Source organism: Lytechinus variegatus, chromosome 9, assembly GCF_018143015.1.
Source record: "Lytechinus variegatus isolate NC3 chromosome 9, Lvar_3.0, whole genome shotgun sequence".
NCBI lineage: Eukaryota > Metazoa > Echinodermata > Echinoidea > Temnopleuroida > Toxopneustidae > Lytechinus > Lytechinus variegatus.
The window spans coordinates 30,730,423-30,802,511 of NC_054748.1; the positions used below are offsets into that span (position 1 = coordinate 30,730,423).

The window sequence follows — 72,089 nt, forward strand, 5'->3', positions numbered from 1 at the left end:
TATTGATTTTATGATATTTAATGATATTGATTATATTGATTTAAACTTGACATGTATGTTAATGCCTATTTAAATCACTTGTCGAACATGTTTATTATTTTTTTCAAAGAAAGATTGCACTTCAAAATGAAGGTTATTTTGGTAACGGTTTTTTTTGTTTTGTCACATCTGCCGGAACACCAGAGGGTGCTGTTTATGGAGAATAATACACGCAGCATCCCCCCCCCGGAAAATCTTGCGGGTGCTTCAGCCCCCGCTTCTTAGTGCCATGGCCTCCTCCATAGTATGTAGATGCTACCTTTAAAAAGTGCCCTTTTCCAGATGAGGGCTTGATTTCGACAATATTTTATATATATTGTCAAAACAAAATGAAGGGTTGGGCAACTTCTAAAGGCCACCGTCATGTAAAGAACTTGTTTTATGCGATATAAAACAATGCCTTCTTTGTTTGTTTTTTCAAGAGGAAAACCTAAATAGGCTTTACTGTGTGTAGTAGAAATGTATCTTTCTTCCGATTGGGCTCTAAAAACATTTAAATTTAATCAATAAGGGGATTTGAGTATTTTAGAGCTTACGTGTGACTGTTCTTCAATGTACCACAGCTCTTCTACGTGTCAATTGTCGAATATTTTCTTCTCAATCTATTCCAAGATATCAATGCAAACAAAAGTAATGTTTTAAGAGTTCTAAAGACAATCAACTATTTTTGAATATATAAAAGCAAAAGGGGGAAAGGGTGTCCTAGGCATGCTCCTGTTGGGTTATAGCCTTTACTGTGCTGGAGCATTATTACAAACGGCAGAGCAATAATGATAATAATTATAAAAATATTAATAATAATAATAATCTTAATAATATCAATAGTGATGAATGTATATATAATAATATAGAGATAAAAAATGAGTTATTATAACAAAATACGCAATTTACCTTGCCGATGGCTTTTGTCAATAATTATTATTCTTTTCAAAGTAAGTTGGGTCGGCCTTTTTATAAGGATGTTCTTTTCCTTTTTGGCTGCTTCCCTCCCAATGCTTTTTTTATGTCGTTGTTGATATGTAAACTTTGTTCCTATGTATTTTACCACATTTGTGTTCATTTTTATGCAGAGAGCAAAATAAACTTGAATTGAATTGAATTAAAACATGATATTTTGCATTTTGTGTCGAAATATGGAGAGGGATAGGCTAAATTCGGAGGGCTCCCGTGGGCTTGAATAAACAACAACAACAACAAAAAACTTTCTTCAGGAATCATTTTAACTGATGTCACATACACTGTAAATACTGTGGTGTTAAAACTGACACCAATTGGTATTTATAGAGGACCACACCATGAGGCGTTAAAATTACAACCTAGAGATTGAACATAACACAAAAGAGTGTAAATGTAACAACCAAAGGTGTTGTAATAACACCTATAGTTGTAAGACTAATACCACCAATTTAACACCGGTGTAAAAGAACTGATGTGGTCCTCTATGTACACCGGTTAACACCACAGTTTTTTGTTGTGTACATCTGTCTTTTCCAAGTCAATAATACAAGTCAAACTGGTTTTGTAAAGTAGCGGGAATGCGGGGAGAATGCAAATTTGCCACTTCGGGGTATCCAAAATATATATATTTTAATAAAGTTAAAATATGGATTGAGGTAGGGTACAGTCGTCATGATTCATGTGCCAGAGCTTCATTAAAGCAGTAACCTGCAAAGCAATTTCTCCTGTAAATTTTCCAAGAGAAACAGATTAGAAACAAATCAAACAAATAGTGTTTTACCGATACCGAAATGCATTTTGCCCGTATATATCATACATTATGGTGTGGCAGACACACCAGCAAAAGCGATACGATAAGCCGATGGAAGCTATTGTGTTGAGATTGTGTTATCTCGAATGACGTACCACTGGTCGCTTTATCGTCCGATTCGTGAGTGTGACTGTGACATGGAGGTTGTTTTGGTCTCGATTTTTGCGCAATATCACGTCTTACATTTTGACATATTTGCCCTCTTTCTAAGCAAATTAAGACACTAATACTGTCATGAAGCATATCACTGTTTTCGCTAATATATTGTCTTTCATGGAGAGCGTTGACATTGTGTATTAATTGCTGCTATTTATAAAACAGTTTAGCACTCTGTTTAAAACTCTGTTTTAAATTATAATTTGCATAATTTACGTAAATTAGCTAATAATAAACAAGGATATCCCAATCATTTTATGACAATTTTCTTCCCTTTCTTACCCTAAGTCTTTATTTCCAATTTTAGGGCAGTTCTGGTGAAAACATATATTCTTAAATACTTGTTTTCACTAGATCGACATAATATGCAAATTTATGCAAATTACTTGCTTATTTGCATAGATACAGCGTGTCTCTTTGGATGAATCTTTTTCTTTTGACTCAAGGAATATTTGTGCCAAGTGGAATATTTGTACTAAAAAATGCAGCGTTCAACCTCTTAACAAATCTACTATATTGTGGTGTCAGGTTATTTAAAGACATGTACACAAATGAAGCAATTTTTATAATTATTTCTTTTTCGGACAAATCAGGTGATATGGAAAGCACAACATCCGGGGATTCGACAACTGAAAGCTTCGCAACAACTAAAATGCCTACTTTCGCAGGTTTGTTAATGTTTCTCCTTTTTCTCTTTCTTTATATTAATCTTTATCTCTATTTCTCTCCTCGCTCTGTACCGCTCGGATACTCTCTAGGTCAAAGGCTATTGCTGTTTACCCATCCATCCACCTGTCTGTCTATCTATACATGTAGATTTATCAACTCATAAATGTGTTGTTGTTTGAATGAGTTTTGTGCTGCTACATATAAAAAAATGCCGAAAGTTTTGAACGAAAAGAGATTTTGAGATGTAATATTTCGTAGATTTTTTTAACACTCATTATACAACTCTTTTGAAAATAATGAGAATGGAATGTTGGATCATGCATGAGTATAAATCAAAGATTAAATAAAAAATCACAATTTTTGAAAGTCACAAAGAGTCGTTTTTCAGATTGTGTAAGTACAGGGTTAGGCGAAGGTTGTTTTTTGTGTGTGTAAATTTTATAATACTTATGATGTTTCACTATCCATTCCACACAAAAGTTTGATAACGTATGCTCATGGTTGAGTGAACCCCAAAACGTTGTAACATATCATCATATAGGTTTATGACAGTACCCTCTGTAACACAAAACACGTGTCAAAAATTATAATTGTAAGTGGCTCCCCTCTCCCAATTGATCAGTTCCCCTCCTCATTTTCAAATACTGTATCCATCACTGATTAGTCCATAAATTTATCTGATCCTGAGAAATTGTTAGGAAAAGGATGACTTTATACAACATAAATATTATTCATTCATAAATAGTTTGCAAGTTTGGTTGCTCAACCAATAAGTGTAAAAAAATCAGAAAGTATGTTTGTCGATAAAATGATGGATGATAAAAAACAGCAATTAAGTCACATTTAAAACAGAGTGCCCCCCCCCCCATTGTTCATATCATGACCCCTCAAAATGAGTCTGTGACTTTGAAAATGCCATTCCCCCTTCTTAAAAATCAAATAAAAAAAACGCGAGACAGTTTGTGACACATATCAAAGGTAAGCAATTGCATTTTTCCAAAAACGTAAAAAATATATTCACATTTCGCATGTTCATTCATGTGTGAATGCTTAATAAAACGCCTTAGAATCACGGACGCCTGTTAATTGGTCATGAGCATAACAGAAAAGAAAGTTGAGATAGTTTCAGTTCCCAAAATGAAACAATACATTTGAAAATCATATATTTTTGGTTTTCACTGAATGTTCATTGAATTGTGAAATTATTAATATTTTTTTAATACTCTTTCCAAAATATAAATATCATCATAACTGATGATTCTTATAGCTTGAGGTGTAGATAAAATTCAATGCTACTACTTTCTATATTAATTGTTATACTTTTAATGGTACTATAGGTTTTCCCGCCCAATTTCGTCAAAATTTCAACCGATTTAATGATGTAATAATTCAATTTGCAACTGATTTGAAATGACCTATGAGATCAACATTTGAATAGCCAAATACTTAATTCAATTTAATTATATTGGTACGCGATTTCACGGTTATCCCATTCAAACAGGAATAAAGAACGATCAAATTAAAATAGCTGAAGAAGTGTTTTCAAATTCGCACCGTTACCCTCCTTGCGAACGTTTAGGTTTTCAAATTCATTAATATGCAATCACTCATAGGATATGGACAGTGTTTTTCGTAGTTGTTTTTTTTTATACTTGCCGGCTGCCCTTAAGAGGCTCAATTGTTTGTTTTTGCTTTTTTCGTTGACGAAATACCCTTAGTCTTTGGTTAAAAACCTTCTTTTTTTTGCTCGTCAAATATTATTGTGCCCCTCCCTTTTGGGAAATCCTGAATCCGCCCCTGTATCCACTCATCAAATATCGTTTACAACCATATCCTATAATGGGATAAAATAATTTTAACTGAAAAGATCAGAAAAAAATAGAAAGAAAGTAAAGTTTGGAAAAAAAAATTGTATAACGTAATAAAAATTGAAGACAGAAACATGATGTCTTGATTTGGACGTTTAAAGTGCAAATATGTGTTCCGATAAATGAAACTGAAAATGGCATTTTAGGCGGAATTAAACGATCAGTTCGTCGTCGCGAAATTAAATGACAAATTTGAGCCATTAATTTGAACGAATTTCTTTCTAAATTTAATTTCTACAAAATTCAAAGGAATGATATAGAACCGAATTGAATGCTGAATAAATGAAAATGAACCATGTGTGCAGAGGATTGACAAAATATTTCGAATTTAAACGTCCTGTCATTAATTTAAATGCAGCTCTGATGAAACTGGAAAATCTATATTACCCTCATTACTATAACTTACTTTTTTTCTTCTAGTACTACCAATGATTGATTTAGGTTTTAGTGAATGTGCATTGTGGAGCGATGAATGTGACGTCAATGCACGATGTGAAGACAACACTTTTAGCTATACGTGTATTTGCAATGACGGATATGAAGGCAGCGGAACAATCTGTTCTGGTAAATACATTTGTTACTGATATTTATTCATTCTACTTGTCATCAGACAGTTTCGCTCCGCGACGCACGACTGCTTTAAGAACACAGTAAATATATTATTTTTTTATGTCAAATGACAATGAACAGCTGCGAGTACTTTGTCGAAAATTGGTGAACCCGAAAAGCAGTTTCTTCCTAGATATCGGAACTGACAACAAAATCCCTTTGTGTATTTTGTCAAGGATTAAACTGTTGTTTTTATTCAACATTTTTTGACAAAGTTTTGACAAAGACTTATTGGATATTATTTGTCATGGCGGACTTTGGACAATATATTTTCTAGGTTCTTGAATACCGTTTCATCCTGAAGCGAAAAATCCGAATTGATATGATCATGAAGTTAATAACATTAACCGTATCCATCATAGCAATAATTAAAAATCTTCATTTATCATTATCATGATGATTATTAATATGATTTAACATTAATGATAAAAACGATGAAAATTACAATTGATGACATTGGCCAGTGAAGGTCGTATACTGGCGTTCTTCTTCAAGCCAATGTGCTTACGGCTCCCACCGGCATGCAATGATTACTATTTTAACAGCTTTTATTTATTTTGTGTTTTATATGTTTCATTGATGTTCGGAAATAATCAATCACTCCATTTTTTATGTACAATAATTGATAATGATGAACATAACAGTAACGATATTAGAATGATTCAATATAAACAATACGTATAATGATGAGATAATTACGACACAATAGTACACATGGATAGTATTGCTTGTGTTTTATGGGCTATTGCTCAGATAATTGTACATTATCACAATCATTCAGATATCGACGAATGTACATCGGGCACCCACGTCTGTCATGTCAACGCCGAGTGTGTGAACAACATAGGAAGTTATACGTGTGTATGCCTAGCTGGATATACTGGTAATGGATTTGACTGCGTTGGTAAGAACACGATTTTATTGTATTTCGACCCAAATAATATGTCCTTAATATGATAGCTAATGGTAGCCTTGATAATGTCAAAAATTAATATCAATAGTCATCTTGATAATAATAATAATAGTAATAATATTAATAATGATAATATTACTACCTTGGCTAGCCACTTCCGTTCAGCAACTGCTCTACCAGTGAGCCCTGCATAACATAGTGAACAAATCAGGCTTAAATCAAGAGTGTCAGAAAAATTATTCTTTTATTCAAATCAAGTTTTTGTTGGGGTGGACTTGTCCTTTAAATTTACAGATGCTATCTTTCGGGAAATGAATGACATTACGGCTCTTATTATTCTAGATAGGAGTTTATCATTTGACAAACACTATCTTAATTGAAAGGCTGAACTCATTAGGTATCAAGTGGACTTCCCTTCCTTAGTTCATATCCTATCTATCAGAACGATCTCAATATGTTAGAATCGGTAGTTCTATCACAGGTTTAACTACCACTGATGTACCCTAGGGCTCCGCAGAACGTCCACTGCAGCTCTATTCCCTCTATAGGCAACTAATTTAAAGATTTCTGCCGATGACATACAACTCTATTTGTCTTTTCGACCTTCATTGTCGTCACTGACCTCAGCTATCACAAAACCCGAAACATGCCTTTGATACCTTGAATCATGGCTTGTATCTTATTGCCTGAACCTGAATGATGATAAATCAGAATTCTTAATTCTGATTTATCCTACAGAGAGAAAGTAGATACCATGCGTCGAGCCCGCGAGACCCTGAAAGATGAAAGACACTTCATCACAGATGAGCTCACGCCAACAGATCTAGAAGGAAAAAAAAGGAATGGATCAAGCAAGTCCAAGAAATGTACAACAAAGGAACGAAGTTAAAGGGGAATCCAACCCAAATAAAAACTTGTTTTAATAAAAAAAAGAAAAATCAGACAAGTTGATAGGTGAAGGTTTGAACAATATTGGACAAACAACAAGAAAGTTATGAATTTTTAAAAGTTGTAAATATTGGTGATCACTTTACCCATGGAGACTTCAAATTGGCCGCATATGTGATGTCATAGTGATGTAAGGCAAGGACTAATCTTCCATGGACTCCAATACATATTATGGCTAAAATGTCATTTTCCCCAAAAGTTTTATTTCAAATTATATTTTTCTTTGATGATCATAAAAGGATATACTACCTGGGTTATATTTAGATTACTGCCCCAGGGGAATGGGTACTTAGGAGAAAACCACAAATCCCTGATAATAAAGTACATGGCCTATGGGAAAGTTGTCCTTGCCCCTTGTCATAATTTAATTACCCAGTTGCCAATTTGGAATCTACATAGTATTAGTGATTTGAATTTTAAAGCAGCTATAACTTTATTACTGCTTGGCCGATTTCTTTCAAACTTTCACCATTCTGTTTAATTTATTTTTCTCCTTCCCAACACAACTGTTTAAGGCCAAGGCTGGATTCCCCTTTAAGATTCTACCCCCGGAAGTGGGGACAGGCCGGAGGAATTCCCTTTAACTTTCAGTGAGTAATGTTCCACATAATGATAAACATTAAACTCTGGCCAAAGTCACTCATCAAGCAACGAGGTTATAGCCAATAGAACAATAATTATTTCTCACACCTCCATCAAAACGAGGATAATATTTCTAAAAGCATTCTTGAGCAAAGACTTGATGCATTCTTGAAATATAATCTCAACAAAATATGCTATTATAGTTCTTGTACTTTAAAGAGTACTTTTTGATGATGGTTTCTTTTAAGGTTCCGACCACCAGATATACACTCTAGACTTGGTAAATGCACATGTCATATGCACGTTGATAATAAAGTGCTCGTTAAAATGATTATAACTAGACTCTAGTAGTAGTACAGGTATAGATTCCATCATTTCTTGAAATGAAGAAAATATTCGAACATAAGAGAAGAAATTCTAAAGATACTTACATTTTCAATGATCATACACAAAATGTATGTTTGCATTTTGTTTTAAACTTAATATCAGCTTGAATCTGACCCCTTTTGTACTTTCGTCTTGAACGATATTATGGAAACATTGAACTTGTACTTGTTGATATAATATCGTCTTGAACGATATTATGGAAACATTGAACTTGTACTTGTTGATTCCCTTCCTCTGAATTGCAGTTATCTTTGTTCAGAACAGAATAGAAAATGCTCACATCTCCCTTAAATCAAGAATTCATTTTTTAAAGAGCATCCCTGAGCAGACAAATCTCATTTTTTGGGGGTATGTTAAGGAGAATTGTTTCATTAAAAAGTTCCGACCATTAAATATAGATCATACACTGTAAATGCATATGCCATATGCATGCCTGATGATAGGAAATGACCAAACAGTCTTTTGTTGCAAATTAATCACAGCAACAAGAATAAATTAAAACTGTTTGTTTCTTCATGATATGGATTTTTATTACACGGAACAACGTATAATACTTGTCATTGTAGCACTAATCAATACTCATTACAAAATCACTCAACTGCTACTTTTTTTTCTGGATGTACCTACAAGTTGAGTAACAACAACGACAGCAAAAAACAACCGTTGAATACATTTGTCAACTATATTTCCTGTTATCACTTGGCCAATAATTGGTTATTATATAATAACTTTTATAATAGCATCTACATAAAATGTGTAGTTTTTGTCCCTTGAAGGAATAATTCATATCATTTTGTGCAAATTAAATCAAATTCATCTCTTTACTGAAAGTGCTATGTTTAATTACCATTCAATAGGTAGTGCATTGTTTATTGTTTAATTATTCAAATGCTTTATTTTACATTCAATCTTTTACTCATACCGATTATCTTGAAATGACATCTTTAACGTAGCTCTTACACAGTCTTCTGTTGTAAAAGTCCAGATGCTGTCAAGAAGGTAATATTCGTATCTATTAAAACACTTCGGAGTACCTGTCTTCTCTATAACAATCAGTTAGACTAACGACTTCATAAATCCTTAATATACATCATAGCAAAAGATACATATTTAAAAATGTATTTCCTACATGAAAATAATATACAGGACCTTGTCCGCTTGATCAATGTATGCATTACTTGACCAGTAGTTCTGTACATAAACAGAGGTCAACGAAAAAATATGAAATATTAAGATACTGATATTAAAAAGAATACAGAAATTATAGCTAAATAATCGGAGTAATAATACTCTAGTGATCAGTCCACAATCTTTTAGCAATCTTAAGCTGATGTACACGTAGCAACACTTATTGTATATGCGTTGTATACTCTGTAGGTTATCATCTACATCATGTAGTGATACAATTATGTTTTAAATCTCTCTTTGATATGATCGTCGAAATGAACTGAACTGTTCATAGTTCTGTGAGAGTCATGAAGATATAATTTTGATATTGTTCATTCATGAAACAAATATTATAACCGTTATTACGTATTGGCAAACAATAGATGTTCGTAATGATACACACATTGTAATCAGCCCAAAGTCTTATTTGTTTCAGTTTTCTTTATCAATTTCCTAATAAATCCGTGAATGACCAATGCACTGAAATCTATATTTGGAAGAATGTCTATAAAACTCCGCCTTTTCCAGTCGTGTAAAGTATAAAATTGGATAAAAGATTGAGAAAATCATAATCCATATCCTTTGGTTTGAGTAAATACATACTAAAGCATTTGATGTAAAAGTAGAAAGTACTATCATGAACAATGTGTGTATTACCATTTTTTTTAATTAACATAAATTTATTATGTATAAGCCAGTGAATATAAGATGTTTTAACTACTGATACTGAGAACAGATCATCGAAACTACCATAATGTTTGAAAAATTGTATCATTTCCTTCCAACGGTCGTTGTAGATATCATAGAATATTACATAGTCTAGATAAATGGCATAACTGAGTACAAAGTCGATATTTATATTATTAATACGACTCTTTTGCAGAAGTGGTTAGAATTACTTGAAAACTAAATCATTGATAAGAACGTTATTCATCTTTCACTCTTTTGTCTTCATTGGAAATGATACAGCGCTCGATTTCCAAATGTATATGTATATATATAAATGTGAAACTATGTACCTTATAATATCATTCTACACAAAAGCATGAATAAAACCAGGTAAACACTATTTTGAATAAATCGTTTTCCGAAGAGAATAAGACATCCTTTCTCAAAAGAGCTCTATTATGTGTGCATGATTATACCGCTGTTCTTACTATATACTGTAAACATAAATTTATGGCATTCTATTATTCAATACATTTTTATATAACGCTGAAACACAATCTCTCATGTGTGGTCGTTTTGTAAGTTAAATGTAATCTTTGATCGATGAAGTGTTTCCTTAAATGCATGTTATGAGTCTCGATGGTGACTGTCACCTTACAGTGCGTATCAGAAAAAACGGGACAGTTTTGAAGTCTATGAAAAATTCGTTCAAATCATTATATCTACATTTTGATGTTAATAGATGCTCTAAGATCTTATCTTTGAACTGCCATTAAAAAAAATTGTTCATGCTTGAGCGAACACGGGACGTTTTTGTCTGGGGTTCAAAAAGAGGCTTGCGCCAAAATCGCAGAAATTAGAAAATTTGATGATTAGGCTTTTGGCTTATCAGCAGACTTGCTCTTAATCTTTTCATTATCTTTGCTATAATTTTCGAATTATTCTGTCAAATTTAATTTACAAATTTATTTATTTACCTGAATTATATTGTTTTTCATTTAAACTTTTTTTACCCTTGAATTTTCCTTCATAAGTAAGAAAAGAAGAGACTTTTTGTCAACCCAAGTAAGAAGATTTGCATTGTTAATTGGGAAAATTTGTAATTATTCAAATCCTTTTATTATGTGAAACAAAATATGTTATGGTACCTCTAATAATTATTTGGTGAAAAAATTATGCTTTGGTACCTATAAAAAACATGAATCCAATTTTCAAGGGGTTATGGGATCCTTCACCAAGTTTAATTATGTGCTTGACAGGACAAACAGGAAAGGATTCATGTCTTTCAATGGCAATGGTGTATTGAGTCAATTTTGAAGGAGCAAGATATGGCAGATCGGGTAAAATGTATTAAAAAGTTGCGAAGCGAGCAAGCAAAAATTTCCACTTTTTTATTAAAATATCCAATCTTGTGATTTTGACATAATATTCAGAAAATGATATCATACTTCACTTTCTATGTTTTCTGTTATTTTTCTTTCCTTGGTAATAATTTTTTTTTGCCCCCCCCCCCTTCGGCTAAAAAAAAGAGAGAGGGAAAGAAAGAGAAAAAGAGGGGAAGAGGGGAAAGAAAAGAAGAAAGGAAGAAGGGAAGAAAAAAAGAGAGGAAAAGGGGGGAAAGAAAAAAGGAAAAGAGAGAGAGGAGTGGGGGAAAAGAAGAGGGGAAAAGAGAGAGGAAAAGGGGTAAGGAAGAAGAGGGGGAAGGAAAAGAGAGAGGAAAATGGGAAAGAAAGAGGAGGAAAAAGAGAGAGAAAGGAAAAGGAGAAAAAAAGAGAGAGAGGGGAAGAGGGGAAAGGAAGAGAAGAAAAAGAGAGAGAGGAAAAATAGGAAAGAAAAGGAGGAAGAGGGGGGAAGAGAGAGGAAAAGGAGAAAAAAAGGAAAGAGAGGAAGAGGGAAGAAAGAAGAGGAAAAAAGAGAGAGAAGGGGGAAGAAAAGTGGAAAGGAAGACAAGAAAAGGGGAAAGGAAGACAAGAAAAGGGAGGGGAGAGGGGGGAAGAAAAGGAAAAAAAGAGAGAGAGGAAGAGGGAGGAAAGAAAAAAAAAGAGAGGGGAAAGAAAAGAAGAAAAAGAAGAGGGGAAAGAAAAAAGGGGAAAAGGAAAGGGAAAAGAAAGAGAAAAAAGAGGATGAGGGGGAAGGAAGAGAAGAAAAGGGAGGGAAGGGGAGGAAAAAGAGGAAGAGGGTGAAAAGAGAGAGGAAGAGGGGAAAAGGAGAAAGAGGAAGAAAGAAGAGAAGAAAAAAGAAAGGGGGAAAGGAGAGAAGAAAAGTGGAGAGGAAGAGGGGAAGGACGAGAAAAAAAAGAGGAAGAGTAGGAAAGAAAATGATCGAACCAAAAGGGCGCTGAAATGATGTTCGAAGGAATGTCCAAATGCTGTTCGAACTGGGGGCAGAATTGATGTTTGAACGGGGGGGGGCGAATTGATGCTCGACGTAGGGGCGCCAAATTGATGTTGGAACTACGGGGCGCCAAATTGATACTCGAGCTAGGGGGGGGGGGCGAAATGGTATTCGAACTAGGGGCGCCAAATTGATGTTGGACCTACATGTAGGGGCGCCGAATCGATATTCGAACTAGGAGGGCGCCGAACTGATATTCGAACTAAGAGGGCGCCGAAATGATCCTCGAAGTGGGGGCGCCAAATTGATACTCGAACTAGGGAGGGGGGCCGAATCGATGTTCGAGGTAGGGGGCGCCAAATTGATACTCAACTAGGGGCGCCAAATTGATGTTGGACCTACATGTAGGGGCGCCGAATTGATATTCGAACTAGGAGGGCGCCGAAATGATGTTCGAAATGGGGGCGCCAAATTGATACTCGAACTAGGGAGGGGGGCCGAATCGATGTTCGAGGTAGGGGGCGCCAAATTGATACTCAAACTAGGGGGCGCCGAATTGATGTTCAAACTAGGGGGCGCAAAATTGATACTCAAGCTAGGGGGGGGGGATGATATTCGAACTAGGGAAGACAAATTGAATTCGAAGGGATGCCAAAATGATGTTCGAACTGGGGGCCAAATTTATGTTCGAACGGGGGGGGGGGGCGAATTGATGATCGACCTACATGTAGGGGCGCCAAATTGATGTTGGACCTACATGTAGGGGCGCCGAATTGATATTCGAACTAGGAGGGCGCCGAAATGATGTTCAAAATAGGGGCGCCAAATTGATACTCGAACTAGGGAGGGGGCCGAATCGATGTTCGAGGTAGGGGGCGCCAAATTGATACTCAAACTAGGGGGCGCAAAATTGATACTCAAGCTAGGGGGGCGAAATAATATTCGAACTAGGGGGCGAAATGATATTCGAACTAAGGAAGGCAAATTGAGTTCGAAGGGATGCCAAAATGATGTTCGAATTGGGGGCCGAATTTATGTTCGAACGGGGGGGGGCAAATTGATGATCGACCTACATGTAGGGGCGCCGAACTGATATTCGAACTGCCGCCTTGTTGTTGGCTCATTGTTCCATATATTGAAAGTTTGAAATGCCTTGGCCTTGAGGTTTTTAGGCCTTGGGTTTCCATGCCTTGGCCTTGGGGATTGAAGCCTTGGCTTTGAGGATTGAAGCATTGGTCTTGGGTATTAAAGCCTTGGCCTTGGAGGTTTGAGCCTTGACTACAACACTGATGGATATATTGATAGATATTATTTACAGAAATTTTGAAGTTTACTTGCACACACTAAGAAATAAATGTTCAGAATTGAACCCCGAAAGGTTGATGCAAAATCAGCACCCTATGGGTTCAAAAATTGAACCCTGCGGTTGGGGTTCATTTTTGCACCCTGCCGGTTCAAAATTCCACCCCTAGGGGCTCAGTTTGAAATTTAGGGGTGCAGTTTTGAACCCGCAGGATGCAAAAATCAACCCCAACCGCAGGGTTCAATTTTTGAACCCATAGGGTGCTGATTTTGCATGAACCTTTCGGGGTTCAATTTTGAACCTTTATTTCTTAGTGTGCAATATGTAATAGAATAAATGAAACTTTCATTGTAATGGTGAAAGTTTCGGATGCGTTTTTTTTTTATTTTTTGACGAATCGTCAGATACTCAAATAACTGACATAACTCTATGGTTTATATCGCTCCTATATTTTTGTTTCATGTAGCAATGCGTAAAAGACAGCTATATACAGTTGATGATACGACACCTTTTCGTTTCCGCTCGCACTTCGCGCTCGCATCAATTGTTTAGTTATATTGTATAGCTATCCTGTACATGATTACAAAAACTTATTAAATTTGTCCATTCTTTATGTAGAAATTTTCAGCTCGCGCTTCGCGCTCGCATTATTTGATTGATGAAATATGTAATGTCTTCATGGCTAAATGCAAGCAGTCCTTAAAAGGCACTTTTCGATCAGTTCAAAACGTATACAAACATTTTCTGCTCGCGCTTTGCGCTCGCATTATTAATGTAGGAAGATCCCCTCTTACTCATCTTTTTCATGATTTAGGAAACATGAATAGAGTGTCCCGTTCTAGGTCTAAATCTAGAATTTTTCCGCTCGCACTTCGCGCTCGCATCGATTGTTTAGTTATACTGTATAGCTATCCTGTACATGATTACAAAAACTGATTAAAGTTTTCCATTCTTTATGTAGAAATGTCAAAATTTTTCAGCTCGCGCTTCGCGCTCGCATTATTTGATTGTTGAAATATATAACGTCTTCATGGCTAACTGTATGTAGTCTTTAACAGGACTGGTAGGCCTACCTTTCCGATCAGTTCAAAACGTTTATCAAAAATTTCTACTCGCACTTCGCGTTCGCAGTAATTATTGCAGGCACATCTTCAGAATGTTCAAATTTTAGGAAAAAATACATACAATTAAAAAAAAATTGCTCGCGCTTCGCGCAGGCATTATAAAATAAGGATTATGTATTATACATTTATGTTGATTTAAAGAATAAAGCTAAGGAGTGACTTATAGGACTACCCCCTTCAAAGAAACAAACGAAAAAAAAACATCTTCGAGCGGCCGATCGGGGAAAATATGGCTGAAAAAAAATTCCGGGCCCCTTTATTGGCGAAGGCTGGATCCGCCCCTGATTCATGTGCCTATGAAATAAGATAATTTAACATGCTTTTAAGGCACTTATGATTGCCTGGGGGAGGGGGTCGCCATTTTTCAGAAAAGTACACAGGGGCGCCAAAATCAGGTCGAATTTGGGCCCCCCTCCCTACGAAATCCTGGATCCGCGCCTGCGTATTAACACCAAAATATAGAAATCATAATTTGAAACAAAAATTTTATAGACTTTTCAGATCTGTCCCGTTTTTTTGATACGCACTGTAGAGACGATGTTAACACGGTCAAGTGATTTCCTCTGAATTGTACTATTTCGTGCCTGATCTCTTACTTGACTCTTTTCCTTATGGAATGTTGATTTTAACTAATCTCAATAGTGTATACAGTGTAATACAATCCACAAATCGATTCAATTACATATCAACTGGATTCAGGTGTATGGAACTTGCAGAGTACATTATAGAGCAGCTGCCAAGTAACAACATTGTCTCACAATTCAATGAAACATGTAGTTACTATTGAGCTTTAGTTTCATTGCATCCTTATAAACTCTGCGTAACTCAATCGTTTGACTTTGTTCGCCGGTTCGATATACTGTTCTTGTGTTCGCAAGCTCAAAGCAAATTCTTACTCATTTAGTCTCATTATTTTCAAAAGTGGAAAATCTTTACCACCTTCAAATTGTATACTGCACTTGTGGTTTACGAGAACGTACAGGAAAACATACAGGAAAGAAAATATAAATACTATTTCAGCTTTGATTGAAGATTCAACCAATGAGAATTGGGATGACATTTTGCAAGAAAATGATGCAAATGTTGCTCGTAAATTGTTTATTGATAAATTTACTCATTACTATGATAAAAATATACCACTTGTTCAAAGCAAGAAGCGTAAAAAATTAAAAAAAAAACGTAATAAACTTTATAAATCATTCATTTCTAATAGATCTGAACACAATTTTATCAAGTATAAAAAATATCGCAATACACTCACCAGCGTAATTCGATCTTCGAAAAAAATATATTATTCAAAAGAAATAAAAAACACAGAATGCAACTTGGAATGTCATAAACAAATTAATAAACCTAAGCAAACCCCATGATAAACTTGGAAAACTTGAAGTTAAAAATGATTTATTTACTGAACCTTTTGAAATTGCTCAAGCGTTTAATATTTTTTTTCACGGGCATTGGGCCTGACCTTGCTTCAAAAATACAAAGTGATGGTAAGAATTTTACTGAGTATCTCTCCGAGCCCAATTCAAATACAATGTATTTTATTCCAACAGATCAACATGAAATACTCAAGATAGTTGAAACCTTAGCATAAAAAAATCTAAAGAATATGACGGAATCAGCACAAAACTTTTAAAGCATGTAATATATAGCATTGTCTTTCCACTAGAACATATCTTTAATCTATCTCTCTCTACTGGCTGTTGTCCCAATTTATTAAAGATGGCAAAAGTAGTCCCGATTTACAAAAAAGATGACCCGACTAAATTTTTCAAATTATCGTCCAATATCACTTTTACCATGTTTGTCAAAAATATTGGAAACAATTTTGTACAAACGATTGGATTCGTTTTTGTCCTCAAATAAAATTCTTACTCCCTCCCAATTTGGCTTTAGAAATAAATTCTCAACCGATTTTGCAATAAGTAAATCACTTGATAATGTTGTTAACTCTCTTTCAAAAAGAAAACATATAATCGCTTTATTTATGGACCTAGGTAAAGCCTTCGACATCATTGATCATCAAATTTTATTACATAAATTATATAATTACGGAATACCTGCAGTTGCCTGGTGATGGATTAAAAGTTATCGTTCAAATCGACAACAATTCGTCTCTATTAATGATATCAGATCTCCGTTGTCCTTTCTTAATTGTGGAGTGTTACAAGGTTCGATTTTGGGACCACTTCTTTTTTTAATATATATCAACGATATAATAAATTCTTCCCAAATTCTTTCGTTTATTTATATTCTGACGACACCAACATCTTATTATCTCACAGAAATTTAGATGAATTGATTAATATAATGAACTCCTGGTTTAAATGTAACAAGTTATCGTTAAACATAAGTAAAACTAATTTTTTTCATTTTCAAACTACTCATAAGAATGACGATTTCCCCCAAGACATTATAATCGATAATGAGCCCATAAATAAAAGAGATTACTTAAATTTCTTGCTATTACAATAGACAAACCTTTATCATGGAACCAACACGTAAGCAATATATCATCATCAATGGCCAAATGAGTTAGAATATTATACAAATTAAAGTATTTTTGCCAGAGCACTCCCTTTTAATGATAATGCATTGGTACTACCATATATTAATTACTGTAACATTATCTGGGGAAACTGCAGTAAAACTAACCTTGAACATTTACTTTTATTACACTGTTAGGAAATTTATCCTTAAAATAAAAGAAGTTCCTGCAGCATAGTCTCGAGAACACCTGTAATCCCACCAGATTGCGTAATCTTACAGGAAATTTGTATTTGGTGTATGGAATCTTACAGATTTCCTTGAATAAAACATACTTTTCCCTTTTTTTAAACAGACCTGTTCTGTTAAATTGCAGAAAAATCCAGTGTTATGAATTCAAAGATCGATTTTTGTTATTGATTTTTGCAAAATCTTCTTTTCTTTTTCTGTAAAATCACGGTATTTTTAACAGTGTACAAAAGAAAAGTTTTAGGATCTGCACAAAATCAACATATCTTTCACACACTGATCCACTTTTTTATCGTCTAAAAACGTATAAGATATATGATATAAATACTATACAAATAGCTATTTTTATGTATAAATATCATTACAAACTGCTTCCTCCTTTGTTTACCGATTTCTTTCCATATAATAGCAACTTACACTCATACCCAACAAGGATATGTCAGAATATTCACTTAGACAATCCTAAAATACTATTAGCACATAAAACACTTAGACATCATGGGCCTGACATATGGAATACACTGCCAGATTCACTCAAACAGTTAAGATTCAATTCTCCCTTTAAAAAAGGTATTAAAACAATATTATTAAATAAATATTCAGAGAGTTAATTTCAAAATTGCTCTTTTTCTTTATGTAAAATGAAACGCTTATAGTGGTAACCCCTGCAACGTTCTAACAATCGATATATATTAATAGAAAATACAATTATGGTCAATGTTTTGTTTTTCAGTAATTATGTATATTATAGTTATATTTTCATTGCTCATGTGTTTATGAAAAAGTGTTGCAGAAACCAATACATGAAATGAAAACACTTTGATTAAAGTTTATGCTTAAAGAAATGACAAATGCCACGTCTATCTTGTTAACTCTTGTATCAATCCGTCCAAAACAGGCTATAATCTTGGGGTTGTATTTGATCAGGAAATGTATTTTCGAAATCATATCACTCAAGTCAAACAGAATGTCAGATATCAATTACGTATTTTTAATTTCATCAGAAAGTCACTGACTAAACCGGCACCGAGATCTTTATCCATGTTTTAATGTCCGCCCGTTTAGAATTCTCAAACTCATTGTTCTGCAACTTCCCACAAAATGACTTGACAAAACCTCAACGTGTACAGAACTCTGCCGCCCGTCTCATAACCTACACCAAAAAGTACGATTCCATCTCGCCAATCCTCCAGTCCTAGTGTGTTTATTCAGGAGAAATAAAAATTCTATTCATTTTGGTTTGTGTCTGTGTGTTTATTTTCCTTTTGAAGCACATGTGCGCTATATAGGTAGCCACCATTACTATTATCATTATTATTATTATCATCATCATCATTATTATTATTAATATTAGTAGTGTTATTGCAAATGGTAAATGGATGCTAATAATGATAAAGGTGATATTAACCGTTGTTGATGATGAAATTAATGTTGTTATAACAGTATTAATAATTACCATACTCCTACAGCATTGCTATGGGTTCGATAGATTTTTTATTAATTGCGTTTGCATTCTAGAATAATATTTACGCCCTTTTCTGATTATTTTATTTAACTGGGCATGATAATATATATCAGGTGATATTTAACCGTGTTAAAGTGAAAATAGACCGGACGCTAAACTACTTTATAACATGGCTTATTTTAATCAAATGCCATCAAGCTCACGGTTTTATTAATTGGCCTCATGCCCCCTCACTTTAAGTACAATGCTCCCATTTGATTTTCTCCCAGGTGTTGTCCTATACAGTGCGTATCAAAAAAAAGTTTACACTTAGAAAAAATCCTGTAAAATTATATATTTGTAATATCCTAATGATTTTTCCACATTTTAGCATTGGTACAGATCCAGTTAAGCAAATGACGATATAACTGTCGAAAAATATTTCCGCTTGAGTGAGCACCACTTACTTTTGAAAAGTTGGTGAAAAATGATTTGCGCAGAACTTTGAAATAGTTATGCGAATAAAAGTAGACCTTAATCATGAAGAACACGTGGAATTTAGCTATTAAAATTGATTTGAAGATATCTTTTACCTTTTTAAACTTGTTTCCTTGCCCAAAACACTTCGAAGAGTGCATTGCGCCCCACCCCACTCCCCCACACACCGAGTCCATCGTGACGATATTTGCTTTACACTGAGCTGTGATTTACATGAAATGGCTTAGGCTTGATTTTCATATTGTTAATCATTGCCAAGCTTGGGAAAAGTGTGGAGAAACAAGTATTAAATGAAAAATGAAATGTAAAGCCACTTTAAATGATAAAAACTTAGTGAAAAGTGCTAGAGATGGCTGATATAAACTTTTGTTCAGATTCAGTTATGTCCTCAGATCCAGCTGGCACAAAAAGGGTAAAGGTTGTGCTTACTAAGTGTTAAAGTTTCAATTTGGGCGGCAAAATTGTTACAAAATGCTTGAATGTATCTGTTTTATTTCAATTGGCTAAAAGTGCTAGGGAAATTTATGAGAAATGCTTCGCAGGGTAAGTTTGATTTCGCCCTTTCCCCTTGACACAGCGTGAAAACAAGCATTTCTGCGCAAACAGATTTCTGCGAGCTTTACTAAAATGGACAGTGCTCACTCAAGTGTAACATTCTGTCAAAACTTTTACTTTCATTTGATAGATGATACCCAAACCCATAATTGTATGTGAAAAAATTACCCACATGTTGCATATTTCTAAATTCCCAGGGCGTTTTCAAAGTGTAAACTTTTTTTTGATACGCACTGTATAGAGAAGTCAGCTTTTCCTCAAAATATAAACAATAACTAAATGTGTTAGCCTGGATGACAAAGTGCAATACCACAGTTTTAATGAGATACTAATAACGCTATGAGTCGATCATTTTTATTTTGTCATAATTATGTCCTATTAACAGACAGTAGAGGGACTACCTGTTACCAGCCTCGATGGCCCAGATTTTTTATTGGAGGTGGATACAGATATATACCTATGAATTTTCTGCTTTGATCTGGGGCTATAGAGGCCTTTGGCGGTCCAGCCACTACCAAGCAGTCATGCCACCGAACGCTAGATTCTTCTCATTCTTCTATTTCTCCCTTAGTTACTTTTATGCATGGATAGGTGAGTTTGCATGTACATCATATGCCAAGCGTCGTGGTCTGAAATAGCTGACACTCGCCTTTGACAGTGCAGTGAGTTAGATTCCTAGTCATCGACGTAATTTCCTTCAGCGAGAGGTAGACCCGCATCGTCCTTACTGGTGAGGCATATGGTTGCCTTGCCGTAGAATTCCTTGAATGTGCTACGCGCTTTTGACAGCTTGGGCGAAGCCGCATCATAAATGTGCGCCGTTGAATAAGGAGTTTTGGCTCTGCGTCCTCCGAAGATTTAAGAACAGAGAAGAAATATTATGAAATGCTTTTCATGACAAAGAACATTCAAGGAGTCTTTGTCGAAAATTGGTGAATCAAAACAGCAGTTTGATCCTTGACTCTGGACAAACGATAATATTTGCAATTTATGATCAGCTCCAAAGCTTAAGACAAAAATGTTGTTGAGCTTCCCAATTTTTGTTTTCTTTCATAGAAAGATTTCATTCAAAATCAAACACGAAAGCAATTCAATTTACAGAAAAATCATGAAGCGAATTTTTCGACGATGACCTTATAGCTGATTCTTTGTCATTTGACGGGTAGTTTCAGTGCATGTACTACTGTTTTTAAATACTCCGTAAGTCACGGAGCGGAAACATCCTATGTGTGCGCTACTATTATTCTTAAAGAAACTTTTCAATCGTAACTTTAATCCTTTAGTTTAGTACCTCTTTTTTCAGAAGTCTCTAAGCGCTGTACAGTATATGTAGCATAATTACCCTTGGCTTAGCAGGTCGTTTCCGGGAACCTTCGGTAGGATTTGAACCCACGACACTCTCATTAAGCGATACTAAGTCAAAGCCACTACACCATGACGCTCCCATGTTAACAATACCTAGGTCCATCTACATGTAACTGGTTTCAATAATATTTAGATTGTAGACGGCCAGCAATATGAAAGTTGGGTCATTTATGCGCATCGAATAACAATCAAATCTAAACATGCTAAAAGGGAGCTCGTTGTTAAACGGATGGTCCAGGCTGGAGATATTTGTAGTAAAAAAAATCACAGAGCATAATGCTGAGAAATATAATCAAAAATCGGAAAACAAATAACTAATTTATTGCATTTTAAAGATTTGCATTATTCCGGTGAAATAGTTCTAGGCATGTCTTCATGAATATTCATTTGAAGGGCTGATGATGTCGTATCCCCATTTGTTCTTTTTTATTTCATTTATGAAATTAGGTTTATTCGAAGTTTTTTCTACCAGGAACGAAAAACAATTGAATTGACAACTGATTAAATTCCTTAGTTAATTATTGTCGCAACTTATTTCATCATAATGGCATTTATACATTTCTAAAAATATGAAAAAATATGATTTCATGTAATAACATAAGAAAAGGGAAAGGGGGTATGTGACATCATCAGCCCACCTAATGAATAGTCATTACGATATGCATACATCTATTTTCACAAAATATTGATAAACTTAGAAATTCAATGACTTCTTTATTCATTATTCGCTTTTGATGAAATTTTCAGCATTTTGCTTTGTGACTTTTACTCTATTTATTGAGATGTAAATATTTTCATCCCGCACAATTCCTTTAATGGATTTTAAAAATATTTATTTAGTTTATGTATAGATAAAACCTATTCAACATTGTCCTTGAATTCCAAACTTTATTTTCTTTTTTATATATTCATATCGTATTAGTTAATCAGTATTTATTTTAAATTACATAGAGAGAGATGTCTTACCACGGTTCTACTGCTGTGGACTTGCTGGTGGAGATTTCTGTAGACTTTACGAGCGACGTCGTCCACGGGCTCACTGCTTTGGTTACAGACGACCATGGATGGGTAAGAAATATCACCGAACTGAAATCATGATTAACAATGATACTGAATTATTATATTATCAGATGCGACAGCTTATAGTAGTAGATGTAGTACGCCGAGTAAGTCTTTTAAACTCTTGTTGGAATGCTCCCCAGGGAGTGAAGAAAGTGCATACTTTGTGTTTGGACATGCCTGGGTCAGATGACTGGAAGAATAATTTGTAAAGCGCTTAGAGATGTCGTTCAGATGTATTAAGTGTTAGGTTTATACAAACGGGACATTTATATTTCACCACAGTATACGTGATTGACTTCTTTATCTTTATTGTGTTGTTATTATTAAACAGCGGGGAATAAATCCAGCAGTTACGTCCTGAACTCTGGACAAACTGCATAACAGCAATTTTGTCAGCTCCGAATTTTGTGACGAAACTGCTGCACCATTTATCGACAAATACCTCTTATCTAAGCTTTGTCATTTGACTGGCATTTCAGTACATATACCCTGTTCTTGAATCCAAAGTGCATCGCCTAGCGAAGGTTCCAGACCCTCATAGAAGCAGACGTTGATTGGATAAAGTTGATCAAGAATGATGAACCCAGGTTACAGACATCCAAGTGGCCTCAAGCCTTGATGGGATTGGGTACGTTTGTCGACTGGTAGCTTTGTTAATGAAGGTGATTCTTGAAAATAGTATTTTGGTACATTTCTCTCTAAATTTTTATCAAAATTTCAGGATGGTTTTGGGGAGATCCGCATATCAATACTCTGGATGGGAGGAAATACACCTTCAACGGCCTTGGTGAATACATTACGATGTCTTACAGTCACGGTGATCCATTCGTTTTACAATCAAGAACTGGCAAGGCTTTTAACAACAGTGAACCCGTTGAACACGGAACGGTCTTCATAGGGTTCGCTGCTACACAAGATATCACAAGGGTAGGTGGAGTGCGGAATTCATTTCATACAGATTATTCAATACAAGAACTAATGTGAGAGGTCAAGGATGAATTTGGTGTAGCCAAATTTGATATGACCTATTCAGTGGCGCATAAAACAAATGTGAGAATTGTTAATGATAGTATGAATTTTCAAAAGGAATTTTCATTGGTTTATGGTTATCCAAAACCGATTGTTTTTATTAAGGTTTAAAGCATGCAAAAAGTCCCAATTTCATGCTCCACAAAGCTTACCGATATATCGTACAGTTGATTGATGAATGTAACTTTGCATTTTTTTTGTATTTCCTTGCGTCTTGAGAACTGTACAACGTTGATAATTAATCGCACTATTATCCTTAATATTGATCAGGTTGAATTCCAGCTGAACGACAACAGGACAGAAATGAGTATTCTTGTTAATGGTTCCTCGATTAATATGACAGATTTGCTAGACGGTAAGCATAGAATATTTAAGATTGATGATGATGATGATGACGACGACGACGATGGTGATGATGGTGATGATGATGATGATAAAACCGATGATCGTTGCGACGATATGACATCTCACGATCTAGTTAATGGTTCCTCTATTAATATGGCAAACTATATAAAGTATTTCTTGTAGTTTGATTAATGTGATGATAATCATAATGTTGCTGTTGGTGGTGGTGGTAGTGGTAATGATGCTGGTGAATGATAATTAGGATCGAGAAAGTGAGGATGATGTCTAAGCACGCATTTAATGGTTTCTCCATTAATATGTAAGATTTCCTAAACGTAAACAAATCAAACATGAATTAATATTGTACATCATAACAATAACTGTTATTATTTTGATAGAAGCTTTGCAAATATCTGATTGATAGACTGAAATAACATTAATGATATTACGGTGATGATAAGATGGGTGATGAGGATAATGACAATGATGTTGATGATAATCATGATGATGTTGGTGGTGGTGGGGATGATAATGATGATGGCGATAATTTTTTGATGTGGTTGGTGATGACGACGATGATGATTATGATGACCTTGGTACTGGTAGCGGTATTTTAAAGTGCTGAGATGGTCGTGTTGGCTGGTGTAAAGAATTGTAGACAGTACAACAGTTGATCAAAGCAATAACATAATGAATATAACTTTGAGACTATGCCAACAAATCAAAATGAAAACAAAAATTAAAAGCTCGGTTATATGTACCCTACAACAAATTATACTCCCTTAATCTTTCTATGTTCATACCTAGATGGATATGACTCGCAGGATCCGACTTTCATCTTATCCTCGGATAATGAGACCGAATCCGAGGGTGAGATCAAGGTCACAGCTCTCTTTCAACCAGAAGGCTATTCGAGTACGTCCTTTACAGTGACCTTTACGAATGGAATCTTGGATATAACCGTCATGGTCCCGCCTGAGTATTCTGAGAACGCAACAGGGAGGGGTCTGCTTGGTAAGGCATCTTGTTGGATACATGGGATGATATCCGGGATGATATACCCTTCGCATTTTAATTTGATAGATGGGAGGTCAAAAGATTTGTCTCGGGGATGCGATCGAATGGCTTTGAAGTACGTTTCCAAAACAAAAGAGCGCGGTAATGACGATTTATCCGTCAAAGGTAGCAACATTGTTCGTGAAAATCCCCAATAGTCATGATAGTGTTGCTGATACAGCTTTTTTTTCTGGTTACAATTTTTTACAGATTTGACAATAAGGATCAACTTGACTAAAACTTATATGAAACAGTGCTAGTTTCACATATTCAGGGAGGAATTAGTCATCGTTTCACTCGATTTTGAGGAGAAAATTAGAATATTTCATATAATAAAATACATAAGAAATAGTGAGTAGATGACGTCATCAGTCTCCTCATTTGCCAACCGACTAGGATGTGCATATAACTGTTTTGTGAAATTAAGCGAACGTTTAGAATGTCATTACTTTCTAATTTTACATCCGATTTTGATGAATTTTTCAGTGTTATGCTTGTTGGATTTGCCTCTTTGTTCAAGTCAACTTTTTGTTGGGGTGGACTTGTTCGTCTCTCTTTTTTTAACGAACTCTTCATGCGATTCATGAATGATGCTCGTCACTTGATCGCAGGCTCTGGCGGGCGATTCTCGTTCGGAGCCGAGCTCTAAACGGGCACTATAGTTTCCTAAGTCTCTGCCATATAATCTCTCCATCCGTAGGTTTCCAAAGAATGAATGTTGAATTAGGGAAGGGTGTTAATCAGAGCGAATAGGAGGACGAAATCATTAGCATAAAAAAGATCGACCGTTGCATTAGATGAGTCGTCGGACCGCCATTGCCAACATCGACTCGGCTTCGGTCGTTTGCAAATGATGTACAGTGCATATCCTTTACCCGTATACATGGGAAGCATATATATTTAATGAGAGTACTACATGTACATGTATAACGATAAAGATCTTGTCTTATAAACGATACAACATTTTTTTTTCTAAAAGTTTTATCAAGCATATTGAGCTAATATTTTCGCATGATACCCTTCTTTTTTGACATCTTTATCAGGTAATGTCAATGGAAATACATCGGATGATTTTCTTTTACGAAATGGAACGTTGCTGACCGATCAACCCGGGAGAAATTTAACAGAAGAAGAAATATTCCAATTTGGACAATCATGTAAGTTCTTAGCTTTTATTGGCACACGTATATTTTATTATCAAGCAGTTGATGATGTTGATGGTGGTGATGATAACGATCACGCTGATGATGATGACGATGATCACAAGGGAGCGTCTTGGTCTAGTGGTTAATACTCTCGTCATTCAATCTGAAAGACGTGGGTTCAATGTCAAAGCATGGCGTGTTTTTCTTCTGCAAGAAATTTACCCACATAGTGCTGCACTCAACCCAGGTGAGGTTAATGGCTTCAGGCAAGAAGTAATCCCTAAAATAATGTGAGCACCGGAATTGATAGATTAACTTACCGGGATAATGTAGAAGCGCGTTTGGGCACCTAACAAGGTGGATACGTGCGCTATACAAATCCTATACTAAGTGTATTATTATTATTGTCTACATGTATAATGATGATGATGATGAAGATGATAAAAAAAATGATGGTGGTGGTTGTGGTAATAGGGATAATAATGATGACGGCGATGATAAACAATGATATTGTTTTTGTTAATAATGATGATGACGACGATAATATAACAACGAAGACGATTAGGATGCTCATGATGGTAATGGCATGACGATGATAATAATGGTAATGACGATGATGATTATGATAAAGGTATAAGTGATGACAATGCCCTGACGATGACGGCAACCACGTTGATAATGATTATTATGAGAGTAATGATCATGATAATGGTATTAGCGATGACGATGATTTTGACGAAGACGACGATTATGATGATGATGATGACAATCATCACCTTTCGCAAATCAAAACAACCATTAAACCTTCTTACCTAACTTAACAGAGTTCTTTCTCTACTCCTGAAGGGATGATTACGGAGAACGAGTCGCTGTTTGAATACGGTGATAGGGACTGGAGTTACTACAATCCGAGTAACTACACACCAATGTTCTTAGACGCCCTACTCGCCCTTGACCCAGACAGGACCAGAGACGCCCGGGAGACTTGCGGGGATAACGAAGCGTGCCTCTTCGACTTCCTCGCTGTCAACCCCGAATTGGGAATGCAGACGATGGACACCGGGAACCAACTTGACAACGATCTTCAAAACCTTGGTGAGATTTGGCATCTCGATCACTAACCCCAAATTATGAATATTATCATATGTTCTGGTTTTCCTCTTACATTGTTTTGTAATTTGTTTGTATTATGTTTATTAACCCATGGCCAACTGGGACCAGATTATACCTGTACAAAGCCTATTAGAATTACAGAATTGTATTGCATTTCAACTGACACTATGGCAGACCAGCAGCAGCATTGGTGTGGGAGCTGAAAATGGACTACCAGTTGTATTTTTTTCTTTGCATTCATAGATCCACTTTGTAAGTTTATATCAGTTTTTAGCAATTAACAATGACAACATTGATATCTCAAGCCCTGATAATCACAGGAGCGATAGGAGATCTCCCTAATGTTGAATACAAATTTGAGTAATATTTTTTATTTTAAAATACACACATGTATTGAAAATAAATTCTCTTCTGTTTTATAACTTTATAGAAAATTTCCCTCCAAATATAACAAGCGTGACAGAGCTGACAGAAACAGATGGACTTCAAGAGGATGATGTTCTCTTTGTGCAAGTGGGCGTGAACATTACCTTAGAGATTACTGCACAGGACCCTAATGATGATGACGTATATTTCACTTTCAACGATACAACTCCGGATGGTACAAATATCAGCTCAGGTGAGATTTTCAAGGGTGTGAGTTGATGTTTTCTTGTTACTTACTCTCCTTCAATCGCCTAAATAATGGTTTAGAGTTTTAATGACAGGTCATAATATATACTGTATAGTTACATAAGTGAAGCGAAGTTTGAATGATTACGCATGCTTTCTTTTTGGTCTTTCTCTCTTTATATCCTATCCCCTTCTTATCATGCTTATCGTTATCTTTTAACCTTCTCTCTCCCTCTCCCATCCCTCCTTTGTATTCCCGTTTTGTATCTGTTATCTACCTCTTGTCGTTATTTCTCACTATTCTCTGTATATTCTATGTATGTTCGTCCCTTTCTGACTTTGCCCGTCTTTCTGCCGTTTCCTCTTTTCTAAACACTTGTTCTCATCCCATATCTCCCCGCATCTCTCACTTTCTTCCCTTCCCTTCTATCTACTACTTCCATAGATGGCATATTCACCTGGATACCTACTGACCTGAACGTCTCCTCCATTGAGATCATCGCCATGGACAACCGAGGCGCGGAGACCTCTTTGTCGTACAATGTCCTCATCTGTCAATGCGAGAACAATGGCGTGTGCGACTTTGAGAGCCAGGCCGAGGGACAGGACCTCAGTGCTAATGGCTTTGCTGTAAGTATAACCAACATGTGAGAAGGAACTAATATTGTTGGATAAATTCGACCGGAAGGCTGTGTCATCCAGACGTTGAGATAGGGGACAAGAAGGCGAGTTCTTGAAACTCAGAATGCAGAAATATGTATAACAAGCAGATAGAATTACGAGCTATAAGAACTAGGCAAGTCAATTGGGAAAAGAAGACAAGATTCTAGAGGAAAACGAAAACTCGACTTTTCTATTCTTCTTGTCTCAACAAAATTGCTTTTTCCAAGTTTCGACTTGTGTACCTGTCTTTTCCCAAACAAATTGTCTTTCTAAGTTTCAGCTCCTCTGCTCCTGTCTTAAACAAGTCAACAAGCCACCAAAAAACCCATAATCTTGTCTTCTAATATAAAATAAGCCGAGTTGTCATGTTTCAACTGGCTTGTCTTTTTATCCAAAGTTTCAACAATCTGTATTTTTGTCCCAAAAAGTTTACCCTATCGCCATGTTACCACCCTCAATCAAATTTGTAATTTTACCTGCAGGTACACTATTCTTGAACAATCATTAACCATACCTCAAACATACTGAGTTGGATTTTCGGTACTTTATCATTAACTAAGTTCGCTCGAAGCATTCACATTTACAAAGAAGCCGGGGGGCACTCCCATTGACGAGTGGATACCATGCGCGACCATAAGGTCTCCAAAAGCACCCTAAACACGTATATTCCATATTCTGAAAATGCACCCCTTAACAAGTATTGGTGTGAAACCCTCCCCTTAACAAGCATTGGAGACAAAACGATACTTTTGGCAAGTATTCCCTGAAATGAACCCCTAAACAAGTATGCAGCGACATTTTATTGTTATGTCACAGGCCGTTGGTCGTCGGTCTTACCTTTACTTATCATTGGTTTAGTACCGCCCCACCTTCCACACCTCACGCAAATCCCACTCTAAACACGTACCGTAGTAGGGGCGAAAAGAACATCCTTTATAAAACGTTTTATTTATCATCCCCGCAAATTAGACCCTAAACACGTAGCTTTCCTAGCAAAATGGATACCCTTTTTCATTACCTTTTGTGTTATGGATGCCCTTATCACGTTATGTACGTAACGTGCCCTATCTTGAAAAAGACATCTTTTTTACGTGTTTTGGGGATCGCGCATGTTATCCATTCCGACCACTCGTCAATGTAAGTCCCCCCCCCCCCCGGCATAGAAGCCATTTTTTTACACGAATGTAATGCCACTGCAGGTGGTCACGTGCAACTGCACTGATGGATGGTCAGGTGACCACTGTGACGTAGACTTCGATGCGTGTGAGGGCAGCGGGCCGTGCTATGACGGGGTTATCTGCTACGATGAGCCTCCATCTTCGGATGAAGAATACAGATGCGGGCCATGCCCTCCCCTGCTGACGGGCGACGGAAGTAACTGTTACGGTGAGCTAAATGTTGTAAACCCTAGAGTTTACAGCAGCTAAAGCCTTTAAAATGCAGCTCCGATGTAAAACGTGCGACAAAGTGAAGTGGCCGAGTTTTCTGCAACTGTTAAAAGAATCCAAGGACTATTTTTTATGCATTCATCTTCATATCGGACAAGGGATCAAATCCTCGAACTGAGTTATTATTCTTCTCCTCCCCTTCTCTTCCTCTTTTCCTTTTTTGGGGGCGTCCTGGGCACATTCCCCTGTCCAGCCTTTTAAATACACAACTGCAGGATATTGGGGGGGGGGGGTTGTTCGATAAGGAATTTAGAGATGATTTTAATACATTTTCGTTTGATATTCTTGCAGGTTATTCTTTACATTAGGGCCATCGGAGTCTGAGGGATTGTGATATGGCACAGTGGGGTAGGCAATAGGAATAATCGTGTTTGGGGTGAATTTATTTATCAATTTCTGACAATGTTCTATCATTCGGTGTTATATCCGTAGCCAACGTAGTTTGGCGTAACAACCAGTTTACAGAGACTGAAGTTTTGGGTCTTACCATCATCATGCTTATAACTTGATATATTCCGCGTTCTTTTCTCTCTTTTGTCTTTTGTTACAAGAGTTCATTTAAAACTATATCCATTGATAATTGTGATTCCTTTTTTTACCTTGATTTGTTTAGATTTCAATGAATGTGCTGATAATGACACAAATAACTGTGATCAGGTTTGTGAAAATGCATTGGGATCCTACACATGTTCTTGTGACACAGGCTATAGGCTTGGCCTTGATCAACGTTCATGTATTGGTAAGTTCATGTATGAGTTTGTAAGCGTTGCAGTGGTGTGAATAGGGCAGGATATGATGAGTGTGTGGAAGTGTGTGATGGGTGCGCTGGTGTATGTTTCGGTACGTAGGAGAGGGTGAGTTGGTGTGAGGGTGTGTGTGTACGTGTGAATGACAAAGAGGGGAATTTTGTGGGTGTGTGTAGGTAAGTTCATTGACTGGTGAGTGGATGTGTGTGGGTGAGGGTGTGTGTGTGAGCACATATTTGCGAGTGTGAGTATAGTGTATGGCAGTGTGGAAATAAAATGTCCATTTGCGGGTTTTGGGGTTGTTTTTGTGAATTTTTTAACTAGATGCCATTAAAATTGATTAACAAAGCTTTTAAAATGTGGAAGATACGGACTGATCAAAGAATAGGATGTCAAGCCACAAAAAGAGTTTAAGCAGATGAAAATAAAAAAGATTGTCTTCGTCGTCGTTGTAAAAGATAGTAGAATTGTAGTAGTAGTAGTATTAGTAGTAGTTGAGAGTGGTAGTAGTAGAAGTAGCAGTAGTAGTAGAAGTAGAAGTAGTTGTAGTAGTTGTTGTAGTAGTAGTTGTTGTAGTAGTAGTAGTAGTAGTAGTAGTAGAAGCAGTAGTGGTCGTAGTATAAGTAGTCGTAGTTGCCGTCGTCGTCGTAGTATTAATAGTAGCAGCAGAAGTAAAAATTCTTAAAGATCGAAAATATCCGTTATATTTGAAATGGTTGCAAATTGGATGATTATAATGATAATATTAATAATAATATTAACCGTAATTACTATAGTGATATTAATGATAATGATATTAAATATTACTGATCATGAGAACTCAAGAAAACGTTAATGATGTTAATTGATATAACGGTTACAATAACGATACTAGTGGACAATAAAATCCACAACTTGACAGTTCAATTATCTTCGCAATATTATTTTACCTAAATGTACCTTCTTTTACGTTTTTTTTCAGAGATATTTTGTACTGAGGAACTAATGAATTCCACTGGATCTGAAAACTGTACTTGCGAGCCAGGCTTTGAACTCATAAATGGATCCTGTATAGGTAAAACGTTACATCACGAGGCAGTTACAGCAACTACACCTAATCCAGTCCGATCTAACTATCATGGCTATTTCATTATTTTAATGGCACACCATCAGTCTATTTACAATCATTGAAATCATTGGTGGTGATTTTAGCTTGTAACAATGGCAAAATTTCACAAGGCTTCTAGAGGAAAGATAGTTGTTAGTTTTAACAGTTGTATTAATGACAAAATGTTTGATATCAAAGTGCAATCCAGTTTAATTTAATGATTTATTATTTGATAATCCTTAATCCTAATTTGAAGAACAATAATTTGATCTAAACTATAAATTAATGGAAGATAAATCGGAACTCGACATAATAGTAAACGGGCTACATAATTATTAGATCGTGATCTTTAAAATATCTGTACCTAGTTGCAGAGAATAGCATATCCATTATTTAAATGTTAAATAAAAGATCACTGCCGAATAAATGCCTTGTTCGTGGGATTTTTAAAAATCTAATCGACGCCTTACACCACTCGGCAATGGCACCTCTGCTAGCTTCATAACGCTGACGGGCTAAGTATGATGCAGGGAGTATGAGAACAAAAGTAGTCCACGATCTGCATTAAAGGACAAGTCCCTCCAAAATGTTAATTGAATGAAAAGAGAAAATCCAACAAAGACTAGCACTGAAAAAAATCATTAAAATCGGATGTATACTAAAGTTACGACATTTGAAAGTTTTGCTTAATTTCCCCAAAAATGTACATCCCGGTCGGTATGCAATGAGGAGACTGATGACATCATCCACTTACTATTTCTTTTGTATTTCATTTTATGAAATATTTGATTTTCTCCTCATGGATATATGAAACAAAGATACATTCCTCCCTGAACATGTGCAACTAGAATGGTTTCATCATTTTACAGTGAGAAACATCACCGATTCTTTCATATCCATACAACTCTTTTGTGAAAAATATATTTTTTTTAATTTCGATTTTGATGAAATTATCTGCGTTATGCTTGTGTGATTTTTTTTTCTTTAATAATTCAAATCAGTATATTTTGGGGGTTGACTTGAACTTTGAGCCTACATGTACATCTTGTGCAATATCATACTTATATTGAACAATCTAACTCGGAAAAAAGATCTTTAAATAATCAAAAATTCCCCTAAAGATTTTATCCTTTCATTTCATTCTTAGATTTTGATGAATGTCTAGCTGGTGTCGACCAGTGCCCGCCTGATATATCTACTTGCAACAACATACCAGGAGATCATAATTGCACTTGCCATTCAGGATACGAAAACATGTCCCCAAAAGAGTGTCAAGGTACTGATTTCTTTTTATTTATTTATTTGTCTATCATTCATTTGTTTAATTATTTATTTATCTATTTATGTATTTATTATATATTCATTTACCTATTTATTTATGGGTTTATTTATTTATATTTTTTATACAGTGGGTATAAAGAAGTTTACTCTTAGATAAAATCCTGTAAAATTATACATTTGTAATATCCTGAGGATTTTTCCACCTTTTAACATTGGTACAAATGACGATATAACTGTCAAAAAAATATTTCCGCTTGAGTGAGCACCACTTATTGTTTAATTTGACGTAGGTTTTGGACTGTCCCATTAGGCACTGTCCTTGGAATCGCTAGATGTCATATTCATTCTAAAACTGTGTTTCACTGACTCACTGTATTTTAATCAATTTTATGTTTGTAAGTATGAAATACTCTCTTACACTGAAATAGATATTGACGAATGTGAACGTGGCTTGGATAATTGCAACAGGAGTGAATTCAACTGTGTGAACACACTGGGTAACTTCTCATGCGTATGCAAGGAGGATACAACAGAAATCAATGGAGTTTGTCTAGGTAAGAAAATGTGTTCCTAATAATAACAATAATAATAAAAGTAATGAATTTAAAAATGAAATTTATAATAATAATAACAATAATGACAGTAAAAATGATGAAAATAATGACAATGAACATTTAGAGGTATAAAAAAACATGATATAATTACTTTCTCTATCTTTTCTATTCCCAGGCAGCCTCTTCAACTCTCATTTAGGTCATATATTCTTTATCATGTAACACTGTCATTCTTCTTTTTGACCTGTTTGTAATTTTGTATTCTCTACGTATTTGAAATGCCAAATAAAACTATCATATAATCATAATAATAATAGTAATGATAATGACAATATTAATAATAATATCTGAATCTGTAATATTTTCATTGATTGTATGAAATAGGTGCATTGACATTGTCGCTCAACGCTCGTTTTTCATTCATCAACGGGCTTAGCGTTGTTACCTACCCTGACACAATTGACTCTCAAGAAAATCAGCAGAAGTTGGCACAAGATGTAAGTTTTTGGAAAGGCGTCATTTCAAAAGGCTTGAATGTTGCAAAAATTGTGCTTACGTGAGAGTTTGAAGAACGTTATTGCTGGCAATTTGCTTTTTGCCATTACTGGTGTGTGAAATACATTAATCAAAGCTTTCTGCAAGTCTCGAAGATCAGAATGATACATATTTGAAAAATCAAATTATTCTCTATTTGTTACTTTTAAGGTCCTGCGTTACCTCAACACCTCAGCACTAAGTGCAGACGAGTTGCAGGCTGTATCTGTGCAGAACTACAGCTTGGCAGGAAGTTCTCTTCAGATTTCCTTCCGGGTTGACTTAAAACCCGACTCGTCACTGATCGAATCTGGTCTGGAGAATATTTTCATGGAACTTCTTCCAAGCTCACGGCTTATTGAACCAAACCATGAAGTTACGCCTGAGGGTAGGTATTTAATAATATTGGTCACGTAGAACTGTCATTCCTACTTTGATATTGATTTCAAGCTTTAACATCTTTCAATAAATTGAAGTGATTATATTGTTTTGTATTTTGCCTCAGTGTGTAACTTTGTTGTTAATTGATTTGATATGAAATAATGAGGGGTGAGAAGAGTGAGAGATAGATCAACAAAGCACAATGAATGCTATCACTAAAATGTTTTTAGTGTGACATTTTTTTTCTATGTCTTCTCGTTCTTTTTTTTTAGTTCTTTCCACCTTCTCCTATTTTGTTATACCTATATTCTTCCACATTATCATTTTTGCTCCTTTTCTTCGTCTTATTCTTCTATCTACTAATCGCCATACTTTTCCTCCTCTTCACCTCTCATTTGTCATCATTATCATCGTCGTAATCATCTTCATCTTTGATATAATCACCACCATCATCATCAACATCATCACTACAACCATCATCATTATCATCATCATCATCATTACTAAATTTACCTTCTCCTTCTTTTACAGATATCAATGAATGTGAGCTATCTACGGATGTGTGTGGTAACGGTAACTGTACAAATACAGACGGTAGCTATTTTTGTACCTGTTCTGAAGGCTTCCAACTCGGAAACGGGGATGCTTCTTGTGTAGGTGGGTAAACGAGTTTCCAGATATAGATCTGTATTATACAAACCATGAATACCCCATAAAATAAAAGCGACACCATAAATATTGAAAAAAAATCTGAATCACATTGTGCATAACGGTGGAGTACTTTTAAAATACTTAGCCATAAATTGATTTCACTCTCAGCATGTTAAGGTTTGCCTATTTAGTTTACAGTGCGTTGATAATTAATACATTTAACTGTTGTATATCATTGCAGTAAAGTCTTTTCCTACTTATGGCTGAAGGTTTTGTCAGTCAAAGGTTCATGCAAATTAATGAAAATAGAATATGTATATAGCTTGTATCAATTTTGAGACGTGCATGGCACTATGTCGTTATCACACTTGCTTTAGCCCAGCTGCCGTCCCCAAAACTCTACTTCTAAAAAAATACTTTTACCCTTTCTATTTTCTCCTGTTCATTCTCCTCTTTTCACTCCTATATATCTTAATGGCGACCCCCTGGTCCACCCCCCCCCCACGATGGTACCGGTCTGACCATAATGCTTCCAACCATATCAACCCTATCATTAACCAGTATTCATGATAGGATGAATAGTATAGCTGTACTAGATATACTTTCACTTCTGCTCCTACTGTTACTCAAAGCTTTTCCTCACGGCTTTTCCTCACTTTTTGATTAATGGTAAATCTTTTCTTGATTATTTTTGTTACTGTTTTAGATATCAATGAGTGTCTCGGGGATCATAGATGCAACCAAACTTGTATCAACTCACCGGGGGATTTCTCGTGTTCTTGCAATCCTGGATTTGAGCTTGATGATGATGGTTCTACATGCATTGGTATGTCATTAACATCACAAGATCCGTTGCGATTCGATTTGTAAAGATATTGGAATAACAATTTATATAAACATTCCAACTTAAGAGATCAAAGTTTCCAAAAGTGGTTTAAATACAATTGGAAGCCCAGTCTGTTGTTTTTAAATTCCAAGAAAGCAAGCTTACTGCAATAAGAGCAATTTGATTAATCTTGTCCTTAAACTATTCGTACTATTTCAATTTTGAGTGAATTACCAAGTTTAAAAACTCTGGTGAAAACAATTCCGCCTTTTGAATTGGTTTATCATTAATCCACGTTTAGAATACTGCACACTTTGATTACAAATTGAATGATTGAAATCCAGCTTATTTTGAAAAGAAAAATATGTTGCTTTCTTTTATTCCTTAGATACTAATGAATGTAATGCAACAGACGCGTGTAGTAACGGGAACTGTACAAATACATATGGAAGCTACTATTGCACTTGTGATGACGGTTTCACTGGAACTGGAAATGATTCTTGTACAGGTAATGATTTTCAATGTAAGAAATACTAAATGTATTTCTATTTGTACTACAACTACTTCTATTACTTCCGTTACTTTACTACTTCCACTTAAAATACTATTTCTACTTCTACGATAAAACTGCTACTGGTTGTAAAAGTACGATTTACATCGTATTTTAAACTTGTTCTGTCTACTTATCTTTCATCTTCCTCTTTAAGTCTTATTTCTTCGTCTTCTTGTTATCTTTTGTGTTTTTATTTGCTTTGTCTTTCTTCATTTTCTTTTTTTTCTTATTCCTCTTTTTTCTTATTCTCCTTTTTCTCCCTCTGTTTTCTTCTTCTTTTTTCTTCTTCTTTTTCTTTTACCTGTTTTTCTTCCCTACAAAATGACCTTATATACGTTTTCCTTTTTACGCATGTAGAAATCGATGAGTGCGAATCTGATCCTTGTCAAAATGGAGCGACGTGTACGGATGGGATCAACATGTATAGCTGTACCTGCGCACCTGGTTTTACTGGAACTAATTGCTCAATGGGTAATTTGACCAAAAATAAGTAGTACGGCAATCTTGAGATCAGTTTGAGGGACGAACGTTTCGGGGATCTCACCTTCGTCATATGAATTAAAACAAGGTTTTGGTTAAAAGTAAGAGTACTGCTCTTCCAAGCCAGATATACTTTCTTGATTTCCAATCAGGAGCACGATCAAGCACATCAATGTGTTTCAAAAAGAAAACTAGATTAACATGAAATTCATTGCTTTGATATATAATAATGTGTTAAAGATGACTCTGATATACATATTATGTGAGAGTGGCCAAGTATAATGTAAACCAGAACAATGTAAATGTTGAGTTGTGTGCATCAAAGTGATTGCACTTTTGAATTGGAAAATAGCTTAGAATACTCTAAAGTGAAAGGCCATCTATAAACGCCAATGATCAATAAGTTCATCGGATTATTTTAGGGTTAAATCCGGGTATGTAGTGTACCATTAAATATGCTACTTCAAAATTATATATCGATGGTATATTCTGTTATAATTGTTATTATCATTATTGTTGTTGTTGCTGTTTTGTAGTTACAAAATGACATCCTGCGATTTCTCTTTTTTTTAGAAATAACCACACCCACAGCCACCACCACGCCCACAACCACCACCACGCCCACAACCACCACCATCACAGAGAGCCCACCACCTACAACTACCATACAACCAAGCACAATTAATACAGAGGATACTAGTCCTACTGATTTGACTACTTCTGATTCTACCCCTCCTCCAACAACGATTACTTCAACTGGTATGTTAAGAAGTAAACTGAATTAAAATATCTAGTGTCAGCATTTATTGTATGAAGTGTATCTGTCCATAAAATGTAACAAAATATGTCTACTCAGATATAAATGTCAATGAAATTATTTTAAGTTAAAGTCCGGGATATATAGAGTTTACCATTGAATAGTATATTACATATTTTATATTTGATTATTATCATTTTTATTACGGGCTACGGGAATGATTTTTTTACTGGGAGTGCGGATGTAAATATGAAAAAGCAATACAAAAAAAGTAGTCACCCCTAAATGATGGTGATTTGATGAAAAAAATCCTGCAAAATGAAGGTCATTTTGATTACATTTCCCCACTTTTTCACACCTTCCAAAATTCCAGGAGAATAATACATGCAGCATCCCCGCAAAGAAAATCGTGTGGGTGCTTTAGCACCCCTGCTTGCCAGGGCCATGCATCATTATTATCATTATTATATGTTCTTTTTTTCTTTCTTTTGTCCATCCTTATCCTCCTTCGTATTCTTCTTCTCCTATTATTATTTTTATTATTACTATCATTATCATTGTATCAAAATGACATCTAATTTCATCTTGCCGTTTCTATTTGTTTAAAGAAATAACTACGTCCACTGCCGCCACCACCACAGAGGGCTCACTAGATACAACTACCATGGAACCCAGCACAGCTACTCCGGAAAATACTAGTCCTACAGATTTAACTACTGATACTCCTGATTCTACCCCTCTTCCATCAACGATCGCCTCACCTGGTATGTTCAGAAGTAAAATCAATTAATAAATCTAATTTCAACACATTTTGTTTTTTTATGTAAATGCCTGTAAAAAAAATAAAGATGTCTACTGAGATGAAAACGTCAATGATCAATGATTCAATAAAATTATTTTGGAGTTAAAGTCGGGGTAAAATATAGTGCCCCTTTCAGGATGCCATGTAATATCAGTACCTTATTATTATTATTATTTTTCTTATTATTGCTTGTGTTATTTTTACACATTTACAATGATAGTTAAAAGCTACTGAAATCTTACAATCTGATTGGCTGATAGTAATTTCTTCTTTTTTTATAACAATTCTTTATACAACAGGACCCGGAAGTGAAATGAATTATGAATAGAAAATAAAGCAAATTAATGTCAACAAATTTTGTATTTAATTTTTTACCGATGAATTACCCCAATAAATGTTCTGAATTCAATTCAATTTATTTATCTAAGTAACCAGTGCACCAGAACCCATTCCACTGCAGTGGTATGAGTACTACCCTCTTACAGTATATAATATTTTTGTTCTTTTCATGTTGTCATGGTAATTAATATATTACCATTCACTTCCGCCGATTTACAGGATACTTGTGACAATAAATGTACACATTGATTACATGAGATTACAACTACTAAAGTGGAAATCTAGTGTCTCTGTTTTAACGAACTAAAGGTTACATGATCTTTAAAGATAATAATACTAACCATGTTTGAAATTACGAAAAAGGAAAATTATTAAAAGTAATTGGTCGTGTTCATCAAACTTACATCGAATTTTCACTTAAACTGTACAGGGGTCCATGGTATCTGGTATTTAATAAAAAAAACATAATCATAACTATTTACTCTCTAGAACACTCTAAAACAAAAGGTTACTCGTGATCAGTACGAAATGGTCACACAGGAAGAAGGTATTTACATGTTACATTGCTATCTATTTCTCATTAGAAACGTTCGTGAGCATCATAAGGATTAGTATCACAGCCAACAGACGAAATGGTGTACTGCTTGTATTCACAGAAGAACTTAATGATCGGTCTACGGCCGCTTTTATGGCTTTGGAAGATGTCTTTTGTGGTGCGGTAAGGAAGTCCACTTATTTATGTTTTAATGCTTTAATTCGCTTCAAGTGGTGAGATTATGTTAAATCAGAATAAATTAGATGAGATTAGATTCTACTTTATATGAATTAATCAGATTTTTAGTATTTGTCTGTACATCGTATAGGTCTGTATGTTTTTTTTGGAATATAGACACTGTTGATAGGCGTAAGCATCGGGACAGCTTTTTGATTCCATTTAGAAGACAGTGAACATTTTGTTGCAACAATTGCTAGATTCTGTCTCATTCCTCTAACAATCTACTCGCGTTTCTATCCCAAATAAACCTTGTCATTCACAGGTTTCAACGTATTTGAATGTAAGCTTAAATTCAGCGCAGCTCATCAGTATCACATGTGTGGTAGTATCTTTCCGAAGTGGTAGTGTGATTGGTGATCTTCAAATGAGTCTCGCAGCACCATCTCAAGATTCCGCTGATAGTCTTGCTCAATCAGCCACTGACCTATCACCTGCTAATGAGACATTACCCTTTTTCGACGATTCTCTTTACGTCGAAGAGTTAACCGTAGACAGTAAGTGCACATTCAAAGTAAAACAAAATCATACTTTTCTGTTGAATAACCCATAATTTGACTAAACGTATAAAAAGTTGCTTAAATAAAGAAATAACCCTTTAAAGAGATTATATAATGCGTCAAAAATGTTACTTCTAGTGCTTTTAATTCTGTATCACCCCCCCCCCCAAAAAAAAAAACCCTCACATCTTCCTTAACATCTAATTGTAATAGACACGTAATACAACAAAAATAAACACACAGACAAAATACATGTATAATGTTATATGAGTATTATACTATGTTTGTTTTACTAGATACCGATAGCAATTAGATCGATGTGTATACTCTAGCTTGTATTAATCTCTTTGACATGTTTTACTAGATACCGATGTCGTTTAGATCGGTGTGTACGATATAACTCGTATTAATCTTTTTGACATGTTTTTAGTATATACCGATATATTTTTTGATCGGTGTATATCGGTGGATATATTCATAATACAAAAAAATCATACACGTATCACCAAGCATTGCAAGACAAAATGAATATTGCAAATAATTATTAAAGGTAACAGTTTTGTCTCACACTTGCTGAAGATTACAAGATAACATAAAATGATTTTATAAAACATTGTGTAATACATTTCCAAACTTTGGGAAAAAATTAGCAATAATAAAATTAAAGTATACGCATCAATCAGTCTGTTTCCATTTCTGGAGATGTACTCCCAAGATGTTCCTCACTTATCTAATTCTTCATTATATTCCTTTTACAATTTGTCATTATGGTTCCAACAGGTGGTAAAGCAGCTCCCTGCCTTTCAGAATAAATCTCTGTTTTAACTATTAAAATTACTGTATTGAATTGTTTTATAGTATTTAAATATACTTCAATCCATAACAAACAGATTCTCATATTCTTGTTATAATATTAATTTATGTCCAATATCTCTCCAAAGTGCTTGAACATTTGGCAAACTTTAATATCTTCGACATATTTATCACAGCTAGTATTATTCGCTGTTTTACTGAACTCCGATATCTTTGAGATTGGTTCATATATTATCGCTGATATTGCTCTTTGCCATGTTTTATTAGATACCGATAGCTTTGAGATCGGTCCGCATGTTGTTACGGGTATTAATTATTTGCCATTGTTTAGATACCGATAGTTGTGAGAACAGCAACCCCTGTAGAAATGGAGGGACCTGCACGGATGAATTCAACACGTACAGTTGCGCATGCCCAGAAGATTACTCAGGGACAGACTGTTCATCATGTAAGCATGAACTAATTCTTTTTATTACTTTGAATGCAGTCATAGTCATTAGTCTGCTGGTAAGATTTGTGAAGAAAGAAATGGTAACTAGCCCTCGTGAACAATTTGTCATGTTATCAATACAACAAGCCTTCACCCTTGATGATCGTCAAACTTCAAATTCTTATCAAAGAGTATTAAATAGAAAATTTTACATTGACCATCAGTGTCCCTCAATATATCTTGCTTTCTCACTAATGCATGTACTTGAAAGAATTATTTTAAGATCGCGAGTAAATCAGGTATAATGAAAAGAAATAGGGAAGGGAAGCATTATATTAACCACACGATTACTTGCTTTACTTTACAATCATGGGAACTCGTAGGTGTGAACGCCCAACTTATAATTGGCGTTCTCTCCATCATACCCCGATGGATTTTATACTTTTAAGCTAGGATTTTTGTTTTGTCTTGCCATTGGTGATATTAAATCACAATAGTTTGCATTTCCCGATGGTCGAGCAGTTTTACACTCACTTACATGATAATCATTACGTTGAAGTTTCATAGGTAAATTATACTTTATTTTAAGCAAAATCGTTTCTTATTAATTTATCCCCATAGTCTCTGGCAGGACTGGCCTATCACCTGGTGCTATTGTTGGAATCATACTTGGTGCTATGTCGGGAGCTCTGATCTTCGTTATCTGCGCTTGTTTAATAATGGTCCAGACAGTGCGTCGTAATGAGGCAAATAGGATGTTAATGGGGTAAGTTATATTTGCATGATTATTTGAAGCAGCTTGCTATTTCTTCCATTCTTCTCCTCTTCCTTCTCCACTTTCTTTTATCAATCCATATGGCAGTACCGATCAATTGACTCTCTTCAAAAATAAAGGTATATTATGAATTGGTGAAATGGATCCTAATCAAATTCGTAGCTGAATTCTATCACATGACCGGTGATTTATTTGTATTAGCCAACATGAAAATTGTCTATTGACTGGTACTAATGACTAGTTCTATTGACCGGTCATGGTTTTGAGATGAGGATAGAATATTGAAATAATTATGATCATCTATATCACTATCTTATAAAAAAAAATAATACACATAATTTTGCTTGGGCGTTATAATGCTTGTTCACTTTTTTTGTAGCTGTTGTCACTTTTGAAACAGTCCAGACGTAACATTATAGAAATGTTTCAATGGTATTCTGCGTGGAATTCTTCCTAATTCCTCTGACGATGTGTATTAGTTTACTGTAAATCGGTATGTATTTATCCATGTATATATATATATATATATATATATAAATGAAAATAATTATTCTTTCTAATGCAATTTGACAGGATGCAGAAGCATAGCAACTACCACATCTCAGAGCACCGGCGTATATTCGATGACCGACGGTCGGATCGTTCTTTGGACGATTACTCGTTTGAAGCTTCTCTTGATCGTCGACAATATGATATCGGTAGAGCTGTTAATCGGATAAGACAATATCAAGGAATGGATAACCCTGTAAGTGAAATAGGCTATTATCGGGTACGAATAGGGATTTAGTTTCTTCACTCTATCGTACTCCCCCCCCCCCCTTTCACCTCTCATCCTCCATCTCTCTTGTTGCCCCTCTCTCTCTCTCATTATCATCTCTCATTCCCTTTTCCCTCTCTCCTCTCTATGACTGTCTCTTTCACTCTGGTTTATCTTTCTTTAGTTAATCATGATAAACCATTTTTTTTTAGAACAGAGATAGAGATTGAATAATATATACCCCTCAGAAATATTTGGAAATCTGAGTTTGGCAATTATTTTCTCCAAACTCTCAATGTTACACAATGCATATTTATTATCATTCAAAAGATCATTTAATTATCTTTAAAATGATCCCATGCTTGGTATGATCATACCATCTCAAAAGGAGCAGAATTCAAAATTGTTAGATGAAGTCTGAGTTGAAAAGCTGCAAAATGAGCAGAAATAGTCTTAAGGGTCAACAAAGAACATGATCCCCTTTTTTTGGTGACAGTAGAGGTGAAAAAAAACACATTCAAACCAAGCCCCTGCTTCTTCATTTTTTATGTTTTGATGTTGTTTATGCAGCGATGGTTCTCTAAAACCGAGGAGGGATTTTCGATAAAATTCAGATTTTCAAACTTTTTTTACGATTTTATATATATTTCGCATAGCAGTTAATCGAAAGTATGTTGTTTTCATGGAATCGAACACACCTCTACAGTAGCAAACACATAACAAACAAACATTGCATGGGTATTTCAAACCATGAAACTGTCGGATCCTATAATTCCACATCTGAATATAACCACAATGCATAAGGAATCAACCTAATTGTGATAATTCATGTAATCTTAATTGTTAGTATATTTGTCAGACTTTTAATGCATAATTTGTCAGACACAATATTTGTAGAAGTCTGCTGCTATTTGTAAAAGATTATATGGTTTATCCATAAAAAAATATACCCCCGCAAAAAAAGTACGGATTTAGAATTTGCTTGATAGTTAAAGATATATGAAATCCATGTGATTAAACATTTTTTGTACCTTCCCAATGATTCTGTTCGTTGTGTTCTTTGTTGATTCTTTTATTCTCTTTTGTATGTTCCCTCCCCTCCCTATGAACAGGGACGAGGAGGCTTAGATAACTTTGCTACACCATATGTAGTTGATGGGCATAGCAGCGCCAGTGGAGAGGTAAGTACCCCCTTTCCCCAATGCTCACCACATGATTTCAAGGTTCAGACTCATTAGTGTCCCCAAAAAACGAAACCGAGATTTAGCGACGATTTATCATAATTTAATCCCAAATACAATAGACAAATAACCTAACAATGTAAAGCTTAGAATCTCCTCTTTCATCTGATACTACTGAGATCATTTCTCATTCACGCATGAGTGAGCAATTTGAAACAATTTGAAGAAAGGATACCAAAAACTCATTTGGCGGGGCTATCTGAATTTCAAAAAGAAAATCAGTTCTCTTTTAATACTTTAATCAATCACAAAAAATGGTCAAGAAGTAAAAAAGTTATGTTCCCTCAAAACAATGCTTGTATCTCCATGATTTCATTAAATTAACGTGTGTCACCGATTTCCCACAGAAGCTATCACCTGGTTAAAAAAAAGCCTTAATGCATGGCTGATCGTCAGCAAAACGGAATTTGAGTGAGATTGAACGCTAGCCTGTAAAACCTCTTCATTGTATGAAATTATTGAAAGTCAAGCCGTATTTCAAATAACCAGAACTTTATTATTTCTTGACCATTTTCTGTAATTGAGGTATCAAATTAAAGAGCAGATATTGAACCTATCAAAAATGTGGTTTTCTTTTTAAAACCCAGATAGAGCCCGCCAAGTGAGTTTTTGGGATCCCCTCTTCAATTTGCTTTTGCTCACTAGTGCGTGAATAAAAATAATCCAAGTAATTTCAGATGAAGGATGAGATGCTATGCTTTACAATGATAGGCCATTTGTCTATTGTATTTGTGATTAAGTTATGATAAATCATCGATAAATCTCGGTTTCGGTTGTTGTGGGACGCACTGAGTATGAAAATGATATTTGGAGGCAACGTGTGGGAAAGTATTTTGCTCTGTACAAACATATTTGTTGCATGAATGTTGTAAAGAGTTAATTTTGAAGAAAAAAATCTGTCCTCATTTTGTTGGATAAGAGTACAGGATCAAAATATCAAAACTGATACATATGATTTATTATGTCATCAATTTTTTTCTGATGCTAGAAAAGTTATATCTGCTCAATCCAATCCAATCCAAAAGTCATTTGATATAGCGCCTTTTCCTTTCGGTTACAAAGCGCTGCACACACACTACTCCATATTTGTTTTGGCCACTAAAACAACTGTTCTACACCTCGGATATTATCAACGATATTATCAACGATAATTATCAACGATAATTGCTTCTATCCGACCACTTCTTTTCCCATCTACTTCTGATATTTGCATTTCATCGCTCATGAATTACATTCATCTTGTTTTGAACATTATTGATTGTACACGGGTATGCGTTGTTATTTGGTAATTATAGACAGAAATAATTGAAATTGAACCCAAGTGTGCAATCTTCAAAAAGAATACTATTATTTTAATATGTCTTTCTTTTTCATTATTTTGTACGATTTTATTGTTTACAGAGCGTCGTTGAACGAAACCCGTTACACTACAGCTACATGTACTACTAAGGCTTAGATGTATCTGCAAACAGTCCCAGTACAATTTTGATTTGCACCCAACCTACATGTGATGTGAATGTGTCCAGGATTGATTCATTGAATACGCTAAGCACTGGAAGCGGCAACCAGACCCAAACCTGGGATAGTAAATAATGCGCCTCGGAATAGACTATAATCCTATAACGCAGAATTGAGCATTACAAATGTCAATTTATCTTCACTCTGACCTGTTCTCATTATAATTTTATATGCTATGTGAGCTAAATATATCTAGCCTCAATCAAGCTTTTCTCTTATTATAATCAAATTGAAACACTATTATACGGAGGTTGGGTTTGAAGCATTTAAATTGTTATCATTATATAATTATGATTATTCACATGACAAATTCACCATTTTCATTTATAAGGATTTGTTTATTCGGGGCATTATAGAATATGTAAGTGTCATACAAACAGGGAGCAAATATCAAATGTATACATTTACCTGTTTACTTAAAAAATACATTTGCATTTTATAAAGAGAATGATTAATTAAAGTCCTTAGAATAATAAATGTAAATCTCTATACTTTTGTCAATAGTTTGTAATCAATATCATGCGTTACACATCGATGGATATGACTTCGCCAGAGAAGCGTTTCATATGAATATGTCGTCCGACAAGTTATCGGATCTGATAATTTTCCTTGAATCTGATTGGCTGAGATGCGCATTTCCTGTGAAAACTGTCCGATAAAACAGTCGACAAGTCCTTATGCGAAACGACTCCCAGGAGTAAATAAATTTCCTGAATCATTTAATATTTACCTCAATAAATAAGTCAATGCAAAGGGTTCACAGATATGTGATAATATATCATAGTCATTGTAAATACTTTGTTTAGTTCCCGATATATGAAAGTTATATTTACTTATGGCTCCGATATTACATTTTAAATGAATATAATGAAAGTTTAGCTTATCTATTATACACAGACCATGTAATATTGGAGAAATGAAGGCTATCTGTGGAGCGTTGTGGCCCAGTGGCTTAGTCTCCGGACTCTGAAACAGAGGGTCGTGGGTTCGAATCCCAACCATGACGTAATTTCCTTCAGAAAGAAATTGATCCACATTGTGCTGCACTGAACCCAGGTGAAGTAAATGGGTACCGCAGGAATTTATTCCTTGAAACACAGCGCGCGTAACAGTTGCACTGCTAAAGCCAGGGTAATTATGCTGCATATACTGTAGAGCGCTTAGAGACTTCTGACAAAGTAAGTATTAAGCGCTCTATCTATAAGCAAGTATAATTATTATTATTATCTTCCTGTCTGGGGCATATACTTCATTTTTAAAAATGATTTATTATATCCAATATATTGATTCTGCCACACCTCAAATAGATACATGTACATATATTTTCCCGAAAAATAATAGTACTTGATATATTTATTACTTGATATCGCAGCTAATTAATGGCATTTATGATTTGAACATTTTAAATATGGTCACGTTATATTCCAGACAATATCAAGTTTGTCCTTATAAATGCCTCAGTACAGTTCTGTGTATGTGAGAGTAAGTGGTAGTGAAACAAATACCAAATTAAGTGCCCTCTCTTTTTTGGGCACCAGATGGTCATTAATGTTAAACAGAGTATTTATATTAGGTAACAGCATTTGCGGCAGAAGCCAAAAAATTTAAGGGGGGGGGTCCACCTGAAATTTTGTAATGGGCACAGGTAAACAATTTGACAAGCCAAAACAAATAAATTAGGGGGATCAGAAGGGGGGCGCAGGAAATAAAATTGGCAAGCAAAAAAAAATGTTATCAAATAAAGATTTAGGAGGGACCATCCCCCCACCTCAAATTTAGGGGAGGGGGGACCAGTCAACGCCCCCCCCCCCGCTTCCGCCGCCTATGGGTACCAGACAATGTCTTTCATTTAATAATTTCTTCGATTTGTGTATTAAGGGGCTGAGGAAGAATTGTGAGGGTGTGGTAATGCATGTGTGTCAGTGTGTGAGAGAGAGTGTGTGTGATAGAGAAGTGTGGGGTTTTGGGTTGGGATATGCACTTGGTTATAATATGTATTCTAAGACCTTGTCTTTCTAGCTGATCCTCAGTATACATGAAATATATTTCTGAAATATTTTGTGTATCTTTACCTTATTTTTGTATTCATATTTGTGTGATTCTTGTTTATTGTAGTTTTCATGGTGAATGAAATTAATAGAGTTGAATATACATGTAGGTAATCATAACATATCATTTTATAATTGTGAGTGGATCCACTTGTGTATGTGGGTGAGGGTGTGTGTGTGTGTGCACCCTTTTAATAACATAAAAATACTACTTGTCTACACACAACTATATAGACCATTATTAATATGTCAGTATGTAGAAAGCATTTTCACAATTTTGATTTTCTCGCAAAATGTTAAAAAGTTATAAAACTTGTAATCATTAGCTATTAACATTGAGCTGCTTCATGCTATTACTTTCAAATGAAGTCATTTGTATGTGTACATAATGATTGCCAGTTGGAAATGCTTTTATACACAGTAAACGTGGGGATCAAGTTCCATTATATTGCCAGTAAAAAATGTGTTTATACTAAAAGTTTATACTTCGAAATATATTTTGCTCAGAGAACAGTATGATTAAAATATGTTAAGACGAATACATTTGTAGTGATCTTCTTTTGGTATTTTTTTCTTATTTGCATGATATGCTTGTTGAAGTGAAAAAAGTGCATTGTGCATATGATTATCACCTAGTTTAATCTTTTATTTATAGGGGAGTGGTTGGCAAAAACTGGTTTTCATTGACACTGAAAAAAACTATCAAACCCATAGATGTCTAAGATGTTTCTTACCAAAAATCTAAAGATTACCCCTAAAATGGTTAATTTTAAGGGTCTTTAGATTCTGAAAGGGAGTTGGTGGGGTCATGGACCACAAACACCCTTATTGTTAAGTGTTTGTCTTTGGTGATTAATCTCACTGCATGCATATCATCATCATCACTATCACCATCATCAGTATCATCATTACCACCACCATCATCATCATATCACCACCAACATCGACAGTATCAGTACACAGTCTCACCAACTTACTTCTAATGGCCCAAAATACGAATGACATCTCCCATTAATTATCCAATTTGTTATAAATCATTTAATCATTAGGGCATGACAGTTTTTAAATGTACATGTACAATGCATTTACATTAAGTAAGCATCAACTTGTTTCGTGAGCAAAAAATAATGCACACACGTAAATACAAAAGTGCGAGATAATTACCGAAATTGTGATTGAATATAAACAAATGTGAGCTCCACATTTGGTTAAATTATGGATACAGATACTACATATAAGCATAAATTGCTCATCACATACATATATACAATTGTAAATAATTCATTCAAAGAAATCACAGACCTTCAGCCATTCCAATGGCGTATAACACACAACTTTACGATTGATCATAGGGTTGATTCATACGATTGATTACAATAATAATCTATGTAATCAATTGTTACTATGGCCCTATTTTTCATTTTTTTAGTTAGCTAGTGACTTCTCAAGGTATTTCACTGGAAAGATTGAGTCTATCAGATGTACCTACCGTCAAACACACCCACCTCTGACAGAGAGGAGTCAGAAATAGAGTTGGACATAACTGTACCTTCCTCGTACGATGATCATCTTACTGCATTTACGCCAGATCATCTCCTTTAGAAATACAGAGAATCATAAGAAAGAATCCTGATCCCTAAATCCTATTCCAACTACAGTTGTGAAGGAAAATGATGACTTGCCAAAGTTGTTTAGAAAGTTTTTGCGAAGAGAATGAAGGCACATCTACAAGACAATGACCTTCACGACACCATCCAGTCTTCCTACAAACAGCTCCACAGTGTTGAGACAGCTCTTCTCGGGATATCTGATGACATATTAAGAGCAGTTGACAACAAGCATTCATGATTATCCTTTTAGATCTGTCAGCACCATTTGACACGATAGACCATGAGGTTTCTCTCCTGAGATTGTATTAAGACTATAAGGTTGATGCTACTATGTTAGCATGGTTCCGGTAGTACATGTATCTCCACTGCAGATGGCAGAAGGTGAATATCAATGGGACTTTGAAAAAAAGTGGCTCTCTTGAAGTACGGCTTTCCGCAAGGTACCGTCCTCGGACCACTATATACTCTTCAATCTGTACACTGTCATCATGGATTGTAGGTTCACTTCTATGCGGATGAAACGCAATTGCATGTGACCTTCTACCCCAAAGTGAGAGATGATGATGTTGATGCTATTTCAAGTCTTACTAGTACCTGCCTAGCTGAAATCCGGCAATAGATGGTCATGAAATCTGTGAAGCTGAATTATGACAAGACTGAATTGTTAGTCTTTTCTTCACCACATATGCGAAGCAAGAATGCCCACATAATCATCAATTTGGCAATGTGTCTGTCCCTCCTTCAAAGAATGTTCGTAATCTGGGTGTCTTCTTCGACTGTCCAGTGCATGGGATAAGAGACCAGCGAAAGAAGATGTCGTATACCCGACAGAAGCTGAAGACAGTGCATGGAAAGGCCTACTTCACGTATCCGGCTAGGCTGTTTTACCGTGGCAAACAAACACAGAAGGAAGTAGAGTACACGAAAAAACCCGATAATGTATGGACGGATGTAGCATTGAATCTATTGTTAATGTATATGCACCCAATAATGAAAAGGAACATGTGGATTTTCTTTTATTGATCTTTATTTGAAACTACAAGAGTTCATTGATGAAGGACATAAATGCATAATAAGAGGAGACTATAACTTTATACAGGACTTGGATATGGATAGATAAAGTGGTAGTACGAGAACAGTGTGGAAACGTTAACGGTTCATATACAACAATATTAAAACTGAAAGAATACTTTTGTCTTTATATTTGGAGAACAACAAACCAAACAACAAAAAGGTTTACACAGAGGAGACTCAATCCATGTATGCAGTCAAGACTGTACTTTTGGTTGGATCTTGTTACTGCTCTCAGTGACAGCCTCCCGTTTGGGGTTAAAGAATTTAAACAAAAACATGAAAAAAAAGTCGTGGGACTGGATAAAATACAAAACTAGAAAATTTATTATCCCGTACTCAAAGAAGAAAAAAAGTGAAAAGGAAAGACTAAGACAAGAACTAGAGGAGGAATTGAAAAATATATGAGACAGAAGTGAAATAGAAGGAAACGGCTTAGATGAAGACGTTGTAGATAGAAAGAAACACATTGAGGTGGAATTACAGAAATGTTATGGTTATTTTGCAAAAGGGGCAATTTTGAGATCAAAATGCAATTGGTATGAACAGGGGGGGGGGTAAAGCAATAAATATAAACATATATATATATATTCATTGGATAAAAGCCAGGCTGAAAATACATCTATTGATGTATTGGATGCGAATGATGGGACTTTTAGAAAACAATCAAACATTAATATATATTTCTCAAGGAATATTTCACTTTTTTAACTGAGATATAGTAGATAATTATGACGAGATCTCCAACAATTATATTTGTCATAGTAACCTGGAAAAGATAACAGAATCAGAAAAGACTTCAGGTGAAGGTTTTAATCTCATGTAATGAAGCAAAAGAAGAACTGGTTAAAATGACTAAAAAATAAAACAACAGGAAATGATGGCCTAAAGGTGGATTTTTACGAAACAATCTGGTCAATGGTCTCAAAATATATGATAGACTCTTTTAATGCAGCATATAAAGACCAATCTAAATCAGTTTCACAAAGGCAAGGGGTGATAAAATTTAATCCGAAAGCCCAATAAAGAAAGATGCTTACTGAATTACTGAAGACCAATTACTTTGATAAATGTTGATGCGAGAATCCTTTCCAAATGTTTAGCCAAAAGAATTTATAAAGTGATAGGAAACCTGATTAATTGTCAACAGACGGCACTTATAAAAGGTAGACACATTTGTAAAGGAGTTTGATTAATATCAGACTTAATGTTTTATGAAAAAGAGAAAATTTCCATGAACGATTATGGCGTTAGATCTTACCAAGGCGTTCGACTCATCAAGCCACTCATTTATTTATCAATGTTTGGAAGCTTATAACTTTGAGCCTTCCATTATCCACTGGGTAAAAACTGTTCATGATATCAATAGCTCTGTTCTCGTAATGGATTTACAGGCTATTTACAGGCTACAAGTAAGTATAGGAGTAAGACAATAGGACCCTCTTGCGCCCTTATTATTCATTTTGGGATTAGAGGTGTATTTGAATAGGGTTAGAAATAATGACAGTATAAAGGGTTTGAAGTTGAAGGAAAGGTAGTGAACTACACTGCTTATGCAGATGACATTAAATGTTTCTGTAAAGACCGTCACTCCCTACAACATGCATTTAAGAGTTTGAGGAATTTTCTAAAAATATATGGTTTATGTATCAGTAAATAAAAAAATGAAGCCATGTGGATTGGTAAGAATCGTCATCTAGGTGAAAAGGACAGTGTTATTCTATGGCCAGAGAAAGGAGTTAAAGTTTTAGGCAGCTTTTTTTCTTATAATACAGAAAAAACAAGTAAAATGAATTTTGAAACCAGAGTTAAAGAGATGAGAATTTTACTAAATAAAGGGAAAACAGAGGAGTCACCTTGATAGGCAAAATACAAATATTGAAAAACTTGTATAATGTCCAAAGTAACTTATCTAATATCCAATATTTCATTACCCATTGCTTTTGTAAAAGAAGTTGAGAAGCTCATGTTTTCATTCATGGGAAATGGCCCAGATAAAATTGCATGTACAACTATGTTTGCTGATCATGCAGAAGGGGGACTCAAATTCCCAAACATTCAATGTATGATAAACAATCAGCTAGTGAAATAGGTCCAGCGATATTTCTTTGGATCAGATCATAAGTTCGATAACTATGTGGGAATATTTCGTAAAGTCATACGGTGGAGTATCTATATTTGTCAAAAATTATGCAATTGAGAAACTGCCAAAAGTTAAGGATATCCATCCATTTTATATTGCTTTATTAAAAGCGTGGTCAAAGACAGATTTTGATTTGGGCTTGGTGACTAATGTATGAAGAAGGGCTATCTAATATTTATCAAGTATTCAAAAGTGATGAAATTGATTTTCATTTTGATTATCGGAAAAGGTGTTAAAAATAAATATTGTTTTTAATACATGTCAGTAATCGAGTCAGTGAAGAAAGATTGGACATTTGAATTCCATCCTTTGATATTACAAATGTTTTGGGATAAAAAAATAATGAATATCAGTTACAAGAAAAAGTGACTTCTGCATTATATAATGTGAAATCCAAAGCAACATACAAAAACTTTTTGTCTGGGTTGATAACCAGACCAGTAAGTGAACAATTATTTTCTACAACCTTTGATATTCAAGATGATGGCTTGTCTCAAATCTACATCCTTTCGTGTTTAAGTGCATAGTCATGATAGTAGAAGCAAAAATTACAGTTTTTCCATTCAAATTAATACATAATATACTGTATACTCATCATAGATTGTTTAAGATGAAAGTAGTTGACTCAGAACACTCAAATTTAGAGACACATTTTCGTTTTTTTTTACTGTGATGTTATTTTTAATCTTCGACGGGAATTTATTTTTAAGAATTTTAATGTTAAGTTGAAAGATGTTAGTAAGAAAAGAATCTAATTTGGATTCATTTTGGACTGGAAAGGCCCCCACAAAATGTTACTAAATAATTTGGATCTAATGTTCAAATTAAGATATGTTTATGTAGAAAAGTGTAAAAAATCACAACCATGTATAAGAGGGCTAATGTCTTTCATTTCCAATACAAAACTAATTGAACTTAACATTGCAAAACAGAGGCACATTGAAGGAGTGCACTATACAAAATGGACCCCTGTTGAAAACCATATTTTGAAATATCCTTGATATACATATTACTTTTTTGCCCACTTTTCATGTACTGTGATGTATGTTTTACCCTATACCATTGTAAATGTGATTGATATTATGATCACTAACTGTTATACACTGAACATACCGATTGTTTGATCAATAAAAAAAAATCGAAAGAAAAATAAAATACGTCATCGGCTCGGGGTTTCATGGGCCGCCGTGAAATGACGGATCAAAACATGGCGTAAGTGGAAATGTATTCTTTTAAGTTCCGAGCGAACAACAATTATTACCATTTTGAAAATAAAATCTGATCATGTGTCAGGTTATGACATATTTCTTGAATAAAAAACAAACAATGACATGTAATTTAAAAAAATGATGTAACATATTGAGTAGCTGCTCGAAATTACGTCACAAATGAAAACTTGAAATTAAAACACATTTCTTAATCTTTAATTGATTTTCCTAACATCTCCACCAATATGTTTAAGTGTTGTTTTTCTGGTGTTTTTACGACAAGTTTTTCTTCAGCGTGAACTTCCCATTAATTGACCGTTTTACGATTGTACATTCTAAAAACAAGGAATTAAATTGGCATGCTAATGTTCTCTTGAATTGCAATTAACATTAGTAATAACAACGATTCCAGCCATGAAACATCATTCAATGTGCTATTTACTTATTCTTCATGCCCTGTGCCCGTACAAGGAAGTGTAATACCATTAAAATCCAACAAACATTATACCCCCTACAACGTTCGACGTCAATCCTGTCATGAATTCTATTGGCTAACTCTTACGCAGTCACACGAGCGAAATGAGTGCCAAACCGACCGATGGTACGTCATTGGAAATAATGTAATTGCTTTGATCGGAATGGATTCGGTTTCGGCAGTGTGACTGAGCATCAGCAAGTTCACCAATCAATTCCGCTAAATGTTGGGAAAGTGGTCTCCAACAACAAAAATATCATAGGCGCTGTTGCTTTTCATTCGGACTGGATGTTTAGCACAAGCCCTCGAAATTGAAGTCAATAAGCTGTTTCATTACGAAATCGGTAAGTATGGAATTCTGATATACATAAAAATAATAAAGAGTTAGCTCTGTTTGTATATTGAGTTATGCAAATTTTATCAGACATGTTTCATCAATTACTTCTGATGAAACTGATGCGCCTTACTTTTTACATTTTTTGAGCTGGGGTGTATATTATTATCCCTGCCCTTGTTCCATTTTTTCTCTCAATGTGTAGAGAATACTTCTATCACCAGGAGGTGTTATCAAAAGTAGTTTACATGAAAGAAAATGTAACTGATGTAATTAAATCAAGGGAATTATAGGATATGTTGAAGAAATGTTCTAAGTTTAGATTTAAGTATATTGAGATATTTTTTAAACGTCTTCGAGGATAACATTCCAGAATACGTGAACATTATGAGTTTCCGGGATAATGACATTTTTTTTAAAGACGATAATCAGACTGTCATAATTGTAAATATAAGAATAAAAAAAAGATTTAATGGAAGTAATTTCTAGTGTATGAATACATGAAGATATCGATAATATACCAATAAATACAAACACATTATTAATATTTTTAAACCTATGAAAGAGTGGAGCTGTGCGTGCTCTGAAACCAGAATAAGATATCATTCTGACTTGTTTCTCTATGAAGCATTTATTTGAAACCCCTAGACAATGATTCCATAATTCAGATATGATAATATCAAACTGTTGTGAAGCATTAATTATTTCTTTGTAGGACATACCCACGCAATCTAATTTACTTTCTATTAATGTCTATAAATGTTGGAAATTTATCTTGTTGAAAAGACTGTTCCATTTTAAATTATTATCAATATAAATTCAGAAGAAAAATACAATTTCTACCGTATCTATTTTAATATCATGAAGCCGTAGAAACAGAAATGGAAAATGATGCAATTCATAAAAAAATCTAACTTTTCGTCATTCTTCTAAAAGCGAAAATAAATTTAAAATCGTTTGAATATACGCAACATATCAATAAAACTATCCTTTTCATTTTTATTTCACAATCAAATAGGAGTTACGGTAATCGTACTGATGTATCATCATATTACTTACACAAGATTTGTAAAACGCGTTTTCGATTGTGATTGCATACCCAAAGCGGTTCAAAATGTATGAGAGGAAAAAGAAGAAAAATACTTTTCAATTTCTCTTATGTTTCAATCTGTTATAGTCTCTTAATCTTAGATTTATATTTGTTCTTTCGTATAGGTGAAACATTGTTTTCCTTCTAAGGTTCTTACTTTCATGCTGTAAATCGGCATGATGGTTTAGAAAATACTGCTGCACAGAGTACACTTTCTTCACCGACTCATTACCCATGGAAAAAGTGGAATAACATATTATATATAACGGTTAATTGAGAAGTCATACGTCAGCATGAAGGTCCGTGAAGGGATGCCCAGGCCTGTTAAGGGGACCGACCTTTTAAGAACAATGAGGGGGACAATCTTTTTTCTCATCATGGTGAGTCTTACTTTAATTTTTCACTTATCTGTCTGTGGGTGTCTATGTGTGTGTGAGTGTGTTCGAAAGTTTGTGCGTTTTTATTTTTATTAAAGACGTTTATCAGCCTGATATGATTACTTATGTCTGAGTCTGTCCTTTAATATCGTTATCCGAAATATGTGACCCACAAGGGCTCGATTGGGCGCGGCTCGAACCGCGAACCTCTGTATGAGATTACTACATTGATTACAGACGCACCATGTATGCATAATTCAATGTTTTTCGTGAATTTGAAATAGGTAAGTCGGCTTTGTTGTCTGCTCTAGTGCTTTTTTTCATTGCCTATTGTCACGCTTCTCATGAATGGTCTCTTAAGCTCCTTGTATAGAGATCATTTGCAAAGTGTATAATTATGACGATAATCCGTTTTGGGTGAAATCACAGCATACCAAATACCTTTATTTTCCAGAATGAAAAAAAAGGTAAATATTCCCTTGCAAGTGCTGGCCAACGAAAGTCCGAAACTAATTTGTGATTTGTGGCTTCTAATGGGCTTCAAGACGGTGGCCTCAATGTTTCACTAAAAAATGCCTTTGGTTTCTTCTTTTCATGGATTATTGTTTGTAATAAAAAAATAATTTTGTTCCTGAAGATTTCATACCAGTATTCGATCTGTTTTCCTGTTGCAATTTTAAAGAGTGAAGGAGATAAATGTGACTCGAATAGTGGATCTGAAATAATACCTCCCAATGCTCTCCTCGTCTCGTTCTACGTTTCATTTTTTCTATCTCCCTTTTCCCTCCAAAAATAACCACGCTACCGATTACTGTTCGTTACAATGAGAGAAAGTAAATTATTTCTATCTGTTGAAATTGTAGTATCTAAATTTAAAGTATTTTATTCTGTTCTTTCATTTTATTAATTTTTAACCGTTCTGGCATTTTTCACAACAGGAAAAAAGTAAGGAATAAATCCTGAAAGATTTATATCCCTATTTGCCTCTATCTTCTTAATCGTTCAATTAAATAGAGTCTGTAGGAGGCGTCAGTCCACCCCCCCCCCCTTCAGCAAAAGTATACAAAAACGCGAAGTCCATAAACTTGTGATTTTGTTTTGGCCGGATCACTCCCTCCCACATTCAGCTCAACCCCTCCGTTATCAAAAACGCTCAGCGGCCCCTGTAATTTATACATCTTTTCAAATATTTTTATTGTTGTTGTTAACCAGGGTAAGCGCCCTAAAATTATGTTTGCCGTAAAGAAAAATAAAAGGTCAACCTGTCTCTTTGTTCTTTATATGGATCCTTTTCTACTACGCTATTCGCAAGAAAAACAAAAGACACAAAAAAGAACGAAACTGGCGAAAAAGTAGGAAAATTTTAGGGGGAGGTGTAGGTGTAAGATTTAGAGGGGTTTTGTCGGGACACGCCAAACAATCATGTTTTTTTTTTTTTTTAGGTGGATGCCTCAACGTAAATTCTCATTCTATTTCCCCAGTTTCCGGCGAGGAAACTTTTAGTTCTTTATTAGTTTTAGCATTTGAACTGATTATGCTCTTGTCGAATTTTCGGTAAAAAAAAATTTCACCTGGGACAGAAAGAGAGAATGAGACGAAGAGCTTCTAAAACCTAACATGACATAGTCATTCTATAAAATGACGTGAATTATAAAAATTGAGGTGGGGGACTAAAAATCTATAATTCTTTATAAGTAAATATTCATGCAATAGCAAAAGCGCACATTATGGTTTACATTATACCTGTTTGGTCTATTTCCTCGTGTTTCCCTCTCATCCTTCTGTCGTTTCATCATTCTCCTATACATGTATCCCGATTTGCATTTTCTATTTTTTGTAATCTCACTTGCATCTTCTTCCAGTTCCATCCTTATGTATATCATCACCGAGGGGAAATTGTATTTTTTATGAAGAAAGCACTGTCATTCTCAAAAAGAAAATGTTCTTGCCATGTCTTAAGCGCCTGCATGTTTTGTCAATGAGTGAGGAAACATTTACTTTTTTAATTTTACTGTCGTAATATGAAAAACAGTATTCCTAAGAGCTTTTGTATTGCTAAATCCGAAAAGCATTCAGGAGGACATCCTGACGAAATTCATTAATCTTCCTTTCATTCAGGGTGTTGGCTATTTGTTTTCTGCTCTTTTTATAAGGAATTTGTCTGAGCGTCCGCCATGACTTTCTTTTGTTTGGGGAGTGCCGAGATCAAGAACTGCGTGGACGTTTTCACTTTCAAAAGAGCAGAGGATAAACGGTGTTCTTAATTGCTTTATTTTCTGTTTATCTCCTTTGAAATAGAAGAAGAAAAAAGGAGCAACAAGATGAGAGAACGAGAGAAAGCGGGAGGGGGGTTCAAAAATGTACCAGGGGCCCGTTTTGAGAATCCTGTCGATAAACACTAATCTTCCTTTTGTTCGGGGCGTTGACCATCTGTATCCTGCTCTTTTCGGAAGGAATTTGTTTTAGTGGCCGCCCAGACATTCTTTTGTTTGGGTAGTGCCGATATCATGAACTACATGGACGTTTCCCTTTTGAAAAGAACATAAGATAAATGGTGTGCTGAATTGCTTTCTTTTCTCTTTTTTCAGAATAGTAGACAAAAATAACGAGAAGATTGATGACGGGGAGGGGAAAAGTTCAAAAGTGCACCGAGATCAGCTCAAAGTACTAAGACATTACAATTTGTTTGTTTTTCTGAAAATAATAATAATAATAATAATAATACCAACATGCTTATATAGTGCACATCACTGCCAAATGCGTCGCTATGCGCTTAATTGGATATTACTACCCTGGCTTTAGCCTCGCAGTCTTTTACAGCGCGATGGCATTTCAAGGAATAAATTCCTGCAAGGTACCCATTTACCTTGCCGAAATTTCTTGCCGAAGGAAATTACGCAATGGCTGGGATTCGAACCTACGACACTCTGTTTCAAAGTCCGAAGACTAATCCACTGGGCCACAACGCTCCACAATCGATCGATGAACCCAAGGAGATATCATTTTATCCTAGTGATCTCCTTGATGAAACAAATCAGACGAAAATGGTGAATAAACGCGTAGCTTATTACGTGACGATCTTGCAGAAAAGATTTTTTATCTATAAGAACAACGATTTGGATCAAATCCCCTGATCAGAATAAATCACGTGATCAGGCCTTGTGCGCGCGCGTACGTGCACGTCACAAAATTTTTCCTTCCCATCTGACTCCAACGAAAAATTCGGGTAAAGTTGAAATGATTTCCTATTTGGGGAATTTTCCCCACGTAGCTATATATTTTTTCATTTGGTTATCGAAGTAGGTTTATACAGGAAATAGTGGCAGAGGTTTTAGTAAATAACAATTACGAAAAAGCTGAGAAACTTCATCGAATTAAACCAAACATATCTCGGCTTCTGTAGAAGCCCGTCGTAGCTAAGTGAAGGACTCGTGAGCTTCTGTAGAAGCCCATAGCACGCAAAGGGTTAAGTTGAAAATAAGTTATTGTAACAAATTAGCCTATGTACATTTCAATCTTGTTTCTAAATTCTTGGAGAAGATTTTAATCCGGTTTTAATCTTAAAGATGGAACAATTGCAATTTTGTGTTAGAAAATATAATACCATGTGCAATAGTTTGCAATGTATGAGACGGGGGAGGGGGTGCATGGAGGTAAGGGGAGTGGGGTTGTGATATCAGGTTTGGACAAATCATCAGATAATCAAAGCGTACCCATTACAGTAATGCCAACATTACTGTTTCAACCCGATGATGTAATGATTAACAGTATCTTTAAATACAGATTCGGGTTTAATGTAATCTGTGGGTGTGCTTTACCTTTTCCATTTGATTGAAAAATCTAATTGAACATGAACTAATTTCTAATTGTAGATCCCTTTTAAAGTGAACAGAGACAAAATTAAAGACTTTTGACGGCGCTTCATACACATGGCTAATATTTCATGAATGACAAATGATTATAACTCTTATTACAAAATGACCAGCTTCTTTAAACATAAAATCACGAGAAGCTATCATTTTTTTAATACATTCTATAGAAACTTAACTAATTGCCCCTCTACTCCATCCATATTCAATTTGAGTAGATCATTTGTGGGGCATGTTATAAAATTATACTACAAGTGCAGACTTACGCCATATTATCCGCATACATTCGTAATTCCGAAGGTTCGTTATTCCGAAAACGAAATGAGGTACGTAATTCCGAAGGTTCGTTAGTCCGAAAACGAGATGATTAACGAACCTAATTTCGTTTTCGGACTAACGAACCTTCGGTATAACGAACCTTCGGAATAATGCCACAAATGTTCGGATTAACGCACCTTTTTAAGTTTTCGGATTAACAAACATCGAGGCATAGGCAATTAACTTTTTCCAGAATTATGAACCTTCGGAATTAAGAACCTTCAGAATTAAGATCCTTCGGAATTACGAAGTGTATATAACCATGTTATCGTGGTACTATGACAATTGATCCTCGACATCTACTCCGCCGAACAGTTGTTCAAATTATGACTAAAGCATGAAACTTTTACATTTATTAGTATATATGCCGTGCACTCCATTTTAAAGATGGGAGGTAAATTTGTTAATCAGCGTTGATGCCTTTTTGGCCGTTGCCATACATCAATAATAACATACATTCCTATAATAATGGTGAATATACGTTGTAAGATGACCAAAAAAGATAAAATTTTAAGCATCCATTTGAACACATATGACACTTAGAAATATTCAAGATCACTATAATTCCAATTGGTCGTTGTCATGATAACGGCTTGTTTTCCCCCAGACAAAAAAATACATTGTAGAATCGGATTTATTTTTAATTTCCCCTAATTCTACAGTGCTAAGCAAGGATATTGTTTCGCCAGCGAAAAGATTGTTTGAATTTATATAGTCAGGCAGCATATGTCATGATTTACCGGCTACTTCGACAAATTGGCTAAGTCTGATTTTTCACTTTTATGTGATTGGTGACATGACGAGAAACAACTTTCAACTTGGTGACAAATTTCTAATGGTCATCTTGACCATGTGAGGGGTCAAAATGTGGTCAATAGGGGGTCAATTTTTGGAATTGCCCCGATTGTGTCGAGTTAGACATCGAATTGTTTGTCTGGTTATACTGAACAAAAAAGTGTACACAATTATATACTCTTGACCTCCCGTTAAAAAGTTATGACTGGAAATAGCAAAAGGTCAACGAACTTTCGTTACATTGTATATATGGCAAATTACACTGAAGGTGTTAAGAAAGATATTTTCCGGGTTTTTTTCTTTTTTGTGCATGTTTTTACTTTCTTTATTTTCGATTTTAATAAGTTCACCTTCAGAGGTCCTTATCCAGAAGATATTAGGGTCAAGACAAGGTCAGGGAAAGGTCAAAAGGTCGACATGTAGCTAAAATACACTAAAAGCGACTAGAATCCTAGAAGTCTAAATTTTCGTGGGTTCTTTATTTTGAGAAGTCTGTATCTAAGACATTAAATATATCAAGGGGCTTATTTAGGAACAAAATAGATTAACAGAGATAGACGTCGAATGCATTTAGTGTGGTATCATGGTATTGCAGGAATACCTTGAAACAACTTGACAAACCCTTATGCCCTTAAAATCTTCATGATAAGTGCAACCAGCTCTTTCCGAGTTTCTCTTTTTTTAAGGAATTAAATTTAAGTTCAATTCATTTTCAATTTACTAGTCTTTGATATGTAAAGAAACATTCCTTTATTGCTTTGTCAGAATTTTTCAATCAACAGAAATTATTATGTTGTAGTAGGCTATAAGTGTAGTACTATGTTAACGGAATAAATATTGATTGACCAGTGCTCCCAGCTCCTAAGAAAGATGCATAACATTTCATTTGGATTAACTTAAGAATAAGATTATGAGGTTTGGATTGAGGATGATAATAGGCTCCAATTGCTCCTTAATTAATTCAAATGTGTGACGGTTATATTATTTCTGACAAAGAGGCAACATCATGCAGGCATGCGTATTGTAGTCATGTATGTCAATTATGCTGATGTGATATTTCGATCTCTGGAGTCAAGAAGGACTACACATTTCTGGTGCTGTGCTGTTCTCAGCTAATCATCGGGGCCGTTATTGCATAATTGTAAAGAGAAACTTATAGATTTCGTGCATACTTTTGGTCAATTATTATGTATCTGGCAGTAAAGAAAAATGCAATTTTTCACAATTTTTGGGGGCAGCTGCCACCCCCACTCGCTCCGGCATGGCCGTGGTTTACTTCAATGACATTTGTGATTATTCTTTCTGGCAACATCCAGGTAGTTCACCAAGTAGGAAAAAACACGACAAAAGAACAATCAGCATCTATGCATATCACTACCGTGAGAACAGGTATTAAGTTTAGATTCACGTTGTATGCTCTGGAAAAAAAAACTGATAAACACTTGATAAAATAGTAGGCCTAAAGCCGTGTTAATGACAGTACAATCAGAAATATTGTGCAGTCTTTTTTGGCTCCAGAAATCGAGTAATGGTCAGAATACATCACATCAGCATAATGGACATGACTAACGACTACAATGAGCATGCCTGCAAAATGTTGCCTCTTAGAAATAATATAACCGTCACTCGTTCCAATTAATCAAGGAACAATTGGAGCCCAACTTATCATATCATCCTCATCCTAACCTCATTATCTTATTCCTACGTTAAGTTGAATAAGATGTTAGACATCTTTCTTTGGAGTTGGGAGCAATGATCAATCGATGTGTTTATTAGCAAAGTATTACACATATACCCCAGGACATTACAATATTTTCTGTTGATTAAAATATTCTGTACAAAGAAAATGGATGAAATGTTTCTTTACATATCAAAGACCGGTAAATTGGAAATGAAAAGAACTTGAAATAAATTCCTAAATCAAGAAACTCGGAAAGAGCTGCATGGTTGCACTTATAACATCATGAAGATGATACGATTTTCATAGGTTTTGTCAAGTCGTTTCAAGGTATTCCTGCAATAAACCATAATACCACACTAAACTATTCGACGTATATCACTGTTTATCTATTTTGTTCCTAAATGAGCACATTTAACCCCTTTTTATCTAATGGATGATGCCTTCTTAGAGACTTTTCAAAATGAAGAACCTACTTCTAAGATTCAAACCGCTTTTAGTGTATTTTGGATACCAATGAAAGTTTGTTGACCTTTTGACCTTTCCCTGACCCTGTCTTGATCCCTAATATCTTCTGGATAATGACCTCTGAAGATGAACTTATTAAAATAAAAAATAAAAAAGTACACACATGCAAAAAAGAAAAAAAAACACGAAAACAATAGCTTTTTATCACCTTCAGTGTAATTTGCCATATAATATACAATGTAACGAAAGTTCGTTGACCTCTTGACATTTCCGCTCATAACTTTTTAATGGGAGGTCAGGAGTATATGGTTGTGTACACTGTTTTGTTCAGTATAACCAGACAAACAAGTTGATGTATGACTCAATACAACCAGGGCAATTCCAAAAATTGACCCCTATTGACCCCATTTTGACCACTCACATGGTCAAGATGACCATTAGAAATTTGTCAGCAAGTTGAAAGTTGTTCCTTGTGATGTCACCAATCACATAAAAGTGAAAAATCAGACTTAGCCAATTTTTCGAAGTAGATGACATATGCTGCCTGACTATAATACCAACATTGGAAACATTGAATTATTTGAATTTATTTCCCTTCATTTATTTAGGATACCGTATAGAATGACATACGATTTTTTGTTATGCAAATTATGTCCACTTAGTGGAGTTTGGTGCATAGGTGCGTTGACGTGTCACTCCATTTTTGAAAGGTTCAGGAGTCAGACGCCTGTATCGGCCTCCATAGTTTGGGGAAACTTTCTGTTGTTAAATGTGATTTAAACGTGGTTTTGTCCCGCCAGAAAAGAGTAAGTGTTTTTTTAATTCATTAGATCTTTTATGTTTTCCATATATGTCAGACAAATTAAATAAAGTCAATTTATAGTGTCTCGATTTGCCCTGTTTAGGAATAAGAGCATGGCGTGTAGGTTTCTGACCCGGTTTTCAGCCCTGTTCCTGGTTTCGGATTTCAGTTTTCAGTTTTTGTCTAGATTCATTACAAATTATGCTAATTGAAAGAGTCGATCCACGAAAGTGAAAATTGTATGTTTGTATTAAGAACTTATTTGCGAAATGAAAAGGAAAATAATGATATTATGTTTTTGATATAACAGAGCAGAATAGTATTTGCATAAATAGATAAACATATGAACACTAAATCAAAACAAGTTTTGATTTAAGAGCAAATCATCTCAGAATCAAATAAATGTTTAACTTTAGTGATGTATACTAAGAAAAAATGTTTGGTTATTGTTATATTTACATTTACAAACGCAAATACGTGTCGTATTTTAATTGCTAGCTGGCAAAGGAATTATTTAATGTACAGTGTAGTAACCAATTGTTACTGTTTATGAAAAGAATTAGAAAAAAATGCATATAAGCTTTCACTAGTTATGATTAAGTTGACTTATCTATATGAAAGATAAGCAAAGTTATTTTAAATAAATGTGTGCATAGCTGAAAGCAAATTGACGAAGTCAAAGAAAGTTGAGATTAATTCCAAACTATAAGAATTTTACAAATATTATCTTTGTTTATTATTTCAGCAAACAGACGTGAATTATAATCATAATTTCGATAGCAATTCGGTTCCATAATCCTTATGATTACATTGTTTTAAAAGACAATAGACAATGATTGTTCATGTATGAGAACAACAGTTAAATAATTACACGTGACACAAGATGCTGTGTGATAAAACAATTTTATTTATGAACATGCTGTAAACTGAACCATAAAGTCATTTATGTAACAAAGACTTGTTATTGTTTTATATATTTTGTTCAAACAGATCGAATAAAGTATACATTTAACGACGTTATATATCGGTACGGCGGGATGTGACGGTTTGTGTTTCTTCTTTCGACTATCCAGATATGTTAGTTTCTAACTGTACAAATAGCATCTTAAGCCATTATTGCATTAGCGACCAAATAGCGTCTAATTCACGAAGTGGTTGCCAAGACAATGGACAAGTGGAAAATTCAATTAGAATTGATTTAATGTATATGCTTAAGTTTTGACCCACCTATTTGAGCAAAAATTACCTTTGAAATGCTTGAATTAAATGAAAAATATCAATGTTGAAAAGGGGCCCGTTGCCGTGGCAAAGCGTATTTCCCCCGAGAAAGGTAACAATATTGATAAAAATGTAGGAAATGATCATCATTCCATTTTCCCTAATTTTACAGTGATAAATGAAGATATGTTTGTGGCTAAATATAATAATACAATATCTTAATCCATTGCCATAGCAATAAAATAACATTTAATTTCCAAAAAAAATACAATAAAAATCTACTTAATTTACATGCATAAAAGGTTGGGTCCCGTCATTTGATTTTGACTACTAAATTCATTAAGTGTTATGCATGAACTCAATGGAATGATATAAATTGATGTTGCATGTGTAATCCTTGGATTCTATGATAGATATAAATATTGCAAATGGCCTGTTGCCATAGCAACGGCTCATTTTCCCAAGAAAATTACAAGCTTTGATAAAAAAGGAAAGAAGAATTTTATTTTCTTTCATTTTCCCTAATTTTATGGTACGAAACATTCATGTACATGTTTGCTGTAAAATGTATAAATAACATTTTTAAGCAGTTGCCATAGCAGAAAATCTAAAAGTCTAATTTACAAAAAATAATATGGTTGACCAGAAACCGGAGAGGTTGAAATAAGATGGAAATAACTTGCTCTACGTGCATAAGATTTGACCTACTCTTTTAAGTTTGAACAAAAGTTAACAAATGTGTTAGGAATGAGTTCACTGTTGCAAATGGCCCCAGAAAAGTAGAAATGTTGATAAAACAAGTTCATTTTCTTTCCTTTTCCCTTATTCGAGGGTGCTGAACATGAATATGTACATGTTGCTAAATGTGTAAACACTATCCTGTTTAATCATTTAATTAGCATCGCAACGAAAGAAGACCTATAACAGATCATAATTGCTAATAGGCTAAACCAAATCCCCAAACACGCATTTGGATGCTGGACAATTTTGCCCAAAGACTTATATTCGCAGGCGGCTATTTTGATGAAAGCATTTTGGGGCAATTCGTGCCTTATAACTGTTCATCATCTCAGTAAGTTACAGGGGTTGACTAATCAAAATCTGAAGTCTATTTGAGGAGTTGACATGGTCTGGACCTCCTGATCGATTTTTTTTTCAATAAGATATCACGATTGGCAGCAAGTGGCCATTTTGAAAAACGGCTTCGAGCTTGGGGGCGCTCCCCCGCAAAAAAAAATCATTACCAAGAAAAAAGAAGAGAAAAGTAAAGAGAGACGGAGGAAATATGATTATTATTTTCTGACTACTATACCAAAAATCGTTAAAGAGGATTTTTGTAAAAAAGCGTGTTAACAATTTTGCTCGCTCGCTTTGCTGGAAACTTTTTAATAGATTTTGCCCGCTATGCCATATCTGGCCCTCTCAAAATTACGATTACTGGGACAATGTTTAAGGTAACATAATGAATTCCTTCAGCATAAAAAGGTAATTTATTCACTGATCATTTAACATAAAAAATAGACGGGTCAATACACGACCAAAATACCCTTACCCCGAACAAATTGCAGTAAATGGTTTTCAACGGTCTTTAGTACTATTTTATGTGTCAGTAATAACATTATACAAATCTACTAAAATCTGTATCCGGGAAGAAGTTATGTTAAAGATGGCGTCGAAGATGGCCGCCATTCATTGAAAATTCATATAACTCACTTATACCTAAAATCTTATTTAAATGCATATTCCAGGGGGTAAAAGAATCTGTTCATACAGGTTATAGTGAATATATTATATAAGCACTCCGTGGTACCTGGAAAGATTGCGCTAAAAATGGCTGCCGTAGGATAAAAATCCATAATAAATATACTACTTACTAAAGTGGCTCTAATTTGCTTCAGTGATTTTAAGAATCAAGTAGTACATCAGGCCGAGTTACAATGACAGCCGGTGGTCTGGAATTTCCAAAAACCAAGATGGTTTCCAGAAATTGATTCTAAAATGGCTGCTAATACCTAAAACGGACAAAGCTAATTTCATATCGGCCAAGGAGATGTGATTTTGATGTCTAAATCACTGGTTTAACGGGTCAAATAAGATATTGGGACAAGTTACAAAGACAGCCAGTGGTCTGGTATGTCTAAAAATCCAATGTAGCTTCCAAACATTGATTAAAAAAATGGTTGCTAATAGCATCCAATCACTAGTTTTGTTACATATTTCTTTATATGACCTATGAAATATTCTACTTTTTCCTCATTGTCAAGTGAAAAACCGATAACTTCATCCCTGAACATGTGGAATTAGCATTAATACTCTGTGCAGTCAAGTTGATTTATTGTCAAATCTGTAAGAAATGAAACATTGTATAATTCAAACAAAATCAAAAACTAAAAAATAGTGACTGACATCATTATCTGTCTCATTTGCATGTCACGTGCATATCCCCTTTTTACATCCGATTTTGATTACCTTTTCAGCGTTATGCTACTTTGGTTTGTCTCTATCAATTCAGATCAATATTTTTCAGGGGTGGACTTGACCATTTAATATAATTATGACTGCCCTCACGTTCTAGCAAGCGTTCATTCTATCTTTTGATTAAATAGCTTGACAAGTACTCCATTTCAGCTCTGATATTCATAAAATGATCTTTAGGGGCCTATTGCATAAAAATATGTTTTAATGTCATAATTTAGTTTCCCAGAGTTTTTGTTTATTTGCCATTATTTCTTATTGGCAAAAGTTTTATGCAACGGGTCCCGGATGTTTTTTTTTACTCTTTTTGTTTATCAAGCTGCGTAGCCAGGATATAATTTTGTTCAAAGTGGCGGAAATTGCGCTTGAACACTGAAGCGAACCAACATTCACAGAGCGCGGGAAGCGCGCTACCGATGGGGAAGGTGCGGGGAATGGGTTTTGAACGTCCCGTGCGAAATTTACTATGTCTCTTCTAATTCAAATCAAAAGAAGAACTCTCTCTCACCAATCTAGTACCCTAATCAGTTGACTTGCTGTGATTTAGAAACTTGTTTCGAAAAAACATATTAACAGGGAAAAGAGATCAGATTTAGGAAAATGAAATAATTCATCTTCCATCACGAAGCGTTTAAGCTAGAAAGCCTTATCAAATTTTGAGAAAAGAAAACGGCATGAAAAAGTTCAAAATAATTGGACTGGAACTAAAAATTGCTTTTTACCTGAAATAGCCATAATTCACTTTTGGTTCTGTACAGACGTGATCAGCGTGAGAAGTGCATTGAAATAATGCATCATTAAATTCATTTAAGTTTGTGTTTGTCTGATAATCAATCTACATTAGGGGGAGACCAAGAAAATGATTTCATTTATTCGTTCAGTCTTAAGAAAGAATCATTTACGCACTGATTCCCACCATTTTCGAATAATAAAGGATAAGCCACTATGAAAATGAAAAAAAAATGTATGATTATATCAATGGAAAGAATTTTTACCTTTACGCCCTTGTTTGTGTGTTACAAGAATGGGGAAGATTGCTGACAAATATGAAATTGACAAACGCGGCTCACAAAGGATATGCGCACAACGACCCCTTCTTTCGTTGTCAAAATATCTGAAAACATGTACCTCCTCTTGTTAATCGGTCACCTAAAGTCTTACATAATTCTACAGCCCTTTCGGCATTTCCATTACGTAGTATAATTTGTTCCCAACAAGAGCTCATTTTGAGCTCTGATATTCGTAAGTTCAACTCCCGGCGTAAATTTTGTAAGTTATTTAATAACTGCTCCGATTGGGTTGGTTTTAAAGGGGTAGGGGTGCAAGGTAGTGCCCTTGCGATGTTTAAAAGGCGAAGAGGGAAGGAGGTCTTTAGAGAAACAGATAGAAGAAAAGGAGAGGAAATAAAGAGATACTAGTCCCTTATCAAAAAGGCAGGTTCAAAAAAAATTATCCTAAATTTATATGAAGTATTATGAAAGTGATTTCTTCACGTTTTGTTCATTTTAGCGTTTATTTGATGTCATTTTATTTCCAGTGGTATAAGTATTTCATGCATGACTGAGCATGATCAAGTTTTGTGGAATGTGTAACGAAAATGACTTGCACACAGAATACTCTGACACTGAAGACAAGAGACTTTTATTTTGTTCTCACATGAAGCGTCTTATTCTCTTTTTCATAATTCTCTCATGTAGCCAAAACGTAATGTTCCTTTGGTTATTTCAGATGAATGAATTATTCAACATAGATAAATGATACATACATATATATTTACATTGAACGGGAAAAGGAATGAAATTATCTGAAAGTGCATTTGAGGCAAATAAAATAATTTTCAAAGTTTCAGTTCGATTTTGAAAAGCCTCTCTATCCAAACTCAATCTTTATAGTCCCTCCTCAATCCTCCACCTGTCCTTCGTGACTTTCAATGCAAAATGTCGCTCTCTTCGTGCCGTCGTCAGTAAATCTGTTATATGTACCCTTACATAAAATATTCTAATTTTCTCATTGTCATGTGAAAATCGATTATTTCGTCCCTGAACATGTGGAATTGGCATTTTTAAATATTATAGTGCAGTCAAGTTGGTATTTATAGTCAAATCTGTAAGAAATGAGATATTGTATAATTCAAACAATAAAAACAAAAGAAATAGTGAGTGACACCATTTTCTGTCTCATTTGTATGTCACGTACCTGTGCATATCAGTTTTTCGGTGAAAAATAAAAGAAATTTAAAAATACCATAACATTCTTTTTTTACATCCGATTTTGATGAAATTTTCAACGTTATTTTATTTTGATTTTTTCTATTTATTCAGATCAATATCTTTAATGGGTGGACTTGACCTTTTTATCATGAATATGACTACCCCCACGTTCTAGCAAGTGTCAATTCCAACTTTTTGACAAAATAGCATGACAAGTGCTCTATTTCAGCTCTGATTTTTACAAACTGATCTCCAGGGGCCTGTTGCATCAAAATATGTAACGTTCAATGTCATAATTTTGTTTCCCATCGTTTTTTTAATTTGCCTGTGTTTTAATGGCAAGAGTTTTATGCAAGTGGCCACAGATGGTTTTTTTTAATCCAACTACATAGCCAGGATTTAAGTTTTAAGTGGCGGAAAGTGCGCTTGAACGTTGAAGCGAAACAACATTCACAAAGCGAGCATAGCGCGCTCCCTATGGGGGAGGGGGGGGGGGTGCAGGGAAGGGGTTTTGAACGTCCCGTGCGGAGTTTTCGATGTCTCTTCAAATTCAAATTAAAAGAACAAGTCTCTCTCGCAAATCTAGTACCCAAATCAGTTGACTTCCTGTGATTTAGAAACTTGTTTCGAAAAAGAACATATCAACACGAAAAAGGAGATTAGAGTTAGGAAAATGAAATAATTCATCTTCCATCACCAAGCGTTTAAGCTAGAAAGCCTTATCAAATTTTGAGAAAAGAAAACGGCATGAAAAAGTTCAAAATAATTGGACTGGAACTAAAAATTGCTTTTTACCTTAAATACCCATAATTCACTTTTGGTTCTGTACAGACGTGATCAGCGTGAGAAGTGCATTGAAATAATGCATCATTAAATTCATTTAAGTTTGTGTTTGTCTGATAATCAATCTACATTAGGGGGAGACCAAGAAAATGATTTCATTTATTCGTTCAGTCTTAAGAAAGAATCATTTACGCACTGATTCCCACCATTTTCGAATAATAAAGGATAAGCCATTATGAAAATGAAAAAAAAAATGTGTAATTATATCAATGGAAAGATTTTTTACCGTTACGCCCTTGTTTGTGCGTTACAAGAATGGGGAAGATTGCTGACAAATATGAAATTGACAAACGCGGCTCACAAATGATATGCGCACAACGACCCCTTCTTTCGTTGTCAAAATATCTGAAAACATGTACCTTCTCTTATTAATCTGTCACCTAAAGTCTTACATAATTCTACAGCCCCTTCGGCATTTCCATTACGTAGTATAATTGTTCCCAACAAGAGCTCATTTTGAGCTCTGATATTCGTAAGTTCAACTCCCGGCGTAAATTTTGTAAGTTATTTAATTACTGTTCCGATTGGGTTGGTTTTAAAGGGGTAGGGGTGCAAGGTAGTGCCCTTGCGATGTTTAAAAGGCGGAGAGGGAAGGAGGTCTTTAGAGAAACAGATAAAAGAAAAGGAGAGGAAATAAAGAGATACTAGTCCCTTATCAAAAAGGCAGGTTAAAAAAATTATCCTAAATTTATATGAAGTATTATGAAAGTGATTTCTTCACGTTTTGTTCATTTTAGCGTTTATTTGATGTCATTTTATTTCCAGTGGTATAAGTATTTCATGCATGACTGAGCATGATCAAGTTTTGTGGAATGTGTAAAGAAAATGACTTGCACACAGAATACTCTGACACTGAAGACAAGAGACTTTTATTTTGTTCTCACATGAAGCGTCTTATTCTCTTTTTCATAATTCTCTCATGTAGCCAAAAACGTAATGTTCCTTTGGTTATTTCAGATGAATGAATTATTCAACATAGATAAATGATACATATGTATATATTTACATTGAACGGGAAAAGGAATGAAATTATCTGAAAGTGTATTTGAGGCAAATAAAATAATTTTCAAAGTTTCAGTTCGATTTTGAAAAGCCTCTCTATCCAAACTCAATCTTTATAGTCCCTCCTCAATCCTCCACCTGTCCTTCGTGACTTTCAATGCAAAATGTCGCTCTCTTCGTGCCGTCGTCAGTAATTCTGTTGTATATACCCTCATATAAAATATTCTAATTTTCTCCTCATTGTCATGTGAAAATCGATTATTTCGTCCCTGAACATGTGGAATTAGCATTTTTAAATACTATGCAGTCAAGTTGGTATTTATAGTCAAATCTGTAAGAAATGAGATATTGTATAATTTAAACAAAAGAAATAGTGAGTGACACCATTATCTGTCTCATTTGTATGTCACGTACCTGTGCATATCACTTTTTCGGTGAAAAATAAACGAAACTTAAAAATACCATAACATTCTTTTTTTACATCCGATTTTGATAAAATTTTCAACGTTTTTTTACTTTGATTTTCTCTATTTATTAAGATCAATATCTTTAATGGGTGGGCTTGACCTTTTTTACATGAATATAACTGCCCCCACGTTCAAGCAAGTGTCCATTCCAACTTTTTGACAAAATAGCATGACAAGTGCT

The 72,089-nt window shown here is 34.9% G+C and overlaps 2 protein-coding genes across 2 annotated transcripts; both read left to right on the forward strand.

The window, feature by feature from the left end:
* Positions 1-20,296: 20,296 nt before the first annotated feature.
* LOC121421957 (mucin-like protein) lies at positions 20,297-32,724 on the forward strand (the record flags this gene model as incomplete). The annotated part of the gene is made up of 13 exons (XM_041616758.1): positions 20,297-20,363; positions 22,068-22,205; positions 22,921-23,126; positions 23,499-23,583; positions 24,381-24,587; positions 25,673-25,786; positions 26,621-26,869; positions 27,318-27,506; positions 27,945-28,129; positions 29,362-29,548; positions 30,224-30,349; positions 31,318-31,410; positions 32,591-32,724. Coding segments are annotated over exons 1-13 (1,980 nt in total), but the record flags the coding sequence as incomplete, so codon positions are not given.
* Positions 32,725-33,177: 453 nt separating this feature from the next.
* On the forward strand, positions 33,178-45,593 carry LOC121421958 (cell wall integrity and stress response component 4-like). Its single transcript, XM_041616759.1, has 16 exons — positions 33,178-33,278; positions 33,663-33,775; positions 33,984-34,200; positions 34,725-34,850; positions 35,551-35,670; positions 36,059-36,178; positions 36,581-36,694; positions 37,277-37,462; positions 38,069-38,224; positions 39,186-39,319; positions 39,639-39,870; positions 41,018-41,134; positions 41,738-41,882; positions 42,465-42,636; positions 43,761-43,829; positions 45,291-45,593. Exons 3-16 carry the CDS (start codon positions 34,143-34,145, stop codon positions 45,336-45,338), a joined length of 1,797 nt encoding a protein of 598 aa, XP_041472693.1. The 5' UTR covers positions 33,178-33,278; positions 33,663-33,775; positions 33,984-34,142; the 3' UTR covers positions 45,339-45,593.
* Positions 45,594-72,089: the final 26,496 nt, after the last annotated feature.

What these genes read in the sequence shown, in the direction of transcription:
- LOC121421958 (XM_041616759.1), top strand. Translation starts at nt 34,143, where the DNA reads ATGGAACTTCTTCCAAGCTCACGGCTTATTGAACCAAACCATGAAGTT. An exon ending in GCAAATAGGATGTTAATGGG is followed by an intron (nt 41,883 to 42,464) that starts GTAAGTTATATT and finishes GCAATTTGACAG; the next exon opens with GATGCAGAAGCATAGCAACT. An exon ending in ATAGCAGCGCCAGTGGAGAG is followed by an intron (nt 43,830 to 45,290) that starts GTAAGTACCCCC and finishes TATTGTTTACAG; the next exon opens with AGCGTCGTTGAACGAAACCC.